The sequence below is a fragment of the Phoenix dactylifera genome, chromosome 12 (assembly GCF_051530095.1).
Source record: "Phoenix dactylifera cultivar Ajwa chromosome 12, Ajwa_hap1_PhDact_Kaust_v1.1, whole genome shotgun sequence".
Classification (NCBI taxonomy): domain Eukaryota; kingdom Viridiplantae; phylum Streptophyta; class Magnoliopsida; order Arecales; family Arecaceae; genus Phoenix; species Phoenix dactylifera.
Window position 1 is genome coordinate 17,562,633 of NC_143201.1, and position 65,652 is coordinate 17,628,284.

A 65,652-nucleotide genomic window follows, 5' to 3' on the forward strand; every position below is an offset into this window, starting at 1 on the left:
TTACCACTGAACATTATATTGGATTGTACCTCCTCTGGCTCTTTAAGCAAGAGGTCGGAGGGTTCGATTCTAAGTAGCAACATCTTCGTCTCGATCCGATTCGTGAATCCTAATTCTATGAGTGATAACTCAGTCTACCTCCACGTCTAAGCTCCAGTTTAGATAGACCAAGAAATAAATTTTACCTACCATCGTTCATCCATTAGCCAATTACGCGCATGGAGATTAGATTGCTATTGGATCATAAACAAACTTACCACAAGAATTCCCATATACTAATAATTTTTTGTTAAAGAAACTCGATATAAATTTTAACTTAAGTAAGGGGTAATAAATATAACCTAACGGGAAGTCTTTCAAAACCCATCATGATGGCCATTATTTTGAACTTTGACTCATATTCAATATCTGAACCTAAAGCCCGCGTTACGTCACACCAAGAGGGGAAGGACAAAGAAGCTAAAACATGACACCACACTCAGTAGGCATAAATAGCTATTAAACTCAAGTAAAGATCTAAGACCACATTAATACCCACCCCTCCCTAGGTCTACGAACCTGGCCTCCGTCCACCCTCTTACAGTTACCTCACCGGTAGGTGATCATAACCCAATTCATGCATGCATGCATGCATGCCTCGGTAGCCGAGATCCAACGGCAGCAGGATTCCACGGAGAAATCAAAGAATGCAAACGTAAAAGAATTAAAGCAATGGAAGTTTATATGCGGCATCAAAACCTACCCATCATGAAGCTTTGGAGCAACGTGGAAGGTGAAGGCCTCTTCCGCATGAAAGCTTCTATGGGTATCTACGTATGATACTTGTGTCACGAGTGTGTGAGAGCTGGTTTTGACGCTGGTCTCCTTCCCCTCCGTCTGATACGGCATCAACCTCTGATACTCTGACAGCATTCCGTTTCTAGGTGTCTTGTGGCAGCCCCTACTTTACTCTCGTACTCGGCTTTCTCCTTTCATAGCCCTGCTTTTATGAAAAGGCTGCAACGAAAGGAGATAGAGAGAGAGAGAGAGAGAGAGAGAGAGAGAGAGAGAGAGATGGGGAGAGAGAAAAGATGGTGATCACAGGTGTTAAGCAAGGGAGGGCAGGAGAAATTTTTTTTGACATTTGAGAAGACGTACATGTGGAGCTAAAACGCACGGATGGTGACGGGAACCGAGCCCATGAAAAGAAGAGTGTGGTCAAACTCAGCCCAACTTGTAAGAAAAATTCTACGCAGTCCCCATGCTTTACCCGTGAAGTTACTGACCGACGTGGTGCTTATGTGGTGCCAACTTAAATGGTCTAGTCTCCGCGAATATCGGCTTTTTACTTGTGCCACGTCGGATGGGTGAGTTGGGGATCCGAAATTGGCGTTGTATATGCGTTCGTTGTCTCTAAAGTTGTCGTATCGTAATTAATACATGACCTGGTTAGAGCTGCCAATGGCCCGGTCTAAAAGGTGGGGATCTTTGGATGATTTTTTATCTTTTTTATTTTTTGGACGTATATCCTTCAAATTATATAATATTTTTTATAAATATGTTCTTAAAATTATTTTATATATATATAATCATAAAATATTTATTTTGTTTATATATTCTTTTATATATATATCCATACCCATACAATCTAACATCATTAAAAAAATAAATAATTTAAATTTAAAATGACTAAAATATCCTTATAGGTAGATGCGCAAAAAAAAACTTATAAGGATACACATGCAAATAGCAACTTTGGAAGGATATTTATGCAATTATGCATATTTAAGAGGGTATATACTTAAAAAAATTCAATAAAAATGACCAAAATTCAGTAAAAATAATTTATTTTTTAATAAAAAATGACAAAAAAGATTAGTATTATCATGTCACATGATCTCATGTTAATATAAACTCTTATGAAATTAATTATATTGCTTTTATAAAATTTTTGCCTCAAAAATAAATAATAACTCAATATTTACAAATTACTAAAAATTATTTTATTGATCTAAGCATTTATAATTAATTTAATTTTGATATGCATTAATCTTTAAAACATAATGAAGAATATATAGATATTATAGATTCAATAATAATAATTATATCAAAAGCAAATAGAGAATAACATTATCAAAATAATTATCTAATATTCAAGTTTGACCTGATCATGATCTTAAAAAAAAAGGGCAATGTGGGTCAATTTTTTTTTTTTAACTTGTCAATCCAACTGAATCATCCAAAACTTAGCAAGTTTCATCCAAATTTTGATTTTTGTTTAATAGATTCTTTTGAATGTATACCTTTCTAACTATGAGAAATTGTATAAATATCCTCGTAAAGTTACTATTTGCTTATGTACCCTTATAACTTTTTTTTTTGCACATCTACCCATAAGGCTATTTCAGCCATTTTAGTTTTAAAATATTTATTTTTTAACGATATTAGATAGTATGGATATATATGCAAAAAAAAGAAGTAAATAATAATTTTATGAGGATATTTATGTAATTTTATATATTTAGAAGGGTATATATGTAAAATAAACTCTTTTTTTGGTTAGAAAGCGATCTTTTGGGCTAACTTGGTCCAATGAAAGGCTCAGAATTATTGCTATTACTATGATTTGTGAACAACTTCGGGTCGTTATTACTGTTTGCTTGAAAATAGCAATTAAACGATACCATTTTTATGTTATATGACGAAATAGAGTATTAACATTAGTTAATAAAATATTTCAAAGTTGATTCTCAATTAAAATGGAAAATAATATGATATTCACAAATAATTGTTTGGGCGAATAATATCATTTTAAGAGGCATCAGTTTATTTTTGGATGAGTTCCAGGAAGGGCTGAAATTGATAAGTAACAGCTTTTATTAATTTTAAAATGTAAATAACGATTTTGAGGGTGTCTGGTATTTGAGAGAAAAAACAGAGCACCATTAATATCTTGGTCCTACATTTTTTTTAACCTTTTCTCTTTCTTTTCTAGTTTGGGATAAGACATCATGAGTTCATAGGGTCATGTGGTAATGTTAATGTTATTATCATATTATTATTTAGGAATATTAATTCTAGTGTTACTATATCATTTTATTATTTATATAATCTGAATATTCTCACAATATCGTAATATTATTATGATAATATTATTTTATCATGTGGTAAGATATTCCAAAAATTTTATTATTTATTGTTACTATATCATTTTATCATGTGGTAAGCTATCCCAGAACTTCTGGAAGGAAGCTATAAGCAATTCATCCGGGTCGTAGCTTTCTCTTTGCCCAAAAAAAAAAATTGGCAACTCTCAATGTTGGAAATATCTATATGCTAAAATCTTATAAATCTCTTTTATGTGATTATATTATTTTATCTTCGATATTTAATTAATGGCTTTCTACACACACTACATAAATAAATTAAATTTTGATATTATCTGGTTTGAGGCGCACTATAAAAAGTACTTTCTTTAGAATTAAATTTGTTTTGCCCAAATGCAAACAATTGATGACGGTCTACTTCCAAGATCCAACAAACTAATTTATGTTCTTTCTGAAGAAAGGAGAATCATGGTTGAACTTAATTAGATGCGTTAAAAAATCAGCAAATTTGATTGAAGCAATCACTCTTAATCCTCTTGTATGTGGATATAATCATCTTCTTAAATGCTTAATGGGTGTACTTGAGCTCACTCACTTAGTACTCTCAATTCTCTTCTCTAATTTGGAGTTATTCAGATGGAAAGAAGATATTTTGATGGATGGAAAGTATAGTCCCTTTTTAATTTATAAATATGAAAGGGTGAGTATGATTAGATGCTTAAGCATCCTTTTGTTGAATGCATCCCTTCACATAATCCATCCATTCATCGAGGATTGTATCCCTTGAGATCACCATCATATCATATGCATCTTTTCATCTGCAGAAGTCTAATTCCAAAGGGTCCATATGCGAAGCATCCTTTCGGAACATCTTGTGAGAAGAGAAAGCATCTTCTTTTTAAGATACCATGTGAAAACAATTAGAAATATGTTCGTAGAATTTTAAGAGAGAAGAGAGAGAAAAATAAAAAAAAAATAAAACTTTTCTATTTACAAAACCAAGTTATTTGGGGGCCTAAGATAAATTTTTATATTTAACTAGATTTATATTTTGATAAATATCTAATAAAAAATTCTAAAATCTCAAAATTTTGATTTAAATATTTTATTACTAAACCAAGGGTATCTAAAAAAAACTTTCAGGTCCTGCATACAGGCTATCCCAGTCAATTTGCATTAGCGGAGAAGATGAGTGGCCAAACACGTAATCGTCGAAATTTTTTAAAATATCTTCATGCTTAGTGAACTCAATATGGTTCTTCTATATTTTTGTTATGTGGTGTCTATGCTTGTGATTGCTTGCTGTCCATGGAATAAACTAGTATTGAAGTTGTTGGAGTTTTAATTAAAAAAAAATTTAAATTTTTGTTATTCCCTAACCTTTAGTTGTTTTAAATATTTTTAAATATTTTTTTATGATATGCTTCTTTCAGAAGAGTTGTGATTCTTCGAAAGAGAACATTTGTTTTCGAAAAGATATGGTGTTTTCAAAATATTACGTATCTTTGGAATCATCACGTTTCTTCGGTCTTGCGAATAGAATTTATAAATAAATTTCTTTAGAATTAATCCTAATCTAATCCGATTTTTCTTTCTCACTAGTACTCTATCTTTTACCGAAAAAGTTCTTCCACCCTTCAACTTTCTATTTTCTATCTCTTTTTCTTTTCTGGGCACCTGAAGGAGTGGTCGGATCAAGCCTCCTCAACGATTGTGCTTGTTAGAGAAGGATCGGGTTGAATCGGATTGTTGTACCTTGAAGATAAGATTGCTACAAACCTACACGTTAGGGGCGAATCACATTTTTAGGGCAGAATATATCATATGTCTTGATTTAGATAAGCTCTTTTCAATTTTCTAATTTTATTTTAGTTGATTATTTCTTTATCATACTTCTATATAATAAAAATATAGCAGTTCCTAGCAAAATAATTTTTCAAACAGAAGTTGCCGTCTTGAGCCCTTATATCAGAGCTCGTTGTTTCCAATAATTTTCCTCCAAACCCAAGAGCCTTTTTACAACTTCATTTCTCTTTATCTTCATCACCAAGTGCCGGCACTCATTACTTTTTATCAGTGTTATCGGTGGTGTTAAGAAGTTCAATCTCAGAAGCATTATTCTGCCTTCTTTCAATTTCCCATTCTTTAAGTTTGGTCCTGAGAGAGCGAAGATTAGTAGAGATCCAACGCACACTATTTTCCCCCTCACCGCGAAAAGATGTCCAGCAATTTCTAACAACAGCCGCAAAGCCAGGTTCTCTCATCCACCAATTCTCAAATCTGATAAGTGTTTGGCTTAATGGGAGTAGTCTTAAGAGTATTGATAAAAGCTTTTCGATAGGAGAGAGGCAAGGAAGCTTCCGGCCCGTTTAATGGAAATCAGAAATCTATCGATAAGTTCCAGATTTCTCATAAAATCAGCAAACTCCAGAGCTGGTCAATATTCTCGTTAGAATTCGCTTGTCTTCATATGGCTGCCGTTAAAGCTTTCTTGTTTATTTGGCTTGAATTGTATCTTGTATTATATGGCCATCTACGAAGGTACTGTGTTTGTTCTAGGGAGGCTTTTTGTTAGTTTGGATTGTGGCATGTTAGGTGTGCTTTGTTCAAGTTGTCACCAATCAAAAAAGTCCTGCCATGTTTGTCGCCTCTATCTTCTGTTCTTTGGCTTGGATGGTTTGTTTGCTGTGCCTCCATGCTGACTACTGCATTGAATATTAAAGGGCTGGGCATGGCCTCCTAAACTAAGGTTGTTGGAGAACTAGTCCTCTCTTCGAAGTGTAACCTTATTGCCTTACAAGAGTCGAAGCTAGCCCAGGCGTCCCCTTCTTTTCTCAGATTGATTGGTGGTATTCTGTAATGAACAGCTGGGTTGTGTCCATCCCTATCAAAGGTTCTTCAAAACTTCAGAAGCCTGAGCATACCGATGAGGGTCAAGGCCAAGTCCACAATCTTTACCCTAGTTGAAACAGCTCCTCCGGAGCCAAGGAGCTAATAAGCAAGTCCTCCTCTTCTGCAGCTGGTGCAACAGCAGCGGTCTTGTTCTTGGTTGCCTTCTTCACTTTGCAGCGTCCATCACCATGAGTGACCCATACAAATAAGGAAGATATACAAGCCGGATCTTCTACACGAAGAAAAACTTCGAGATCAGATTAGTCAAGCTCCTAAACTTAGGTTGCTTCAAGCCAGTGTGGGGAGTAGCTGTACCTGAGAAGGTATAAATCTTCCTTTGAATTGCTTTAAAGAACAGAAGCACGCAGGTGAAGTTCTCTCTAAATAAGGCTGGGTACGTAGGAGTAAGCTTTGCATGTCTCCTGTGTAGTGCAAGTGTCCTTCCGTTGGATGCGTTTGGTAAGCGCTCAAACTACTTCAGCTTAAGTTGGTGGGATGGCCGCAGAACCTTCAATCACTTTGGACCACATGAACAGGCAAAAAAAAAAAAAAATCGTCCATCAAGGCAGTTCTCTCCAAAACTCTCCACACCTTCTAAACTACTATGGTGTAAACTTATGCTCTTCAAAGGATCTGGACAGCCACAAAAACATTGTAGCTCTTCTTGGACCAAAAAAACCTTTAAACTATGGGGGCACCTCTTCTTCTGTTCACCTCCCTCATTTTTCTTTTCTTTCCATTGTAGCCATTCTTTCATCATTCTAATAATACTGAGGAAGATTCTGCTTCCTCCGTTGCCCATCAAAAGAAAGATTAGCCAAGCTCCACCGAGGTACGGGGAGTGACCCTCTCCAACTGATCAAATCCAAGGACCAGCAGGGTAGGAGTGCTCGATATTGACGACGTTGCATGGGAGGACCCGTCAAGCCGAACCTACCATGTTTACCAAGTTTGAAGGATGTCAGTGTGTTCTGGGGAGGCCTTGTGGCCGGGAGAGAAGGGACTATCCAGTGTATTTTGGGACTTGTTATCTTTTGATTTCTTTGGATGTATTCATATCCACTATGTATGCCTATTTTAGTAAAGCAAAAAAAATTTGTTAGTGTGCAAGTTTACAAGCTCTTCGTGTGCGAACACATGGAGCCACTAGCTTTTGTTTTCATATCTTGTTGGTGTGCACTTGAGTTGTTTGATTTCATTTTCATAACTGTCCATGGATCCTGCCTTTTCACTTATGAGAATATTTCCCTAATTAGAGAGCACCATATTTTTTTTTAATGGCAGAAAGCCTTTCTAGGATCTTGAGCGCATTAAACCTTGTAATAAACCTAATCTTATAAATAGTCCTTTCTTCCAGCAATAAAATTTTGGGTGGCCTTGCCCGCCTCCCTTTCAATCAAAAAAAATCTAATCTTATTCTATTTCAGCATGGCAGATAGGACTGCAAAGTCTCTCTACAGACCCCTCTCCCATTATTTAGAAACCTTATTCAGAAAAAAAACCTTGTAATATACTATTATCAGGTAGCTTCAATCGATATATATGAAATAATTAAGAAATTACTCACATGCTACGATAGTCCAAACAACCTAAAGAAATTATATGGTGTTCCTGGGGTAATGGGCACCATATCTGTTGCAACTCAATTCGAGTTCAGTTTGAAATTAAGCACTAAAATATGCTTGTCTAAAACATTCTCAAAGAGCTAGTGATATTTGGAGTGTAACAAGGTCCTGCCCAACATAGGATCAAGTCGATCGAATCACTTTTTTTCTACTAACTAGAAATTTTGTGCAATTTACTCATGAAGTTGAAGCTTCCTGTAACAACTGTCAAACCTTTTATCAGAGGTTTCATTACATGATTACAAGTTCTTTATATAGTAATCACCAAAGCCCAATGCTCTCCTCTAGGCTTTTGAGTCCATAACCCATTCGAAATTCTTACAATTTTTTATTGTGATAGTGCCTCTTTCCTTCTTTCTTTTTTTCTTTCTTTCCTTCCTGCCTTCTTTGATTTGAGGTAGAAGATGAAGTAGTCGTCGCTTTCTTCTGTTCCTTGGGATTACGGACACCAATAGAAGAAGGGGCGAATGGAAGCATACTCAAGAATTTGGTGGTGCTTTGTGGGATAGATGAAAAATCTGCGGAAAGCTCGACGAACTCTTGTGAGAGAGGCATGGCGACTACTCTGCGACCCCGTCACCGCTTCCATCCACCATGCATAATGACTATGGTCTCGGTGGGCACACTACGCCAGCACAACACGTTGGAGACCATGTTCGGTTAGTCTTCGGTTTCTGAAGACTATATTCGGTTAGTCTTCTATTTCTGAACGTGCGAAGAGATCTTGGAGAACTCTCCATTGCAGATAGTGCAGAAGGTGGGTGTTTTACAGGTCTCAACTCCTCCATTGGAGATGTAGGCTGAGGAAGGTTAGAGGCTAAGAAAAAACCCTAATCTATGGGAAGGTGGAACCTTTTGCAGGGAGAAGATGGACAAGAAGAGAAAGTTTGGAATGAGGAGACCGATCCATAATGTTATGAAAGGGAACTTGGACGGAGGGGTCATGTTATAAGGAAAAAAAAAATCCTAATCTATGGGCGGGCACTAGAGAAACATGCTTACATCATAATATTAAATTAAACAAGAAATTGGAATACGTTACAAAATTAAATTGGTATACGTTATAAAATTTAATTTGCTATGCGTTACTGAATTAAAGTGCATATTGTCATTATATGACATTTTTGACCTTCCTAATCTTCTTAATTAATGAATGAGATATGCGAGCTACCTCAAGTATTGGTCAATGTATATTAAAATTTGTCTCCAATAACTAAAGTTTGTAGAGTTAAATTCGACCTGAAATCAGAATACGTTAAAAAATTAAAGTCGCATGCATTGCAAAATTAAATTAATATGCACTACAAAATTAAATTGCACATAAATTGTCATAAGATGAATGTTTCATACCTTCCTAATCTTTTAAATTATCAAGGTGAAAAGGCGGACACGAGGGCTCTCCAAATAAGTATTTTGGTTAATGTACACCAAATTTTGTCCTCATTAACTTAACTCCATAAAATTACATTAGATTAGAAATTAGAATGCATTATAAAATTAAATTGGTATGTGTTACCAAATTAAAATACATGGACTGCAGTTAGTTGGATGTTTCCTACCTTCCTAATCTTTCTAATAAACGAGGTGACAAAGGTGGACACTGGAGCTATCTCAAGTATCGATGAATGTATATCAAACATGCTGGAAAATTAAACCGATATGAATTATAAAATTAAATTGGTTATGCTTTACAAGATTAAAGTTTGCTAGGTTATTGTTAGACGACCATTTCATAGCTTCCTAATCTTCTTAATCAACAAGGTTGACATAAGCGGATGCCAAGGCTATCTCTCCAAATAAGTATTTGGTCAATATATACCAAATTGTGCCCTCATTAATTAAACTCTATAATATAAAATTAGTTTAGAAATTAGATTGCATTACAAAACTGAGTTAGTATGTGTTACAGAATTAAATTGGTATGTGCTATAGAATTATCCATTACAAGATTAAACTGCTCATAGATTGCCATTAGATGGACACTTTCTACCTTCCTAATCTTCTTAATGAATGAGGTGACAAAGATGGACATGAGGGCAATCTCAAATATTCGTAAATGTGTATGGAACTTTGTCTGAGTATTTAGCTCCATAACACTAAATTAGACTAGAAATTGTTACAAAATTAAATTGATATACATTACAAAATTAAATTGGTTATGTGTTACAAATTAAAGTGGAACAAAGACTACTATTAGATGGGATCTGCTTTCTTATTTTTCTTAATCAACATGGTGGCATAGGTGGACGTAGGGGCTATCTCTCTACATAAGTATTCTATAAATAAATACCAAACTCTATCCTTAGTAATTAAAGTCCATAACATTAAATTATACCGGGAGTCAAAATGCATTACAAATTAAAGTACATATAGGATACTTTTAGATAGAAGTTTCTTAACTTCCTAATCTTCTTAATCAAAGAGGTGATACATATGTGCTCTATTTCCAATGGGTCAATGAACATTGAACTGTCATGAATAACTAGATCCTGAAGTTTTTGCTACGTAAATGATTTTATTTCATTGAATAAATTATACAATGAGAATATTTGAGTAAAATTAGACATTATGAAATATAGTTGGACCAGGTCCACCATTGGATATACAATTTTTCAATGATGAGGTGAAGTAGATACGAGGGTTGTCTTTATATCAAGTATTAGTTAGTGCATATTAAACTCTGTCTTTAGTAATCAAATCTCACAAACTTTTACTGAATCTGTAGCCTACATAAAATGACCCAGGTTTCTAGGAATCCCCTAATTTGTAATGCCTCCTTTTTTTTTCTTCCAAAAAGCCATTCTAATTATTTTAGTTTCCATGCCCACTTGAAATAGAGGCTACCTATTGTTTGGTTTATTTTTTCTTCTCCATAAAGTGGTTATTCCCTTTCACTGCATTTCTTACTCCCCTCCCCTCCCCTCCTCTCCCTTTTCCTTTTTTCCTCTAAACTCCCACTAGTTTTTGGAACTCACCTCCACTTTCAATGTAGTCGAGATTCCTAAAACTCCTCCACATACTCCATTAGCAACGATTGTGATTGGATTCTACACATCAGCCTTGTTCGTGAAGATTCCTCCCTTCAATCTAGAGTTGCATAAGGCCACCATAGTATGAAGAGCTCTCATATCTTCGCTTCTCCATAACTAAAAGATAATGATCATTTTTCTTAATTTAAAATAGAAAAGGTAGAGGCTAAATTTAGGCTACAGTACCTTCAATTAATCTCAATGCAGTATATATAATCCATTTAATTTGTCAAGATGTTGGCACGTTTAGTTTGGAGGAAGTTTTGATATTTTCAAGTATATTAGTTAAAATGAACATGCATATACACAAACATGGAACTACAAATTAGTTTATCATTTTATTTTCCAAAATATCAAACTTACAAAATTTAAATAAAGCAACTAATTGTTATATTAGCAAACAAATAAATCAACCATTTGTTATATCAGCAAATCTCCAACATATATAATCAATCCACTATCTTTAAATTTACATTGAATGCATTTTGTAATTGCTCATTAAATGCCTCTTCTCTATATTAGGTGGCACAACATGGAAAATATCTTGTTTATCATTTTATGTCAATATTTTTTGTAGTATGTTGGTGATGAAGATAAAATTCACATTGTTTGATATTTCTAATTTCCTTCTCCTATGGAGAACTACGCTAATAATACTTTCACGGTGTCTTTCGATCATTATTCCCACTACAGGACTTATAAGATTGATTGAGGTTATTTCTGTGCCACCTCTTTCTTAACTTTGATTCCTCCAACATTGCTAGCTACCCCTACTTCCATGGCCATGCCTACCTTGATTTTGGCTTAAATGATGACATATGAGGTGTCATATATCATCATGTTCATCTCACGAGTTTTTGGGAGAGCAATGTATGATACAATTTTTTCCCTTCTAGGTTTTGGGATAATGGAGATGAGAATAATGCTACTGCTAAGTTCCTTTATAAAACTTTTTTATTGCTATTATTTCTATTATTATTATTATTTGCTAATTAGATCACTGATTTGGTTGTAGCATCATCCTTAGGCCAAGGCGTAGATTAAATTTGTGAACAAGAGTGTTGGCAACTTGCTTTGAAATCTTGATAGAGGTAATCTAAAGCAACGGGACTTAGCTTTACTACAAGTTGAGTTTCAGTCCCACAATCAAACATGAGTGGAGACCCTTCAAAGTGGCCTATAGAAATAACCCAAATGATGTTTTAAAATCTAGCACTAATTTTCCTAGTAGATAGGAGTAGCAAAAAGGTTGAGGACATGGTAGAGTATGTGATGTCCATCCACGAATCTACTAAGTAGTAGATAGAATCCAATAATGCCAAATAACAATGTCATTACTGATTGATTTAAGCAAGAGAAAATTTTTGAAATCGTAGATTTTGTGTGGCTGTCCTAACTAAGTCTAGTTGGTGGTTACAACAAACTGAGTAAGAAAAAGGTGGGGCCATGCAACTTGCTTACAAAAATCAACAATGTCTATCTATTGAAGTTTTTGTTGAAATTCTATAAGTCATCTCAAGACAGCTAATGTTTTTAATGCGTGGCACCTAATTTTTTGCAAAGGTGATTATTCAAATACAAGGTGTTCTAACTCAAGGGCGAGTTCCTTCTAGCCCTAGGAGAATAATGCAGTACATGACACAGTTGGCAAATATTATGATTAATTAGTCATGCCAAATCACATAGGAGCCAATGGATTCGCAACCAAGAACTCTAACAATTCAATTTTTATGTTAGAGACATCATTGGCTTTCGCTGAAGTTTTATATATTTTCAGTCTTGCCATTTTTAACATGTTTACTTTTATTTCTTTATGATCAGAAGTTCTATCTAGTTCATCAGTGGAGAAGTTATCTATGTAAAGTGGCTTAGGCTTTGTGGGGGAACCACCTCTATCTTTCTTATCCTTGTGCTTCTTCTTTCTTCTTACTCTTCAACTTGTAATCTCATTTTGGGGCTATATCAATTCTTACCTTTTACCTTAGCTTTAAAAAGTGATTGAAAGAGAATGGAGAGTGGAACCTCTCCTCACTTGATATTTTTCAAAGCAATGTTTTTACCATTGCTAACTAAACAAAGTTTAATCCTTTTGCAAAGAGTAGGGAGAGAATTGAAAATATCTCTCCATAAATTTGTTTTCTCCATAAAATTGTATTATTTGTGAAATGCCTCCAACACCATATGGCTAGCATTTTGAGTTTTGTCTCGATCAAAACTTTTATAAGAAGGACTCCTTCCAATATATTTATTTTCTCTAAGCTGGCCAAACCTATAGAAGAAGAGGTCTCTTTCCAAAAGAAGGATTTTCTAAAACTATCAAGATGTCTCATCACCCAAGTGAGTAGGTTATAGAGTGATATAGAGTATTGATACAATACAAATAGGACTATGCCGAGAAGAGTAAGTCAACCTCCCTAAGAGAACTTTCTCCTTCCATATGTTGGTAGTTTCTATTCAATTTTGTTATTAAGAGGTATACCGTCCAATTATTAATTTTGGAGCTAGAAATAGGTAGATTAGGATATGCTAGTGGGAGACATAGTTTGGGCTGCCAATGGGTCGAGGACTATGCATGATCCAACCCTATCCCAACCTGATCACCCTATGCATTTTTGAAGTCTCACAAGTCAAGTCAGAGTGAAAAGGGAACCTGCTCGAGAATCAGATCTAGAATAGATTTTATAGTCTCTAACCTAACCTGAGTAGACCTAGCTTGTATATCATTAGCGTCGTATTTCAGTTAAGAAAAAATATGGTTGATAGGCCCGAATTTGATCTAACTTGGCCCAATATCTAAATTATATAATATCTTTTCCACTTGTCCTTGAATGTATTTTAAAATCCATCAAGTGAGCCTTTACCTAAATTAATTCCTTTTTGTTCTTCCAAAGAGCACCATCTCTTCTCACATGCCATCATTCAATATATTTAAGTATTTATTATTTGTTCCAGTGGATTCTTATTTACAATGTTCTCAAATATATTAATATTTGTTCTTTTAAATCATTTGTAAATTTGTACCTTAAGAGTGATTATTATTTTAGTTCAATTTTTTTTTTGGATAAAATTCATATTCAAGTTCTCAATCTTTTAGTTTGATTTAAAAAATTTAATTATTCGTTATTGTATTTTGGCTACAAAAGGATAGGTAAATACTTGGCTTGCACCATCAACATAACTCGACCTGATCCAGACCTAAACCCAATTAGGTCCGAGTCATACTCTTTCCTAACTCGATTTGAATGACCCAATGCATCTAAAATATTTTTCATTGGCTCAACCCATCCAATCAAATCAGCTAATCAATTGGGTCTAGGTCCAAAATCAAGAGTTAATCATAAAACCATGTTTGGTCAAGGTCAAGCAAGCACTAGTTTGACATGACCTGTATCTAGCTCAAGATGTAGTTTACAATTTAATGAAGAGGTAATTGTAGGAACTAGCGTATATCCTACGTATATCCTACCCTAGGTAATAGAGAACCTTTATCGAAATTGATAGCTAGGCTACAGACAAGTTCAAAGATTTGCTGGAGGCAATTAAGCTTTTGTCGCTAAGCATAAGGAGTTTTTGTCTATTAAGATGCTAAACCTAGATACCATAAGATACTGTGCGGTGCATGTTTTTTTTGGCCTCTATAAAGCACATTCAGTTACATCCTCTCCCTACACTTTCCTTTCCAATCATCACTTTCCCCTTCTCTTCCTTCCTGCCTCTCTCTTCTCTATGATCCTAATATATATGAAATTAGAGGCTAAATTGTCACCTCTTATCACATATGAATGATGCAGTACTTGATCCATACCCAATTCAACTCAAGCCTAGAACCAATCTCTACCTTAGCTTCTGGATCCTACCTAAATGCAACCCAACCCAATACTTGGATGAGTGGGTGTGTAATGAATACCCAAGCCCCTCAACTAGGGGGTTTAGATTTGGCAATACCCAGGCCCAACTTGACATAAAGCCTCTTAGATCAAATGTAACTTGAACAAAAGTAATCAACAGCTGCTCTTCCTCATACTTCATTGTTTGTCGAGTATTTTAAACCTGCAAAATATTTTAAATAAAGTAAAATTGTTTTTGTAAGAAAAACTTTTGGTTTCAATTGTCTATGATGGAGTTCTCATAGATGAGCTAGAGAAAGCCTATGTGTCCACCTTGTTTTTCTAGGAAATTTTTGGTTGGAAGGAAACTTGCTAACCTATAGTGGCCTCAGTCTCATTTAGTTTTGTAATGTATTTTCCTATGCTATTCAATTTTGTAAGGCATGATTCATGGTCCAATTTAACTTCGTAGAAGAGTTCAGATAGTGTAACAAATTTTAACTGAGTCCTGTGGCAAAAAAAATTCCTTTGACTCAATTATATTGGATGGAGTTGGACACATCCTATTCAATTTGGTAATGCATGTTTCTCTTATCAAACTCAATTTTATCACCTACGTTTCTCAAGCATTGTGTCATATACTTTAACTGAAGTAAAAATTCAAAGTTACTAATCTACTCTATCCAAATCTACTCGAAGTTGGTAATCTGGTCCGCAGTGGGTTCAATAATCCTCTTAGATCCCTTTAGAACCTTTTTTTCTGAACATTCAAGCACTCATAAAGGTCTCAGACCCTAGAATTCATGCTTTGAATCCTGTAACAAAGGAGAAGAGACTCCAATTAGAACTCATGCTTTGAGTCCACCATCCGACCGAATGTAGGGTTTTCTGTGCAAGGATCATGATTTGAAATAGTTTGCATACTTGTATCTGTTGCCTGCTACTATAGTTGGTAAGATTATTAGATTATTGTATCGAATGGCCTAGGTTCAAATCATTAAATTAAGTCACACACCCACACACACACATAACAACTAAAAAATAGAAACTAAACTACGCACTTTACTATAAAGTTTTTGCTCACTGTATGATTGACCACTTGTTCATTCCTTTCCTCAAGCCTCGACCCATCTCCCTTCTCTCTGATCTCCAGCTCTCTCCTCCACTTTCTCACTGTGTATGCAGAAACCTTTAATCCATTATCCCCATTCTCTTACTATTTCGTGGCCATCTTCTTCCGAAACAAAGGCCCTGGGTAGACTCCTTTTCATCATTGTTCTTTCTCTATAGCTTGTTTGAAATCCTTTCTAAGCCTCCATCCTATTCTGAGTCCCATCCAAGATGGAGCTAAGGCTCTTTCTACCTCCTCTTCCTCTCCGGTGTGGACTTATAGTGCAGCCATGAGGCGATCGCAGTATTGTTGTTACATGCATGAATAGTCTTATTTTTTTTCATTGCATATGCCTTTTGTTTTGATCAAACAAAAAGTCTTCTTACTTGAGTTTCCATTTAGTGTTTGTCTAAGATTGTTTGCTCATGATCATCGTTTTATCGTATTAATCCAAACTATCGAGGAAGCTATGTAGCTGTAAAGCATTTCATGCTTTCGGCAGGAGGTAAAATCTATCATAACTCAGAACCTTACCCAAAAAGGCTAGCCGAAAGGTCTTGTGTAAATATCTAAGATCTCCTTGGTGAATAACTGATGTGGGACTAAACATACGCCCGCATAGGTCATCACATACTCTGTCTTTTTTAGTCCTAACTTCTTCATCAAGCTAAGAGTTCAAATCCATTCGAATTTAATCACAAGCACCACGACTGGCCCATGATTAGCCTCCGTGAACTCGTACTACAGTGCCCGTTTGTCCACGTAGGCTATGGGCTGAGTTCGTTCTGATACCATTTATCATAACCTAGGATCTCACCTAAAAAGGCTAGCAGAAAGGTATTTGTTGGTTCTTTAATCTTATAAAGTATCCAAGACTTCTTCGACGAATAACTAATATGGACTAAATATATGCCTATACGAGTCTTCACAGAATTCCTTTGGACGGCGGTCTTAAAAGAGAATAGCACCAAACCAGGTTGGTGGCTTTGTTGCACGAGCCGGTTTGCTTTCGGGTCCATGTGATGTTGTAAATAATATGGTTTAACAATTCCTATAGCTACTCGAGCATAAGAAGGATCTCAGCATCATGGTCTCGGAGGGCACATCAGTGCTACACAAGCTAGTTCCTAAATCTCAGGTCTTTGTATGAGGGAGAAGCTGAACAAAGACTCAGTCTTCCACTTGTGCGAGAAAAGCCAGGCTGAGCTCAAGAGGTCATGTCTTCTGAGTAGCGAAAGGCCAACAAGTTCCCTTGGATCAAACTATAATCCGCGTTTGGAACCAACTTGTATTTTTTTTTGGGTTTTGGGTAAAGAAAAACCAATATCTACTCATGTTAGATTTGGTAGAATCTCTAGTGTTCATATTATATTATGATCGAAACAGATTAGTATTTTTTGGCATATTTTTGTGCATACTTGGATGTATTGATGCATCAATGCTACCAACTTATTTGACCTCAATTATCTGTTGTGGAAAAGATCAAGTCAACAAAAATTGCTGAAAATATTCATGATCAAAGTACAAACATTAGATGCTTGGTTATTATAAGTTATTATTTGTTCAGGTAATTTCACTTAAATACTGACTTCACTGAGAGCCCTTGCATTTTATGTCCACACTAGAATAGCTATTATAATTAGAGGTTTTTACACCATGGATGTTAATCTGTGAAGTAGATTGTTCAAATGCACATCCCGCACCTTATTTTGATAGATAAGCAAAGGCATCCATTAGTTAGATGAAATATGAAATTAAAGTCTGTTCTAAAACTTGGAAAAGTAACAAATTTATGGCAATATAAATGATAGCAAAGTGCTTGATAAAATCAGCAAAACCTATTTACCAAGTAAATTAATTATATGGATTATGGCCAGTCTAAGCTAAAACTCACTGCAGATCTAAACTAATAGTTACTGCCATACATTGTAGCCATTGAAGAGCAGCTTATCAAATTGATTTAAGCTTGCTCCTGAGCCAATAGAATAAAATAAACCATAATAGTTTGTCAGAAAAATCAACAAAGATCTAGTAGTCATTGGAGGAAGAAGTAAAACAAAAATAAAAGATACTATGGATGCATTTAATGATAAGAAATAGAGCATGGGGCTATAGTAAATTCAATACCTATAGTAAGTAATAGTAACTTTATTTTAGCATCGGCATTTGTTTTTGTATGAGACAATAAAACAAAAAAAGATTTTCCTTGATTTGTATCTAATTTAGAGCCCGTATTCATATTTTATGAAAAGCCATGCTTTATGGGTCCACTACGTAGATTTGACCTCTACTCTACTTTACCATATATATAGCTTTCTAAAGATGCTAGTGAAAGAACCTTACCACTTGCAATACAATGGATAAATATCAAGCAAATACGGTAAATGACTGCTTGAACTTTTTTTTTTTTTTTTAAGTATAACAGTGCCTCAAATAAAAAGTGCATAAGTACGGCTGATAAAATTAGAAAAAAATATTGACAAAGAGAAGAAAGAACATGTACTTAGTTTTTTCAAAAAAACTATTTAGAATGATGGGCCACAAAAGAAGCAATCGAATCAACAAGATATTAGTGGCTCGGAAGAAGTCGCACCTTCTCGCTAATTTGAATATGTCGTAGAGCAGCGACTGTCTGTCGATAAGTAGTTATTTTTGCTGCAGTCGACATCTCAAATATTTAGTGCAGATGATTTCATCAAACTCAAAAATAATACTTTTTTATTCAATAATTTGAATATACAAAAAAATTGTATTGATAAAAATTAATTTTGTACTAAGAAAGTTAGCTTTGATTAAATCAACCTAAAAAGTGTGCCTTATTAGCAAAAATCCTCATTAAATACATCTTAAGTGCGAGTGAGCATTTGCTAACTAACATGTTATTTATGAGTACATGCCAAGAACTCATTAAAATTAAGTTGGTTTATAAGTTAATAAAAACATGGACATTCAAATTAAAATATATTAAACTCTAAAAAATAAAAATATCTAAAAATAATGTTTTGATTTTTATTAAATTATTGATATTGTTCTGTCTGAGGGAGGAGGCCTGGTTTTTATTCCTCTCCTCATGCTTTGTGGAGAGGAGAGCTCTGCGTCCTCCTCTTCCCCCCCCCCTCCCTTTCTCTTTCCCTCCTCCTCTCTTCCCTCTCCTCCTCTCTCTCCTTTCTCTACACCTCCTCTTGTCTGATCGCTGCTTGGGAGGAGCTCCGACCGCTGAGATCCGGGGATTGATGGCGGAAGCCCGCCAATGGGCTACGATGGCGCCGGGATCCAGACGCGCGGCGCCAGGGCCACTGCCGCGTGCGTGACGGAGGCGTCGTCGTCCTTGCTCGCCCCTGCTTTTGATGAAGGTTAGGGTTAGGGTTTCTCATGCCGCTTCCGTTTTGACCTTGTTTCTCTCATTCAATTGGTCGCCGAAATATTACGAGAGTTCATGTTTTTGGGGATCTGTGGTAATGGGAATTCGAAAGTTGGGTTTTTTTGGGTGAATCTGGGGTTCCCATTGGTGGAATTATGTGCCTGGTACCTGATTATATATTTGGTTGGATTGGAATTCAGACATTGCCGAAATCGTCTCTTTAGAATCCTTAATACTGAATCAGATTGGAAAGTAAAAGTAAGGGTCTGAGGTGTTTTTATTCTGTTTCGGTGGGTCAACTGTTTGATACCTTTCGGTCATTTGAAGGATTTGTCTGCTTTGTTGATCTCTTTCTGTATCTATATTTCACATGTGATTCTGTGATCCCATCTTTTAGAATTCCTTTTGGTATTCAACCTTTTCAGTGGGCTACAGAAGAAGAAAGTTGCAATGAGAATGGCTCCTTATGATGCGTTTCTGTTCATGTAGCGATGTCAAATTTCGAACGTTGGATGTTTCAAAATTTCTCTGTCAGGCAACTGCCAGCATTGAAATTGCTAGTTCATTCAAGCAGTGAATCCTGTATAATTGTGACCAATTGGTGTTTCGTTGTGGAAAATGGCAACTGTACTTTATCTGTACGTTGTCTGGATTCTTCCTCTTATCTTCCTTTCTAAATTTATTCCCTTATGAAATGATGGCAATTTGTCTTTTTCCTGAATCTTTGTCTGGAAGCCTCTTCATTTATTTACGCTGCTACTCTTGTTTCTATTACTTTTCGTCTTGAAGCGGCTATTTTTTAGTGTATAACTATGACAAGTTTCCTATGGAAGCATATGGGAGGTATTTTCTGAATTTATGCTTTTGGTGCTACTGCAGAGACATTGTGGCAGATGAACATGAGAGGAAGTGAATCCATGGAATCTGGATCCTATCCGCAGCGCCAGGGAGAGCCAGACTGTGCTTATTACCTCAGAACGGGTCACTGTAGATATGGGGTGACTTGCAGATACAATCATCCTCCTAATAGAAAGCTGGTAAAGCTTACTGCTTGTTTTATTGTTTATATTACACTCATGTGAAACTGTGCCTAATTGATCATTTTGCAAAACATGGTTGTTCATTTGGTATCTCTTTTTGGTCTTTATTCAGATTTGACATTTATTTTGAGTGCCTTTATTGAGCTATATGTTTTTAAGTATCATTTTGCTTTTGGCTTTCCATAAAGACATCTTTTTAAGTACCATTCATAATCTGACTTTAAGATCTAACTCTTTTGCTGCAAGAAATACATGTACGTGCTTGACACTTGCATTTCTAGGCATATCAATATTGTTTGCTTGCTTAAAAGTGCCCCTGTTCTTGATCATTTCCTGTAACAACTACACCTTCTTCTCTACTTTTTGGTCTAGGCTTTTCTCAAGTATAGGGGAACCTTAGAAGGTTTTCTGCAGTTCCATGGGTGTGGGGAACCATTTCTCTTATAATTTCAAACATATCATATTCCAAGAGCTATGGACTTACTTCACTCCATTTGAAAACTTATCGATTCATAAGCACTCTTAGCAATTACTTCAGCTACGTGCTTAAAACTCTAAAGTCTCTTTTAGTACTTACTTATTTAAAAATCAATGAAATTATAATTGTGATATACCAGTATTCGCTTTCTTCAAGTCAGGTAGTTTACGTTCCCCTTCCATCAACTGTCTAATCAAGCAAATAGCCTCTGTGATCTACCTTTCGACTTTCCAATATATCAGTACTAATGTCATTTTCCTTAATGCTCGCTGCATGATTGTCAATCAATCTCATAACCATAGCTCATAGGTCGGCTCTCATGATTATTGTTCTATATGTTTGTTTGTGCATGTGCGCACGTGCACATTGTGCTTTGTGGGCGTGCACACACATTCTTATGTAACTATCATTTCCCAGAAGTAATTGTACTGATGGGCTATGTTCGGCAGTTGTGCCTAGGCCCAGTATCAGTGCAAACGTTAAAAAAAGAAAGTGAGCCTGAACCAGGCCTGATTCTGACTTGAATACAAGCACATCCTCAGGCCAGGTGGGGCCCAAAGCTGGGCCCTGTTCATTTGACTCTAATTACAAATCCCGGGTCCAATCTGAGATATGTTGGGCTTTGGTTTGAGCCCAAGCAGGCCTTAGGGTCTAATATTCAAGCTTGTACCCAATTAGTTAAGGCCTTCAGGCTGCTTGGTCTAGCCAATTCCATTGATCAAAATTTTAAACGCCGGCTGGATGGTGGGAAATTCTTCCATCTTGAGTGCTCAAATGGGATGAGTCAAGAAGTGGACAGGAATGAGGTGGGATGTTCACCATTCCGAGTGTTGAGCGTGGGGTGTCCCTGTTCCATAGGGAAATTGGGATGATTCCATCCTACGGTATTTAAAACTTTGCCATGGTGGCCCGTTGTAGTAATATAATTCTTTGATCATGCAAAAATTTTCTTATTTTGTCGTTCTTACTGACTGAACTGGCATACCAAATGAACCAATGAACCTAATTTCTCTTACTTGATCAGCAAAACTTCAATAGATATGCATGTCTCCTAATCTTCTTGTCCTTTCATCTTCATCTCTACTTACTTATGTTAAGAGACTAGTATTAACGTACTGCACGTAGTTATGGTTTTGCTGCTTTTCCGCCTCCAACAGAATATTCACTTATTAATTGATATTGCAATCCTTACTTGTTCAGTGCTATTTTAGGTAATTTGATCTGCCCCTTTGATTGGCTCTTCCAAAAAAAGCTGTTCATAGATAAATCTCCTCGCCTCCAAAATTGATATCATTTATTCCTCTCTATTGTCACTGGTTTGAATTTTATATGTCAATATTTCTCTGCAAATTATATTATTGTTGATGCTGCTTACTTCTAGATTCTTCAGGAAAAAAGGCTTTTGATTGCCTAACAACTACTCAATATCACGTATTATATAGTTTTCAAGTTTTACTATTCATACTCCAGATAATGTCTAACAGATGTTACACCTCCCTTGCTATATTTTCTACCTTAATCCTGACATCATATTGATTTCATCCCTTTTCTAGTTGCTTGTAGTGTAAGAACATATCTCGCAGCTTATGTTATGTAGTTTGACTTTTCTTGCTTAAGATCCTTGCATTTGATTTATCTTTTCTTCTAAGGAGAATAATTAAACTGTAAGCATTTAATAAATCTTGATCCTTGATAGTCGCCAAATGCCCTAGAAAATGGTTTATACAATTTTTAGTTAGTATATACAGATAGTGCTAGCTTTGCTTGTGCTAATATTTTAATATGTTTTAAAAGAAGAATGAATGCAGGTCCATTTGCTTATAATGTTAAAAATGTGGGCCTCCTTGGTTTCTTTGTTCTACTGTACTTGTGGTCGATCACTTAGGCCTAGTTTAGGTTTGATGACAAAACAGCAAGGCAACTACTCCCTGCAACACCCATCATTTACATTACGGAAGATGAAAAAAAAAGAATTTATTCATGCACGTCTCCTTGCAGTCCCTAGTCTAGAACTCTTGCTTAATTCTCCATGATCTCAATGATTACAGGCTATTTGAATTAATTTGCAATGGAAAAAACCCATAAGTATATTTTGTGTTGAAACTTGTTGCTGGAAGAGTTATGCTTGTGTGTAGTATTTGGCAGAAAGTCTCATTGTGTAGGATTTTGGCACTCTAAGATGAGGCTTTTTGGAGAAAACTTGATAAAACATGTATAGGATGATAAGTTTATTGTTCGGATAAGATAGTTGGGTAGCAACAAGGACCCATAAGCCAAAGATGAGATAGTAGAGATAGGGATTTTGAGGCGGATGTGTTAAATCTAGGAGTGATTAAACTCATTTATTATTATTGTACAAACTCCTTTGAACCATCTGTTTGTAAAGCTCATGAGGTCCTTGGCATCCTGACTATGAATATTATAATAAGAAAATCGAGCCATCTATCTTTGAGGCCCTCAGCATTTCTCTTTCTAATCTTGTGAACAATAAGAGAAAGATCCAAGTCAACCTTCAATAATATCATGCCTGTCTGCACATGAATTCTGTGTGCCCTTTCTAGTTTTCTTGAGGCACCCCCCCCCCCCCCCCCCCCCCCCCCCCCACCGCCCCCCGCCCCCCCGCCCCCGTTTCCAAAAAAAAAAAAAAAATCATTCTCCAATAAATGGATAGACAAAAAATTGTGTTGTTTTATATCACAAATTTATTGTAAGTAATCTTAATTGATAGGATCACGACCATCCACCAAGTGCTGCTTTTTGACCAAATCATATGCATTTTGCATGTTAAGATCTAGGCCGAAATTTGCAGGTTACATGAAAGTAAGTTGTCCCCAAGGTTTGAAATATTAAGCAATTCAATGTGTACCCATCAATATGTATCATATTGAAGACTTCTCGATACAGGGTGGTTCTCATTCAGTACAAGGAGGCTCAGTTTAGTATAGGGAGACTTGGTTCAAGTGAAAAAACATCCAAACCAAGAGTGGGTGAAGCAGTTCAGGGATAGATTGAGGCAAGTTTGTTTGGAACAATCTTGGACAGCACCCAAACTAGGAACTACCCAAGTGCCCACTCAGGAAAGTGGGTTAAAGGGTGATTTTACCTTGTTTTCAACCATTTGAAGGTGGAGTTAAGAGGAAGAGGGAACATGCTGCTACAAGGGTTTTCACATCAGATTGACTAATTTAAAAACATTTTTATGCTAGAATTTTATACTAGTTAGGTAGTTTTCTTCCATGCATTTTTTAATTTGACCATTAATTCATGACTAATTGGCAAAATTAGGGGAAAACTCCACCAAATTGAGATTATGTTTTATTTAATCATTGTACTCATGCCTTAGAATATAAATAGAAAATCAAAATTAACAATTTTTTGGTTTAAGTTTGACACATATTATCTTCTAAGTATTTTTGTTTGCAAGTTATATTATGTGATATCTATGCTTGTGTAGGACTTCAAAACACACAGAAAACCTTCACTAAGGCAATTAACTTGATACCCACACCTTATTTCTTAGAAAAACATACACTTAGATAAGAGACCATGATAAAATTTTAAAGTTGGAGTTTGAACGCCAGAAAAAGCTGTACCAAGGGATATTTTGGGCATATCTATGACTATATATATATACCCATGCATACCCTTTATTAGCACGATTCTCGATGTGATGTATGTTGAACGCATCCTTGGTCCATACAAGAATAAGTCATGATATTTTGATCCTTGAGTGTCTAATTAGTAAATGATAAATAGAGGTTTCGTTTGAGATGGCTTTGGACACCTAAAGTGTAGGCAAAATAGCCTCTATAACAAATGGGACATAAATCTGGTAAAAGGTAGTCTAGTGCTATCTCTATAGCTAATCCTAAATTCATGGATTAAGGCTTGTAATATATGTCAATTATGCTCAAAAGCATAATATAGCATTGCATAATAATTTAATGGAAAAATAGTTTTATTCCTATCGTTGCTTTACAGCTGAGCACTATAATGTCATATTCAAAGTAAACATCATACAGATGCATTGGTGTGATGATTTGTTACTGGATCTAAATTATGAACAAAGAATCACTTGGAGAAAAAAGTTAAAGTTCTTTGTGTCATGCATTGTAAAGATGATTGAGGGCAGAATTGTTAGTATCTTTTCATGATTGTTAGCTAGAATCCATTCTATTTTTGCATATTTATCAAATTGTTATATGGCATAGAAGATTTTCTACCCCCACATGTATATTGTTGAGAATACTTCATGATCAACAATGTTGATTTTTTCTTCATGGATAGCTTAGAAGTTTCTCTTAAAAGCTTTTCTTATATATGGTTTTTAGGTTGTTTTGATATTTTTTAAATGTTTTTTTTTTGTTCACTTATGTAAGAAAATTCTATCAGAATTAATGGTCTTGATTAGGTCCTGTTAAATGTTAGGCTATTGCTGCTGCGAGACTTAAGGGTGGATATCCTGAAATAGTAGGTCAACCTGAGTGTCAGGTAACCTTACATTATCATTTTCCCCTAAAGGTTGTTCTCTTTATTTCCTTAGAAAATTTCCTTGCTTTTAAAGGTATATGACTTTATTGGTAGTAAATAACTTTTGATCCATTACTAGTTGGTGTAGTTGTGTGTTGCAACCTCCTGAAAAAGGAAGGTAAAAAAAACTACAGACATTTAATTTCTGCACAATATGCTTCAGTGTCTATTAGTCAAGAATCAACACATTCTGCTGCTATGCATGAAAGGTTTCAAAGGTCCATGGCAAGGTTTCGGATATCGGTACCGACCATGATGTTGAAGGTTTCTTATTGAATTGGTACGATATTGGTTCATACTGTACCAACTCAGTACATATTGCATCTCTGTACTATCTAGTTTGAGATATTTGCAACAATAGGTGCAAAAAGTATCAATTATTCATAATATTGTCATACAATAATGAGTCTGAATATATAGTTATAATTAATTTTATAATTTTAATTATAATTTAATTTTCTAATTTTTATTATATATCACTAATTTGATTTAGAAATTATAGGATTCTGAAAATTGAAATTTTTTAAGAGTTATGTGGACATCCCTATGGCTACCACATATATATACACATGACACAGTGGATGACTAGTTTTTGGTCGAAAAATTTGGAGTTTAGGTTTAGGTGCTCCCGAATATCTAAAATTCATACAAATTGTGCAACAAGTGAGGAGCATGTGCAATAATAATGCACACATTCTACAAATTTTTCCTCCTTGAAATTATTTTTATTTTATTTTAAAAATTAATTTAATTCATAAATAATATAATTAGAATAACAATGAAATATATGTTGAAAACAAAAATTAATGTGCTGTAGTCCATCCCACAACATATTCTAATTTCATACCACAGAGAAAAATTTGGCATGAGTTCTGCTTTTCTATTTTTTTCCAATTAGAGGCCAAAATATAACTGTGGTGCAATCGGAAGTTGCTGGATCTAGCATGTATTCCAGTGTCGAGGAGCCGGTGGAATTGCTGCACCACCATCCTCCTCCCTTCCTCTCTCTCTGTCTCTTGTCCCCTCTCTTTCTTTTGGTCAAAAGGATCTTGGGGTAATTGGAGCTCCTAAAAGTGAGAGAACCTACACCTCTTCTCTCTCTCTCTCTCTCTCTCTCTCTCTCTCTCTCTCTCTCTTTTTCATAAATCAGTCCCTCACTAGTTTGGGCTCGGTACTAGCTGGACCAACCATGGTACAAGCCTGAACCAATCCATAATGTGAGTTGTACCACAATGGCTTTGGTGTCTCACACCTAGTGATAATGTGTTGAGGACCCACACAAGCAACACCGAGGAAACGCCAAGCCGAGAGAGGACCATGTGCCAACCGAAGGCCAAAGTGGCCAAATGATGTGTATTGTGGCCGGCCGACCCTTGGCCAACCACGAGGTTCATCCACGACTTTGGCACCGTGTGAGATCAGCCTGCGCGCTAGACCTCGCTTCATCAACCCATCACAAAGCTGAGGACGTACGCGCTGCGGCGACACCAAGCGCGCACCATGGACAACACGGCCAAGCCCCTGCGCATGCCTACTGCTGGCTTAGCATTGTTCAGTTGCGGCAGCAGTAGGCCAGGCGCGCCCCGGGGCTGGGCATAGGACAGGCGAGGTTCAGTCGCAAGAATCTTGCCTGCTATAGTGCGGCGAGGTTCGGCCTGCTGAACCTCGCCCGCTACAGTGACCGTGCGCCAGCCAGCCTGCCAGCCCACTCGTGCCTGCGCGCCCTGTCCCAGTCCCTCCCGGAATGGGACTCTCCCAGCCAGGATGCGCGACCCAGTCGACCGGGACACGCGTCCCGCGTGCCTAGGCCGCACGCCTAGGCCGCGCGCCCAGCCTTAGTCCCTCCCGGACTGGGACTCTTCCAGCCGGGATGCGCAACCCGGTCAAACGGGACACGCAGCCCATGCGCCCAGTCTGTGAGATCCGAGCCGTCCCAGCCCTCCATCACCCACCATCCAGTGGCCAAAGACTAAGTCAATATCCAGCTGCGGGAGGACTTTTCTTGAGTGATTTTCAGCCATTGATCTCATGCCAAATCGACGGAGGAGAAGCCTTGGATCCATGAGAAGACGGTTTTCCATGTTTATTTTAAGGAGGGTTACTTAGTTTTGTCTAGGGTCTTAGCCTATAAATAGAGTTGTAAGGGACCATTGTGAGGCATCTCAGAGTTATTCTAGAGTCGTGTTCTCTTGTTAGAGAGTCGGCCTTAAGGCTTGGGCGGCGATTGTGCCGATTTCGGTCCTTAGATCTTGTGTTCTAGGACTTGTGCTAGTGGTAGATACATCAATCTCCACTAGATTGGGCTAGGAGGGGATCTCTTCAATCCCTTGCTAGATTTCTTTTGCTTTCATTGTACTTGTTATTTGTTCCTTAATTAAGTGGAATATAATTCAGTTTGCTTTCATTGTTGATCTTTCTATTGAGTTATTCCACTGGCGTTGCCTGCAATCGGTCCATCATCAGCGATTTTTGAAGGCGCACGCAAGGAGTGCGAGGAAAGGTGCATGGTGAGGGGCTTTGGACCGTGAGCCCCCATCATAATGCCAGTTTTCCATTAGCGTGCTAAGGTACTGGTGGTACCATCCTTGGGTTCATATCTTGGATATGTCAGTGGATGATTGTTTACCAAGATCACTATGATAGAGGTCTATCTGAGCTGAGATGGAAGACTGGAGAAATTCAAAAGAAAAGAGATCAAATATCCCAAAATCTCTGCCAACATCTAATAGCTGAGATTTGAAATATCTGCTAATATAGTTGAAGAAAGTTTAACCACTGTTTTTTTTTTTATGGTGGTTTTAATTTTACTAAAATAAAACCCTTTTTACAATGCTAACAGAAATAATTGAAAAATTTTGGCTGGTACAATATCTTGTTGATAGATATCTTTGGTCATATCGTCTATATCAGCTGACGTAATAAGCGCCATATTTTATGTATACTGTATCAGTGAGTGATGAAAACCTTAGTGTCCATTGGAGAAAGTGGAGTTGTCTCTAGCCATCTGTTGAGATGCTTCAAAACTTAGTTTATGGATGATGCTGGTCTATAAAGAAGCAATCTGCTGTCAATTTTTTATTTGATAGACCTCTAGTCTGGTTTATTATCTTATGGAATTTGGATCTCTATGGGATTTTAACCTGAGAAAATTATGCTTTGATTCTTTTGGGAGATATTTGCTTGTGTTGAGTGCTCAAGCATTGAGTGGCAAGGGATGTTTAGCTAGCAAATCATGGAAGTGTAAATCCTTGAGTTTTGCTGCTTTTTAAACAGAGGATGTGATTAAGCCTAGTCACAAGTACAATACTTTCAGCTAATGTTCAGAAGGATGGTCACGACAAATGATTCTCTGCTATTGTTTTAATTATTTACGCATCATAATGCAAACTACTTTCGGTCACTTGTTTGTGAGACCCGTGAGACAGCCATTCTCCAACCACTATAACCATGCCATCTTTTACTAGATACACCTTACACTGAGGGAGGGAAAATGAACAATGCACCTGCAATAAATTTTTGTATACATTGAGTTACATAATTAATAGAATTTTTTTTTAATCAGGCGAAATCATGGCAGTTCATACTTCATCTAGTGTGCATCATATTTGCCCAGCACTAGTAGTATATTTTCTTTTGAAGCTTGTAAGCATGTGATGACACTAGGAATCAATTTAATTAGGCGCAGCAAGTACATCCGGGAAGAGGGGTTCCTCAAAGCCTCACTGCTTTAGGCATTAAGCTCCTATTTGAACTCACGTCGAACTAGGGATGCAAGTAGATTGAATTGACCCACTTCCAATCTATAACCAGCCGCAAATAATTGCATTTCAAACTAAACCAAAGTTATGTGACTTAGGCTTGGATTCAAAAACATGACCCTTTTCAAATATGGTTTGTATTTGAATCACTAAATTTCCAATTTGAACTCGAACCATGGTCTGCCGTACCGATATGGTACAGCTACATATTTCGGTACCGAGCCGTACTGACCCGTACCGACCGGTACCGGCCCGAACCGACCAGTCCATATCGGCTTCAATTTTTTTTTGGCTTTTAACTCCATCGGTACAGTACCGGTTCGGCTCGGTTTGGTTCGGTACCGTACCGGTACCGATGCCCACCGATACATCGGTACAATCGGTACCGCGTACCTTGACCCGAACCAACCCAAACTGGCCCAAAACTAGTGTGTGTATATATATATATAATTTCAGAACCCTCCTTGAATATAAGAAATTAGTTTTCTTTTTATAATATAGCTAAGTAATATTTTGTGTTGTTAATCATAAACATATGTGGTTATCGATCAAATCTTAATAGAATATTTTTTTATAGTATCTAGATGTTGCTTAGTACTATTTTACTGTATCATATTTTTATATTGCAACATAATCAATTTATGTATGTCTATTATGGTTTTTGTTTGGATTAACTTTTGACCTATCCAAATATGGATTGAATTTGGGTTGTGCTTATCAATGATCCAACCCGACTTGATTGTAGCCTTATGTAAAACCAAAAAGAAAAGGAGAGATGATTTTAAAAAAAGAAAAAGAGATTAAGTGTTGCTCAGTAATGATGTGCCGTCCCGGACAACTTGCAAGAAGTGGTAGAGAGTAAAAACCTTCTTTTATTTATAGAAATTTTGTTGGATAAATTTTGGATCATGGTTTGTTGAACCATGCCGAACCAGCTGGTTCGGGGCTGACCAAACCGGACTGGTTGGTTATTGGCCCAGTTCTTTACATGAGTTCAAAACAAAGGGAGAGAGAGAAAGAGAGAGAGCGGGAGGGAGAGGGAGTGGGAGAGAAGGAGGCCGAGAGAGAGGGAGAGAGGGCTTGGAAAGAGGGACAGAGGGCTCAAAAGTCCATCCCAGTTCTGTTTCGAAATAGGGGATCTATTTATTTTTTTGAAGATTTTGAACTGAAGTCGGCAAATGGTCTGCCGATTTCACTGTACCAACCCATATTGTATTGTGCCGGTTGCCAACTGGTACAATTCTCAGTACTGGTTCCGCAAATCTTGTTTCAAACGGATTTCTCACTTGCTCCGTATCTTTTTGAGATTCACTGAAATGAATGCTCTTGAGGCAACTTGATATTGGGATCCTGAATGGCTTGGCTGATGCCTTAGGCAGAGAAAGAAGGCAGGCAGCATGACTGCCACTTCCTTTATCCATTTCCTAATGCTGCTATCAATAGCATTCCTTGTCCTTCCTCATCCTCTCTTTTCCTAGGAAGCATTAGAAACTCATCCCATTGCGTTCCTGTTTTAATCGCATTTCTCTTTATTCTGCATGTGTGACTCTTACGTGAAGAGCCCGTTAAGGTCAAAGGAGGACACAGATTTGAAAGCATCTGATGCATGTACCAAAGTGTTTGATTTGTTGATATTTGTCCTGTTTGAATGCAATTTTTTTTAAATATATGTTGTCCAACTCATTGGCATTTGCTTCACGTTATTTTAAATTTGTTTTACTTAGTCTAGTGGCACTCTATCTTCCTTATCACTTGCTAAGCGTTTGAAATTCATTTCCGTATCTATTCAATATCTAATGACCAGTGTTTAATCTACCTTTCTTTCGGTTTACCCTTTTCTAGTACTATCTTAAGACTGGAACATGCAAATTTGGAGCTACATGCAAATTTCATCACCCCAAAGATAAGGCTGGAATTCTTGGGAGAGCTGAACTAAATATTTTGGGATATCCAATTCGTCCGGTTTGTAATTGCCATTTTTTAATATTATATTTTTTTTTTGTATTATCCAGAGTTTTAATTAACCATTACACTTCATGCCAGTTGTGTTTCCATGAAAACTCGCTTTTTTTTTTGGTTGTAGAATGAGGAGGAGTGTGCATATTATTTAAGAACTGGACAATGTAAATTTGGGAACACCTGTAAATTTCATCATCCACAGCCTTCTAATGTGATGGTTTCATTACGCGGTTCTCCTTTTTATCCTTCTGTACATTCACCCACCTCTCCCAGTCAATCTTATGCTGATGGATTGACAAGCTGGTCGTCATCAAGAACCTCTTTCATTCCAAGCCCTCGATGGCAAGGTCCTTCAAGCTGTGCTCAAGTGGTTCTTCCTCAAGGGTTGGTTCAAGTTCCCAGCTGGAATGCATATCCTGTGAGTTCAGTTTGCATGCTTCCATTCCATTCTGGACTTAGTAGTACCTCTCATTCATATAAAGAGCTTAATGGCTTTCTTGATTATCCAACATACAATGCATTTGAATGATGGTCGATATCAAGAATATGTTGATTTTCTTGACAGTGTAATATACTCTATAGTACGGTTCATGATGCTTATATATATGTCGCGTCTGTGTATATGGTTACTCTTTGAGCTTGGAACTATCTTTACTTTTGTGCATGCTAAGGTGACTAACTTGCTCTTCTCATTTTTCTTTATCCATGTTTTGTCTTTCTTCTGCTAAATTATTTTTTTCCTACTTTCTATGTTACAATGCAAACACTGGAGCCTTGACCTCATAAAGATAAATTAACTTTCTTTCTGTCGTAGTTGCACACCCTTTGGTTTTGAAAGAAAATAGCAGGCATGGTTTTGAGTACTTGATTTTTACTTGATTTTAACACCGAGTATTTTGTACTGAACCGATGCTTGTTAGCCCCTTGTATCGACACTATGTACCAGACCGACATAATATATTGATGCTCAGAATGTGCACACCGGTTGGGTGCTCGTACAAGTATTGGTACCAGTAATTAAGATCCTCAATTACAAGCACCATGCAATATTATAATATAAAAATTAGTTTATCCAAGCTAACCATCATTATTGTGCCTTATGGCAAAAGTTCTAATCATGGTTTGCTGAACCATATCGAACTAGCTGGTTCAGAGCATATTGAATCGAACCAGTTGGCTCTCGATACCAAGATTCGCCATTCCGGTATTGGACCCCCTACCGGTATCATCATATTATAGTGTTAGTACATGGTACGGTATGAGACGACAAGGTGTACCGAGTATCGGTATGGTACGAGACTGTACACTAGTTTAGTACTGGTGCAATACGGTATGCGTACTGGTTCGGTATTGGTACAGTACGGTATATCCGATATGTTACAGTACCGACCAGTACGGCAAATTTTGACCGGTATGATTCGACATATAAAATTGCTTCACCCTCACAGTGATAGGATGATGTCTAATACTCCTCGATCGCGGCTTCGACCCTCCTTCTTGCTCGAAACCCTAATCCTTGATCCTCGATGCTCGACAATGATGCCGAAAGCTGCCGCCGCCGCCGCCACCGCTGCTACCAAGGTCCCCCAGGCCTAGGTAAGTCTCTCTCCCCCTCCCTCTCACTCGACCATAGCCTCTCCCTCTCTATATCTCCCTCCCTCTCTTCCTCCCTCTCCTTGTCTCCTTCTCTTCCTCTATCTCCCTCTCTCCCTTTCTCTCTCCCTTAACGATGGCCTCTCGGCTCTCTCCCACTCACCCTCTCTCTCGGCCTCTTGCTCTCCCTCCCTGCCCCCCTCTCTCCCTCCCTTCCTCCCTCTCCCTCTTTCTTCCTCTCTTTTTCCTCTCCCTCTTCTTCTCCCCATCCCTTTCCGTCTCTGCCTGTGTCATATGCCTTGGAATGGCACAGTACGGACACATACCATGCTGAAGCGCTCGCTAGCTGGTACCCTCTCTGGTATTGGTTTGGTGAACCTTTGGTTCTAACCCAAACATCTTGTTGGTTGGTGGGTCCAAGATCACCCATCAAATGATCCTCCCCTTTTCACCATTTGTGCGTATTAGGTGCCAACATCTTGTTTCCATAGTGCATAAATTTTTGTGCCATGAGAGGCAATGCTCGCTAGGGGCCCTATGGTGATTGGAAAGAACTTCTGCAAAAACATACATATAAGTAATTATACATCGATTGAGGATAATGAAAAACCAGTAAAGTCAGAGAAAAAACTTGGAAATGATATTTTGGTAGATTGTGCTTCTTTTTGCCTTAGGTTGCTAATTGCCATTCTAGAAAAGAGTTCTAATTAAACAAATTATTTTGTGTCTCCATGATAGCTATATTTTTCTTTTGTTACACCTTCCGCAGTGGATAAATCTCAGACTTTCTTCTCCGCTTTTCTCGATTTATGAAACTAGAATTGTTAAAGGCTGCTAATGGATGCAGGAAGTACAAAATTCAAAATTATTATGTAAGAGGTAGGCACAAGAACCACAAATTCAGGAAAGCAATCATGTTTGTACCCCCTATCTTAAGTTTACCTTCTTACGCTTTTCTTTCTCCCTTTTTGTTCACATAATTCCATAATGAAGTTTTTGCCTCCTGTTGATATATCTTTCTTCAGTTAATTCACATTAAGCCCACAGAAGACTTGTTTTAATCTTTTGTCTTGGGCTGTACTGCTGTAAGGCAATTGATATTGTATTCTCGCTCTTCTCCAATATTATGTTGGTTCTCCAATTTATTTGGTGTTGCAACAACCAAGAACTTGTTGCCTGAGGTCTTAAAGCTGGATACTGAGCCACCGCTGGTGATTTCTGATGTTGTGATTGGTTTTGCTTTGTCAGTTAACCTCTATACAATCCACTGAAATTAGTTACCACTTCACCTATAGGAAAATTGATGGTTTAATCCATGAGAAAATTGATGGCCTCTAATTTCTCCAGAATTTTCTTGGTTCCTATGAACAAGTGGTCAAGAGGTTTATTGTAAACGAGTCATGATCATTTCAAGACTAATCTTTTTTGTTTCATTCAGTGTATAAGCTTGAGAGTAGTTTAGAAACATGAATACTGAAATGATCATATTTACAAAAAAAAAATGACTGGGAGAAACATGTCTACAATGTATAAACTACAGAACTTCCATCGCCGCCATCTTCTTTTACTAAGATATGTTTAAGGTAGGATGCAGGCATACATTGCATTGGAGATATATTAATAACACATGATTACATAGGAGTTGAAGTCCTAACTCAAACTCAAGATGCGTAATGAATCTATGAAATCTAGAATTGAAGTTCAGAAGGGTAATATCTGCAGAAATTTAAATGTGTTTCTCTAATGTTTATCCTTGTTCTTTTCCATGAGTTTCTTTACAGTACATTAGATATCGAAAAGTTACCCTGCTCTTTCAGGAATTATGGAAGTAACTTACGTTGGCAGCTAATGCCTCTCATGTATCTAGAACATCTAGTTGAATTTTCATGATAGGGTAATTTGTTTTATATTTGGTTACATTCATTTTAGGCATCTGAAATATTGATTATCAATTTTGTGTTATGTCATTGTAGATAGAGTTGGATAATATTAATCTGTTTTTAGTCCTTGAAATTTTGCCATTGAGGTAATCCTGAAGCTTGAAGCTTTATCTACCATAAATTAGGAAATTTTTACCCATAATCATCCTTTTTCCATACAGCTGCTCCATGTGCATTAGGTACCAATGGATGTCCATTATGTTATGCACACACAAATGTGCACACATATATGTATGTATTTATATATTTATATGTATGTCACACTAACGCATGCACAATACATACACGTGTATGAATTTATGTGCATATTTGTAATATCAATTTATTATTCACCGTTTATCGGCTTGAATCCTACAAGGCTACAACTGCTAGGGTGTATAGCCTAAGATAGTGCAAGCAACCATTTGTCAAAGTTTACATGGTGAATAGACGATTTTAATTCATGTTAAAATTTTTGTGTCCTCATAGATTGTCCTACATTACTTGTCTATGCGTTATGTTGCCCAAAACATGACCCCCAGAATCAGATATTACTTCATTGTTCAACCATACTCATCAGTATCTGTTTTCCTACCAAGTCTATGGTTTCTTAGATCTGAAATTAAATTACCTACAAGATTTGTTAAAAGTGTTATTATGCTCTGATGTTTCTCTGCAGGGACCATTGGGGTCTGTTTCATCTTCTGAAAGCCAGCAACAAGCACCAGGGACTGTTCAAATACATGGATCTTCTCGCCCAAGTGAAACAAGTGCAGGAGCTCAAGGGATAGTCTCATCGTATCGATCCAGTTCTATTACTATGGGCCAGCATGCATTGCAGAAGGATAATGTGTTTCCTGAGAGGCTTGATCAACCTGAATGTCAATTTTACATGAAGACTGGAGACTGTAAGTTTGGTGCAGCCTGCAAGTTCCATCATCCTAAGGAGAGATTGATCACTGCTCCTAACTGTTTGCTGAGTCCTTCAGGCCTTCCACTACGCCCAGTAAGCTATACAGTCAGCCTTCATATTTCCCTAATGACCTGATTTAGGACCCATACATGTTTTAGTCCATGCTAATTAACTTTGATATCTGTTTTATTTCAGTTGCTGGAGATGTAATAAAATAGTATTCTTTTGTTTCGTTTTGTTATGTTGCTTGTGCAGAACTTTTACCTTGTTTCATTGATATTTTTTGTTAAATATTATTCCGTTATTTATTCTTTATCATCTTTTAGAATTAGAACGATACTTTGTGTGAATACAAGTTGGAGTTTTCCATTCACATAGCTGACTTGAAATTGAGATACTGACCCGTACAAATTGTGCAAGATGCAACTAATTGGATGAGCAGTAAGATAAATTGGAAATATTCGGATTGTGCAAGATTTATTCTAATTAACCCTAGAAGCAACGTTTCTTAATAAGCTGCAAGATTAGTTTGAATTAGGTGGATTGTGTAGGATCTATTGTACTTAAACCGAGAAGCAGTTGATCTGCTTTTACTGAGGTTCACATGGCTCTTTCATGGTCTGTGGCTCTGTGCAGTAGTTGACATTAGCTTGTACCACTTTGAGCATACTTGAAGCCATGTTCATAAGTTTGGTATTTTGGAGATAGGCTAATTTTGAATTGAAAATGTAGAAGATTCATAAAAGAACTATGGAAGAATTCAGGGAAGTGGAAAAAGAAATGGTATATGCATACATCAGATCCGAGAGAACACTGATTTAAGATGAAACAGAACTTTTGTTCTTCTAGTTGTAGATTATTGATGATTCGTGATTAGTTTGTGCAGATCTTTGTGGAGGAGGTATAAAGGGGAATTGTCTTTTGGCTTATATTATTTTTGATAACACCTATCCTGTGCTACAATAATTTATCAATTAAGAAGGTATATTTTTAGAGTGCATTCTAAATAGGATTTTTTTAGCCCTTCCAATATTTTATTCTTCAGCACACTTTTGTTGATCATCCACCTTGGATCTGTCTTAAATGGGCCGTCATGTAGTTTGAAGAATTCATGGAACACCGATTAAAACTTAGTGCATAACATGGGTGACAGCCAAGCTAATGGATCTATGCATTCTAACATACTGAATCCTTAATTAAGATTTCACCCCTTCTAATTGCACTATGCTCATTTATCATGGTAGGTGATCCACATGAGGAACTCTGATGTGCATCATTGGATGGTTGTATTTATACAAGGCATAAGCCATTAACAAGTGAATTAGGGCTGGCGAAGATGGTCCTTATAGATTCTCTCAAATAATGTGTTTTTTGATGAAGGTTATCAGCTGATTTTAGGCAATCACTCATGTGTTCTTTTGGGCGAAGTTTTAAGTAGCTTTCTTTGTTCTCGACAGTGCTAAAAGTCAACATACATCAATATAAAAGATGCTCGAGTATTGAAAGATGCATAACTAAAGCATCTAGATTTGGTTTGTTTAAAAATATCGTGCAATCATATAAATATAATAGTACATGGTGCCCTCTATATAGAAATGATTTGTACATGTGCCAGCCAGCATTCCATACCATTAGTGTCAACAAACTGCTACATAATGCAGTGATCTTGTAGCAGAATGCTGAGTGATGCAAACTGGATGGTGATGAGGAGCTCATGAAATATGAAACTATATGATCTTGGTCGTAGATCTTGTACTTTAAATTATCAAAGGATCAACTGTTTGATACTGGCATATAAGATAGCGTCACCAAATTTGTTATGATAACTCCATAGCCTCAGGGCTCGTTTGGTTCGCGGGAAGCATTTTTCCTCCTAGGAATATGATTCCTGGAAAGAAGATTCCTAGGAAGAGACTGCCTGGGAATGTTCTTTTGGCATATTTGGTTAAACATGGAAAAGTGACAGATTTCCAGAGTGCTTATGTTTGGTTGACCATCCACTTTTCTAGGAAAGTTGTGTGATTCCTATTATATCCTTAATAAAAATTAGGTTTTTAATGCCACTTTAATGCTGAAGGGCCTTTTTGGAAAGAAATAAAAGTGGAGTGATTCTCGCCTTATGGGAAAGTAACTTTTCCATGTTTCTCATGGGAAAGACTTTCCCATGAAATGTAGAAATCATATTCCTATGGGAATACAACTTTTCCATCTCTCTCCTTTGAAAACTCCAACTAAATAAGGGCTCGTTTGGTTCGCGGGAAAAGAAGGGGGGAAAGTGTGGTCAACGGAAAAGTAATGAGATGCCTCTTGTTTGGTTGGAGTTTTCAAAGGAGAGAGAAGGGAAAGTTGAATTCCCATGGGAATATGATTCCCACATTTCATGGGAAAGTCTTTCCCATGAGAAACATGGGAAAGTTACTTTCCCATGATGCAGGAATTACTCCATTTTTACTTTTTTCCAAAAAGTCCCTTCAACATTAAAGAAGCATTAAAGAGATATTAAAAACCTAATTTTTATTAAGGGCATAATAGGAATTATACATAACTTTCCTAGGAAAGTGGATGGCCAACCAAACATAAGCACTTTGGAAATTTGCCATTTTCCAATGGTCAACCAAACATGTCAAAAGTACTTTCCTAGGCATTCTTTTTCTAGGAATTTGTTTCCCAGGAATCATATTCCTAGGAGGGAAAATTCTTCCCGCGAACCAAACGAGCCCTAAGAGGCATTTCATTACTTTCTTGTTGACCATACTTTTTCCCCTTCTTTTCCCGCGAACCAAACGACCCCTCAGAGTCTTTGCAAAACTTTGCTCATTTCAATGACCATTGCATGGTAATGTGGTCGGTCATTCAAGATGCTTGTGTAGCTTTGAATGTGTCAAATGAATGTCTCGTGCTCCGCTATGATGAAAGGCTTTGTTCATCCCTGATGCAATCATTCCAGATATATCTCCTCAACATTTAAAAGAGGAAAAATTTAGGACATTCTCAAATATCCCTTCTGTTCTAAGCAGTGCTTTGGTTTGGCCACTGTAGTGAATGCCTACCAACAAAAAAAGAACTTAGGAATCTGCTCATGTTCAGACAAGTCTATTAATCATGTTCAAGTGCAATAATCCTACTAAAATCAACCAATCAATTAAAAAAAAATCGGTGTTCTAATTAATTATATCAAGCAGTTTAAGTTAGCCAAATTGAAGATTTATTTATCATAATGCTAGTTTCTTATTATTCTAAATTTAATATATAAAGATAAGAAAATGCTTAGATAGACACTTTATATTTTAATTGCCTTTATCTTTTTCCATTAATTTTACTGGTGACTAATTTACATTCTGTTTATCTTGCCAAGAAACTTATTGCAAGAACTAGATTATACTTAGTTACAAATAAAGATACATGCCATTTGGTTCTATTTTTAAAAATCTTAACAAAAGTGCCAGTTTAGTAGGCTGGTACAGTGATTTGGTGGTTGTACTAGGGACTTGGGTTCGGATCCTGCCTTTCCCCGGAGTTTGGGGTGCCAGCAGATTTTGGAGATCTACCCATCATATAGCCCAGTGCCCACACCTCTCTTCTAACTGAAAGGCTAAAAGTCAAAGTTTGTTTATGGATGTGTGAAACAGCCCTTAATGCATGATATCCAAATAGAATTAAATAGATTTACTTTGTGGTTTATGGGCTGCACTTCCATTTATCATATTTTGGATGAAAAATTGGGAGCAAATTCATTTCCTAGCTAGAGTCCTCTGAATTCTGTGGTTGCCTTAATTTTAATGAATCTAGTGGCACTTACATAGATCTGTGATTTGCAACATAAATCTAATGCAACAAAACATGTTTCTTTCCTTTTTCCAAAGTTTTCAAAAGGACTAATACATTCATTTACATCTTTGGATCTGCTTTCAAACTATGTTGAGAGACACTTGGCATCTTGTTTTCTTAAGTCTAAGATCACAGGACAGGGAGGGGAGAGGGGGGGAGTGGAAATGATAGGTTTTCTAGGAAGCTAAATGTGTGTGGTTTATTTTTTAAAAGGAGAAAGGGTGGTGTAAAAGGAGAAAGCCCCCCCCCCCCCCCCAACCAAAACCTAATGCAAATGTGTTAGCATTTTTGTGATAATTAGACTGCAGTTTTGTTGAACACAATTTTTGTCTTATATTTTGATTATCACAGTATGTCATGTTAAGACAACCATATTGATCCAAAGGATCACTAGATCTCTTGTGGTTGTGCTCAGCCACCTCGGATAGGTCTGAGCAAGATTTGAGTAGAATTCACCACATCCAAGATTGAATTATACATCAAAACTTTCAGAGGGCATAACTTCCTCTACAGCTCGCAAGAGTTTTATCACACCCCACTGATATGTGGGTTCGATGATGTTGGGGCCTCAAAAGGGACCAATTAAAGTAGAAGTTTCCTTTTCAGCTAAGACTTTTGTTGGCCATATCTCCCAATCTGTGATGAACTAGATGATGCAACAACAGACATAGTTGATGTAGAAGTAGAAATCTAGCTAAAAAGAACATACCGGTGCACAAGGCTCCTGTCATTGTGGTGTTTGGGGAGGCTCAAATAAATACTGTCTTACCCCTGCATGCAGAGAGGTTGTTTTCTGTGTTTCGAACTCCTGACATCCAAGTCCTAATGGAGTAACCTTACTGTTGCATTAAGGGATGCCCTTGGTAGAGATTTAGCTCCCGGATGATTTTAGCTTTGGCGTGATTTTCCCTACTCGTCACTTGCTATTTTAGAAAAATTCTTAGTTTTTTTAACTAAAAGAGAAATTCTACCAGAATTGTGGGGACTCAAACCTCACTAGTATAAATAGAGGCACTGTAACTCAGTTTTAACATTTTAATTGAAAGCAAAAATGGCCTAGAGCTCTACTTTCCCCACTCTATTATTTATTATTTTCTAAGGTCTGAGTTGAGCAGATTGAAGGAACTGCTTCCTTCCCTCTTTGGTCAGATTTTTTCCTAGCTATCAGTTTTGGCGTGAGATTTTTGATACAAATTATGAAACTTAATGCTGGATAGATTAACAGCATTATAGGTTTCTTGGTTCTGCTCTCATATAGTGGAGTATCGGATTATGTTGCAGGTAGTTATGGCAGACCAATACTTAATTTAATTTTGAATTGGCCTGGACTCAGAAATTGGAATTTCCGATTGATTTTTGGTTCTTGCAGTTAACCTGAATTTCACATCAAGGTACATGTAGGCCTCGAAAAATTAGCTTAAACTTGAATATCCTACTCAATATGAGTAGGCTTGGTATAAAAGTCAAATTGTTGGGTCTATCTCATGAATCTAACTTGTGTTAAATGATTAACCTGGTTTTAATCAAATTACTTGAAACAGTCCACTTTCTTTGTGGAGACCTGTATCCAACCAGTTTGAATCTATCTTGGTTGTTTATTTTAAAAATTTCAGAATTTAATCATAAACTAGCATGCCAGGAAATCTATAAACTTAACTATCTGTCTGTGAATACTTCAAATATGCTGTTCCAAAGCTATCATATATTAGAAATTGTGTCATAAGTATCAAATTTTCTTATTATTGATTTTGAATTTTTTATATTTTGTTAGTAATATTATTTTGTCAGGCTGATGTAGAAGCACTTACTGGAAATTACAATCTGTATTTGGAACGCTTTGCAATATTAGGGTCTAGAAAAGAGGAGGGCAAGACCTGAGCTGATGTGGATGGTAATTCACAACAGAATTGAGGAAAGCTTACCGTAACACTAGAATTAGCCTTTATAGGAGCGATTGGTCTAAAGCTGACTGCAAATAATAAGGGCAGAACTTGATGGTGATGGTTATGATTTTAATCTTGGTTATTTTGTACATCTTCAATAACAATTAATGGCTATTACTTTTTAGGGCACCGATCTTTGTACATTATTTTGCTAATTTTTGAATTTTGCTTGTTTGTTTAGATGGTAATATCTTGCATCTCTCTCTCTTTCTCCCCCACTCTTTTTGGTCTTAAGATATATGTTACGATGTTTTACATTATAGCTCCTGTTGTATGAATTGAGCTGTATTCTAAGAACTTACAAATGTTTCAGTACAAATCTTTTCATGAAAGCAGCAATTTTGCTGCGTAGTGCATTTTCCTGCTTGATTAGGTAATAAGAGTGTTTAGTTTTCATTTCTCTTTTTTTTTTTTTGCCTCTGACAGGGAGAACCTTTGTGTGTTTTTTATTCTCGTTATGGTATCTGCAAATTTGGTCCAAATTGCAAATTTGATCATCCTGTGGTAACTTCCATGGGAATCTTCGCATACAGTCTTTCAACATCTGCATCAGCTGATATCCCCATAGTTCGGCATTTATTGGCATCTTCATCAGTACCTCCTGCACTTACATTGTCTTCAGAAGGTCCTGTTGAAGCTGGGACAGGAAAACCCAGAAGAGTTTTAATGTCAGAGCCTCGGCAAATGTCTTCTGGTGATGAACATGTTGAGGCAGAGGGATCACACACCACTTCAAGCATTGGGCAAGTTTCTTCTTTTTCCTAAACCCTTGAAGTAAAAGAATCCCTGTATATTGAGTTCCCAGTGCTAGAGATGTACAGTTTTTTCACGAAGAGATGAAGCTGTTCATCTGAAGATATGTTTACTCGACAGCCATCTCATTCACATTGTTAGATCTGCACGCTGTTTAAATTTGAGGTTAAAGTTTTTTTAATAAAAGTTTCATTTTTCTCAATTCTTTTTTTTGTGGATCACCTTTCCAGAAATTCTGTATATGTTGCACTACCAGTTCTTACTGTATAAATTGTTGAAGTCGCTAATCCAGCAATTACCTTAGCACGTTGGTCATCATGTAGCAGTCTACGTGTCATGTTTGCACTCAGGTCTGTCCACCACCATAGCTGTTTACTTTGTATACTTAAAAGGGCATCTTAGTGCATGAGTTTCCTTGCAACTGCAGGGTCTGGGGAGGATCAGATATTCCAAACTTCTGTTTGCTTTGCATGCTTCTGTTCAACAAAGTTTTGATGTTCCAAAATTCGTAGGTTGGTGGTTAATCTTTCTTATTTCCAATTGGTCTTTTACATTCTATTATCCACAGCAATGCATAGTTCTTGATGGTGGCTGCTGAGGTTGTATCTAGATCTTGTAAGACACCTGCAAGTTTCCAGCTTGATATAAGGAAAGCAACCTCTAAATTTGTAATTTTCACAATTCAGCTCTAAATACGTAGTTGTTCAAGCTCTGGAAGCCTGCTGTTGCTCGTAGGATTATTCATTTGTTGACATGACAAATTTTGCAATATTAACTTTCTAGTTTCTTCAGCCAGGATCATGGAAATCCACAGATTTGACAGTTCAAAAGAATATCCTGTTGCAGCTGAATCCCTGATATGCATTATTGTATTTCACAAGGTATTCTAATATGTAAATTGCTGTTCTCTAAATAAGTTTTATCTGACCAAAGGTGGCTCCAGAGTGATCCTCATTAAAGTTTGTTGCAGGTCTGCTAGTTAGCAAGTAATGAAGTTTTGTACATGACTCTCACGTTCACGAGTTTGGACTTTATTCAGTGTAATTTATTAAAAGGTCGCTTAGGTCCAAGTTAGATGTTGAATACAACTATAATCATCCGGCCTCATCTCAGCTATTTGGGTCAGCAGATGTTGAATGAAAAGTAAGTTTTTTGGTTAATACAAAATAAGTTTAAATTAGCTTTTTAGAAGCTGTCCCAAAAGCAGTTACTTTGTCAATTATTAGAAAGTGTGTACATTTCTTCAGTGATTATCTGATGTAATCCTATACTTATAACTGTTGACTAGCAAGCGAACCTTATTTGAGGTCGCCTATGTATTGGAAATAGAGAATGAAAGGAATAGGAATATTGTTTGGTGTAGTTTATGTATTTTGTCAGGTCCTTGTGTAGTGAAAGAATTAAAGGTATGGGGCCTAGTATATCTTGTAGTAAAATGTTTATAATGCAATTGGCAGCGTCGGAGATTTTAGCACTGGCATTTGCACATTGGTACAGGACAAGGTCTGCCGGATTGATATTAGGGCTTGTACCGGCCATCGGCCAGTTTGGTGCCGCAGTGTATCAAAATAGAGAGAGGTGGGGTTGTGGAGAGAGATTCATAAAAGCACTAGGGTTTAGCAAGAAAAAATTGGGACAAATTGATGGAATCATTGATGAGCTTATTCCCCTAGCATGACACCACTGAGAACTCGAATGCGATTTGCCAGCAAGGTCTTCGAGCACTCTACCATGGTGGATTGGAGAAACCAAGGGATTTCTCCTCAATCGCTCGGCAAGAAGAAACTGAAGCCCTCAAAGAAAGAGAGAGATAAAGGAGAGGAAAGAGGGGAGGCTTATCGGTAGGGGTGGCCGTTTATGATCCAACCCATTAACCTAGTTCGGGTTCGGTTCGGGTCAATCCATCCATGGCTTTAGAACTTGTTTTCACCTCCATGGGCTACGGCCTGCGGGCCAAAATAGTTTTATAGATTCGGGTCGGGCCGGATCGGATCGTATGATTGAAAACCAAAAATTACTCAAATTTTAAATAAGCCGGGTCGAGTTGGTCTGAATTTAGTAAACCTAGACCTGACCCGAAAAATGGAACGAGTCCAATTTTAGATACTAACCGGCCCGACGAGTCCTTCAAAATGGGTCGGGCTAGGTCTAAGCGGGTCAGGCTGGGTCGGGTCACGAGTCCACCCGATCCATTTGCAGCCTTAATTATAACTAAACCAACCTAACTTGTTGAACCATCTCGACTTAGCGTCGGTAGCGCATACATCGAGTGAAGACTCAAGAATAGGAAATGTGAGTCCCACCAACTAAATAAAGGATTACCCTCCGCGTGCAAGGCATGCCGAATTCTATCCCTGCCACCCCAAAGATCTCTAGTTTCGGTTCGAACTGAATCATCCGGTGTAGGTCGGATTGGCGATCATCGATGCTGGATAAAGTTTAAGCAATATAATTTGAATAAAAAGCGCAATGCACATTGGTACTGGCTAAATTTTAAGGAGGGAGGGAGGGAGGGAGGGAGAGAGAGAGAGAGAGATATGGAAGGACGCATTTGAGCTTGTTATACTGATAAAGTGGCTTTTCATGTTGAATACATCATCAATCAACCCTCTTTGTTCGGTTTTAAGGGCTACATAAGCTTGGTGAAAACTATATGTATGCATTCAACCAAACCGGCTTTCGTCCTTATTTTTCCGACAACTCCGTAACTAGAATAGCATTAAAATCCTGGCGCACATAGTTGTAATAGCTTGAAACCCTCAAACATGTGTGGTACAGATCCTTAAGTTCAGAGAAAAAGAGACCGAAACATGGACGTCTGATAATTGTGCCAATTTTAGCCATATCCAAACAAGTATGAAACATATGAGATCGCTAAAGATAGACAAAAAAAAAAACAGTTTTAGTATCAATTGGCATCACTTTCAATTTTTTTTCTATTTTTAAAAATAAAAATAAAAATTTTATTTTTATTTTTCTAATTTGTAAAAAATGAGTATCTTTGATATAGTTAATTATTTTTTAAAAATAAACACATCAATAGTGATGAGCTTGATGATAGCTGCAGCGGAGGCAGTGGAGATAGTGATGATGTTGGTAGCCGGTAGGGTGATATGGTAGAGATAATGGTGATGATATTGGTGTTATGGTGGAGGCGATATGAGCAGAGACAATGGTATTGGTGTGGGGGTATCAATGATGTAGTGGAGGTGATGGCTGCAATAGCGGTGGTGTGGTAGAAAAGAGTGATGATAATAATAGTGAAGGCGATGGTAGTGGCTGTGTAGTCACTAGCGTCTAGCGATATGGTGGAGGCGGCGATGATAGTAATAGCGACGACGGTGGCGGCAAAGGTGGCTATGAGGATGGCAACAACGACGACAATGGTAGTTGTTAGAATCATTGTAGGACTATTGATTGATTTTGTGATTGATTGTGCCAAACATAGTCGGCCTCCATCAAGGTTGATTGTGCTAAACTTAGTCTGCCTTACCAAACTTTATCTTGATTGAATTGTGATTGATTATGCCAAACATAGTTGGCCTTACCATACTTTCTCAGCCTCCTAGTACTATATAAAGGTTGCTCGTATACATTGTAAAGATAGGCAAAAATACAATTCTCTTATCTTATTCTTCTTTTTCAACCGTAACAATAGCAATTGTGGTGGCTAAGGCGGCGACGGTGGTGCTGGGCATGGTGTTGGTAGTGATGGTAAAATAAGTTTTTTGTTTTGAAAAATATTGATAGTAAATATTTTTTTACTTTTATTTTTACAGAAATAATAAAAGTGATTTTTAAAAATAGAAAATAAAAGTAGTAGTACTGGACATTCTTTTTGTTTCGACTTCTGTAATTTTTTTTTAAAAAAATAAAAGGATGAAATAAAACTATAAAAGCAATGTCAAACGGATCCTATTTTCTTCATTCAAATTTTATGTAATTCAGTTTATTTCATTGGAATCAAGATTGTTGGAAAAGTTTTTTGTCTAGAGTATGTGCGCAGAAAGAGACATGAAATCATTAAAGGAAGAGAAAACAGCAATTTCTTGGCATCTTATTTATATTTTATGGAATTCAATTTATTCACTGGAATCAAGATTATTGGAGGTCTGGTCTAGCCGTCTAGCGCACAGACGCGCATTTAAGCTGTTCACAAGTTTTCTCATATTTGGCTCCATTTGGCTTGCTTAGTAGCAATCTATGGAGCTTGTTTGAGCTCCTTCAATGGAGCTCAAAACAACATGTTAACTAATAAAAAATATTTTTTTATTTATTATAAATTTATATAATTTATGAAGAGTAGAATATATTTTAGTCTAGATCGAATATAAACCAAAAATAAGTCCAAATTATATAAATGTGAAATATTTTGAAATTTCATTAGATTTTTTTTAAAATGAGACATTCATGGACTCGAGTTCAACTTAGCATTTAAACGAGCTGGCTTAAGCTCGCTCAATTATAAAATAAGCTAACCTAAAGCCATGCTTGGCACACCCATGTTCATCTCATTTGCTCAGCTAGAATGACGACGATTTTCTCTTTTACCAGTTATGCATGCTTGCATTCCATAGCTTAAGCTTGGGAGGTGCGGCAAGGCCAGACCATGTTTAGCTGCTCAAACCTTGAGTACTAGGTCAGGGCCTGAGGTGGTCTCATAAGGCTTTTTTTACATACACTTTGCCCTCAATTCAATGAGCAAAAATGTGGCGAATATTGCAGCCAGCAGACAAAGATCGTATAGCCAGTACGATTTCTTTCTTCTTCTTCTTTTTCCCTGATAATATTAAAGAATAACCTTTTTTTTTTTTGTGGTATATCGGCTGTTCACGCTAATCTCGTATGAGCACTACCATCTGAGTTAAGAGAAATAATACACCCAAGAGGTGGAGAAACAAAAACACATCAGGTCTAGAGAATCTCTTTACAATGGTGAGCGGCAAAATCCTGCTTATTTTTTTATAGGGTTGAGAACATGAGTTAACCGCACAAATTTAAAGCGTAGCCATTTTGTGCGCACAGCTCTTGCATTCTAAACTTGAGCAAGACCCGTGACATACCGAGCAAGACCTTTTCAAGCCAAACGTCCTGCTCATGTCGACAGCCTTACTTTCCGGATGCACAATCTAATCTTCTATTGCATAACGTAGGACTCGTTTGCAAGAACATAAATTTTGCCTAGGGGATGCAGCCTGTTTCAATTTTGGCGATCAGCACTGTTGGTGAAGATGGTATATCCTGGTAACAGGAAATCTATGAGGCATTTCATGTCAAACTGCCTCTTGGCCTTATTCCATGAGTGCATCTTTTCTACTTCTAAAATGGACAAACACAATGTTTTTTTTTTTCCCTTCTCTGTTACAATGAGGGGATAAACAAGGGGGAAAGAAACGCAATGTTTCAAGCTTTGAAAGAAACAAAAGTTAAAAAAGAAAGAGAGAGAGAGAGAAAAAAAACCCAAGAACAATATAAGATAATCAATCAAGGATGACATTGCTGAGAAGTAATGCTTTATTTCTTGAAGTCAAGAGAGTAGACAAAATCACTGCATAATTTATCAGAGCAAACACAAACCCAAACATCCAAAAGAAGAAAAAAAAAATCCTAGAAAGTATCACAAGCATAGAGGGCAAAATCCGTAAAAATCTCACAGCACAGTGATAACCATGGCGATTGCAGAGGGTTGTTTCCGTAATTCCATCACAAGAACAGCCTATGAGTGTAGAAGCTGATCTTTTGACATGCTTGAAATCAGAATCCTGAAAAGGGTTAATCCTAGTTTTGCTGGATTCAGTGTGCGCACTTGCGTGCTCTGGATGGTGAATGGCGCAAGGCTAATTCTACTGAGTGGATCCAGCAATTAATAAAGAGAGAAATATAGAGAATCAAATCAGAAACCGCCCGTGACCGAAACAAAAGATAAAGAAGGAACTCACAGGCTGGTTCAGATCCACAGAGAACAGCAAAGACTGGCAGATTTCAGCCAAAATTACCCGGCAGGAACTGATGGAAAGCGTGGAGAGTTCTGTCAGAATTTAGATGAAGCAGAGAGGAAAGGTTCTTTAAATATGAAGATGTCTTACAAAATTTCCACTCTCTGATAACACTAATTTAAGGTGACATACAGACGCAAGAAACAGCATCCTGTGAGGAAGTCATGCATCAGCTTCAGATTCTTGCCCTGATTCTATCATCAACCTGTAGCAGCCCCTGTCCCCCTAATAAGGCCAGTAGTCACGATTACCTGGCTTTTTCACCAAGATCTGATTGTATTCAGGCCGTGATGTCTGTAGAAGATCTTGACCGTCAGTAAATAATTCATTGGTGAATCTAGGACAAACATCAGAGTAAAGCAGATGCAATAATTTATAGCACGAGATTGAGAGCCCATATGGTACACCTCTTGTTTTCTGCTCTTGTTTCAAAAACCCAAGAAGACAAAATGAACTAGACTGGAAATCATCTCAAAAGAAACCCTTTTGTTTTTAAATTGTTTTGCAAAATATTTAGAGCTTTTGGTAGCAATGATTTATTGCTTCTGACTCCGTTAATAGTGAAAACAAAAGCAAGGAATAGGATATGTTTTCTGCCAATGCTATCTTTAACATTAATCTCCGTGCTAGTTCACTAATTTGTATAGAAAACAATAACACAAAAACAAGAATAATACCAAACAGGTCCAAATTAACATCAAGTCATATAGCTTTGAATGTCAGGATGGGCAACCATGCAGTGAACTCCCTTTAAAAAAAAGAATTCATCATTAATAGATCTAACTAAGAACATAAATATAGAGCCAATCAGATGCCTTAAAACTTCATTCTAGTTCGAGCATGAGCAATCTCATTCATGCATTGAAAGGAATAGCACCAACAAGGTGCACAAAATTACTCTTCTCAATAACAAATTAAAGAGTCCTGATAGCTCTGTGCTACCTTTACTGATACTTGATGTGATTCAAACTCTTTCAGACATCTACTATGAGCATGGGGATGACATTTGTGTATCCGGAGAGTCCACCACTGTATAGGGCTGCAAAATAGTCTATCATGCTAATTTCTACAAACACTCCCAGGATAGACCCATCTACTAGTCAACCTCATTATTTGGGCTTTGAAGCCTGTAAGATTTTACCTATTATGAAGGTTCAGATCAAGCCCTTCTTCCTTATTAGATCTAAGATATCCTTTTTAGCTAACTTTTTTGAGACTATAGTAGACCTTATCTTTGCTTCCTAATTGAATTAAAATGTCTTGATTCGGGAGGATTGATTATATAGCTACTAGTCACTGCAAGCTTATATTCCTCTTCTTTGTATTGATGATCAGAGTGTTCATAGAAATCCACCTGGTTTGAAAATTTTAAAACTGACTGAGAACCCTGTCATGGCTGTGATAGTGCAAACATGAGCTAAATTGCATAAAGTTGTAGGCAAGGCAGATGTATTTGTATAGTGACATCTCCATACCATTCATGCTGGTCCAAATCACTGCTTATCAGGCTATAATTATGCATATCTAACTGATAGATAGTATACAGAATGATGCATAATGGCATAAGGTTATATAGTACTTTCCCATTTTAAACTCATGCCAGACCATTCATAAAGTCTTCTTTCTATTCAAGACAGATTGGAACCATTCTCTTTGCTTTTATTTTTTTTGTCTTATTGCTGTAATAGTTGCTTGTTTTATTCTATTTGGAGGACCAATCTAGAGAGTGGACAAGGTAATGGTAGAAATATCATTGTTTTACATTGAACCCAAAGGTTAGATTATTAGAATGTTAATCAACAGATAGCATATGAGCTCGCCATAATACTGTTTAATGCTTTAAGTACCAGTACTGAACTCCATATTTGTTTGATACCAGGTTGCTATCATGCTGATAGAGTAATTACTAACATTTTATGTTGGACTGTGTGGGCACCGCTCTTGGTACACTACAAATCCAATTTGCTTGATTCTTATTTGTCTTTTTTCTGTTTAGTTGATTTATTCTATTGTTCTAATAGTTTTTGGTGTCAGTTTTCCCATCTTTAATGGCTTTTCAGGATTCCATGACCTACAACATCTAAAAAACCTATAACATAAGGTCAATTAGGATCCAATATAGTATGATTTGGAATAATTTAAAGAAATGAAAAATGATTTTAGTAAAATACTCTATTTATCAATCACAACATGAAGAATAAAGTCATAAAAATTACGAAGGAAGCAAGCAAAACACATCCAATTCACTTCCTTCAGCCAATATCATCCTGATATCACATCTAATATCATCCTAATGGCCACCTTCTAATAGTCTGCTTCTTACAAGCCTAGCCACCCAATAATCTGCTTCTTAATATCATCCCTTGGATAGGTACCCCATTCACTGCTTCAAAAGGATCTGTTACCTTGTCAGTTTGGTTGCCCTTTTGGCAACATGTTTGAGGGTTCTTGCCCTTATTTACCCCATCTCTCTGGCTCCCTTGAGTAGCCTGGCTCGCCACTCTAACTGCTACTAGCCCCCTAGTTGGCATAGTGCTTTTACAACCCATCGAGTCCCTCTGTGTCGCAACCACCATCTACCCCAAGTATCTAATGATCGAATTGTTCATCGAATTCCTCTGAATGGCCATCATCTCCTCCACCCCCACCTGCCCCTAGCCAGCCTTCATGTTCTCATCTACCCAAAAATACACCCTTGCTGGCTCTGCTAAGAATCTAGCTAGTCTAAGAGGATCATCTGGCTCATCCAACTTTAGGTCACCCTAGTTGGACTAGTCTTCGAGCCAGCCTGCCATTGGATCTTCGAACTTTTCATCTTGTTGCTTAGCAATGAACTTCAATTTCAACATCAGATTGTAGGTCACATATACTCTGGCCTTGCCTGCATGAGGTTGTTCCTCTGTTTGCTGTGGATGAGAACAAATATGGATTAATTCTGCTCCCACCACTAGATTAGACAATCTAGGAGAGTATCTGGACTAACAATCATTCTCAAGTTTTCTTGCTAATGTGCCATAGTAGAGCCACCACTAGCACAAATGTTGCATATAAACCCTCAATTTCAGATCAAAACACAATACTGGGAACTAGTTCATGATAATATTCGATCATTCTTGCATTTTCCAGCAATTGCTCTCATCTCAGGCAAAGTGTCCAGGGCTTCTTTAAATGGTTTGTCTGCCAAGACACCAACAAGACTAATGACACCCTATTGAAGGGTTGACTAACTGCAGTATTAGTTGTAGAATTCTAGTTACTAAATTTTAAGTTACCCCATCTATATAAAAGGTGACTGTGATTGTATCTAATTGGAGCCTGTACATAATATTTCTGAAAAAATATAAAGTTGTGATCAATGTTGCATGGACACAAATAAGAAATATGAATTTTGACACATCTGAGTGTTTGAGCCAACAAGAGAGAAAAATTGCGATACAAGAATACAAAAATAAAATTTAATTTAACTAAATTGAAATTTTTAATATCTTTAAATATTGGTTGTTTGAATATTAGAAAAACATTAACAATATATTGTTTTTTAAGGTCTTTCAATATTTATGTTTCTCATTCAAACTTCCTAAATTAACTTAAGGATGCAACAAAATAAAATTTTTGAAAGTTATTTGAATCCTATATCCTTGACCAATCTCTAGAAGTAACAAATACTCATTGCCAATGTTAAAATTAAGGGTCAAACTCATTGTTGGAAGAGTTCTGCTCTTTGCTAATCTATAAAGGTGGCAATGAAAAACTGTCATAAGTATCCAGGTATCTAGTACATATTTGATTTGGATACATATCCAACATGGATTTTTGGAGTTGGACGCAAGTGTTCCAATAACACATGCTTTAATAGCTGCAACATGTTCTCATTTGTTGCAGGCACCAGAATTTATTTGCATACAACATAGAATGGAGGTTGATTCCCAGGGATCTTGTTTTAAGGACCGTAAACTCTGAAGATCAAAATAAGAGTTGGGGAAGATTTGTGAAGAGACTAGATAGCTAGTCAAGGAGCATATATCATTATCATTTCCATTTCTAGGACAATCCTTGTAATTTACTTGTGAAATTCCACACCATTTTGACTTCTTTCTACATTTATGAAGATCCTATGAAATTTTTTATGAGTTTGGAAAAAGAAAAAGGGAGAAGAGGAGTCAAATGTTGAAAGCTTACATAATCATTGTTTTTTCATTAAGAAAAGATGGTTAAACCATCACCCATTCATTCAACAAGCATAATACCTTGCTGTTGTATTATTGCCTCAAATCTTTTCTATTATATATGTTAAAAAAATAAAAAAAACTTTGTGCTATTGCTCCCACTGGTGAACAACATGATTTCATGCTCCGATGTAATTGTTGTGTGCTAGTGAATAATATATACTCTTGTTCGCTAAGGACCATATGAAAGTCAGTAGAGGATCATCACAATTATATGATGGTTTCTTGGTCCCAAATTGATGTATATATCTTGTTACATTTGTAAGATGATGCAGCTTTCTCACACAGCAGAATGCTAAACAAAATGATAATAGGGCAGACTCAATGAAAAACATGACAAGATAATACTTAGGTGCAAATATTAACTTGCCCGACTTTACATCTTTATGCGAAGTTTGTCATGTTAACTACAACAGAACCAACTAAGAACTTTCACAAACAAAGAAGCAAAAATTCCATAGATAATTGCAAGCATGGGATCTCACTCAATCATTTATATGTCAAAATAGTTTCCGCACAAAATCTTCCTAATTCCAATCAGAAATTTCAAGCATTAGTGTTAGTACTCAACTTAAGTTCAAGCTATGAAGTCCTCAGTTGTTGCATTATATCAGGCTACAACTACCTTTTCAAGGATCTTCATTAGTGTTACCAATGCTTGATGCACTTTCATCTTTAGCTTTACCATTTGACAACTAATGGTTCATGGAGATCATCTAGTCCAAGCGTAGATATAAAAAGCCAAACATTGGCTGTCCATCAGCTTCATCCAAAATTAGTCAAGATACTACTCTTTCCTTGCCTCTAGTCTAGCATAATACATGCAGTAGGACATTGTCCCCATGAGAGGATTGTATTGCATGTTAACAACCTTTCCAACAATTGCTCTTTAAGTCCATTTATAAATGCATGATTCTGTTGATTGTGAGCCTTTAGAGCATAGTCGGCAGAATCATCCTGAACCGGGTGGTTTGGGAAGTACCGAGCCATATCGGCGGCGGACCGGCATAGTTCCGGCAACCGAAATAAAAAGCCGTCGGAGGGGGAAAAGGAGAAGAAAAGAGAGAAAAAAGAGAGAACGAGTGGAGGAGGGAGGGAAAGGGAGAGGAAGGAAGAGAGAGCGGAGGACGCGCGGAGGAGGTGGAGAAGGGGCTCTGCCTCCGGGTCCCCTGTTTCGAGCTCGCCGGCCTTCGCTGGACTTTGTCACCCTCCTTCTCTCTTCCTCCCTCTCTCCCCCTTCTCTCTCTCTCTTTTTCTCTCTCTCGTTCTCCCTCTCCCCCGCCTCTTCTACTGTGTCGGTATGAGCCCAGCATGGAACGGTACAGGGGAGTACTGACCTATGTTGCCAAGCAACCAGTCCGGGCTTCGGTTCCGGCACAGCAGACCTTGCTTTAGAGTTTCCTCTTTCTACATAAACACAATCAATTTCAACTCCACATAACAACGTGTATCATGATAACCAGCCTCCATGCACACACAAGTGATACCCAACTAACCATGCCACCGAACATAGCCCCAAGATCAAGTTAAAGGGAAGCTAGCCTTCATGTTATAATCTTAGGGTTTGAGACAGACAAACAAAAGCACGAAAGAAAGATGAAGACTATTCTTTCTAACGGAAACTTCTCTTTTCAATTATGATCCATAATCATAATAACAAGACTTATGAATAATCTATAAATCCTTTCTCACCATTCATTCCTCCATCCTCAATATCTATGGCAAATTCAAGTAGATGGTTGAAACCTATTCTTTCTAAATATGGATGTGTTTGGATGTCCCAAAAGATCATGATGTTTTAGGATTTTTCAAACTACTACTTATGATTTTGTAATGTCAATATGTGATGAAATTTCAAAAGCATCCTAAAATCATCAAATTAAAAATTTCCACTTAAGTAGAGATTTTCAAAAACATGTTTTTTCTCTCCATATTATCTTCAAATACCTCCATTTTTGAAGTTCCTTTGTCTAAGAAATAAACACGATGAAGACAATCTCAACTTTAAAGTCCAAACATTTCAAATCATGAAAAAGAATGAAATCATAATATTTGAATCTAAAACCTGCAAACGCAGCCTATACAGACCAAATATTCATAAAAAATCCTATACAAACTCCTGACCAACTCCAACAAGACTAATACATAAATTATCTCATAGAGGAATTCAAGAGCACTTCAAACAAACCCAAAGACAATTTTTTATTAATTTAAACTTTTCAAGTAGGAAGACGTCAGCATTGAAGCCAAATCCAACTTAAGGAAATTTTCTTTTATCAATACCTAAATGGCAATTTCCTGGTACCCAAGTCAAATAATTCATCTCCTGAAATGAATGTCTATCCAAAATCCACATCCCAAAACCCATTCACAGTTGAGTAACATAAATTTCATTAACTGCACGAAAAACTCCTGCCACATTCAATCTCAAAAATAAATAAGTAAATAAATAGATAAATAATAAAAGAGAAGACGAGAAATAAAATTCGAAGATTCCCAATTCACAGTTAAAACCGGATAGGCATCTATAGTTAGTAACTTTGTCTATATTTCCTTTTAAATTGGGTGAGAAATCCCAAAACCTAAGTAATATTGATTTGTTCTAAATTCACATAAAGCTGTCACCTTTCACGAGAACTCGATCAAAGGATTAAAGGTCCAAATAAATCACATATAAATTTCTTATTTTAAGGTATTTTATCTTCTTATTGGTATCAGCACCCTCACCAGATCTTTAAAAATGAGGAAGGCGATGAAGAAGAAGAGGAAGAAGAGGATCTCGAATTCGGCCAAGCGGACGAAGGCGAACACCGCGCCCACCGCCCTCGTCAGCAGCGACTCCCGCCGGACCCCGCCGCCGCCGCCCCGCCTCGGCATCGCCGCCTTATCGGAATTTTTCCTCAGCTTCCACGCCAACAGAGTAGAATATCGCTTCTCGCCGGTGGACTCCGTGTCACGGACAGGCTGTTATAACTAAACCCAAAAGCGTCGGCGATGCGCTGGGGTTTCTCGAATTTACCCTTTAATTAGTTCCCGTAAAAGAAAAAATACATCATAACTATTGGCATGTAAAGTTTAATAAGAATTATTACTAAAAATAACATTAAATTATCTAACTACTTCACTTTGGAATGGGACCATCTCTTGATGGTCAAACAGGTGGATGCGAAGGAAATCCAACATCCAAAGAAGATAACATTAAATTAGTCATGCACTCTTCTCACCCTTGACCATATATTACCATTGCAATGTATCACAACAAACATCATTTCACTTTGCTTCATCTTTTCAATATCCATATGTAGTCAATCTTACCTCCTCCCAAATCCTCTCTGCAATTAGAACCTATATAAGTTTGTGATATAATAAATTTAATTTATTTTTTAACTACGAATTTGCACCGTAATGATATAGTAATGGTGTTGAAGTAGGGCTACAATTTGAGCATTTGGGTCAAGTTGAAGGGAACTTTCCCTTATCTAGACTTCACTTGGATCCAACTTGGACTTGTGGGGTCATAAGTTGGGACATAAACTTGACCTAGTTAAATTATGTATTAGCTTATGGAATTTGAGAAGTTACTAGTTAGTTCTCTAGTCTTAGTTTCTAATTCTATTTGGCTTTCTAGTTCTCTCTCTAGTATCTCATTCTTTTTTTTTGAGAGAGAATGAGAGAGACCCACCTAACTGTTACGCTTGCCCCAAATTCTTGAAGATGCATACTCAAACCTAGAACCGTTGGTTACTAAGCTTCTAGTTCTTCTTAGTTAGCTTTTAGTTTAATATTTGTTGGGTTTTTATTTTCTACTTTCATCGGGCCACTTTGAAGGTAGCATTGGCACCTTTCATATGCATCAACTACTATATGTTCCAAAATTGCTTACAGATCCTGTTAATCAAAAAAGGAAAAAAGAATATTGAAGCTCAAATGATGGAACTAAGACAAAAATGGCAACATCCTCTAGAGAAAAAATTTCATGAAGCAACTCATTGAACAACTAGATGCTCAAGAAGTGTAAGAATTAGGCCAATTGGGCTTGACCTGGACCAAAGTCGGCAAGCCCAACCGGCTTGATTCAAATTTCAAAAAGAAGAAGAAGAAGAAGAAGAGGGAATCGAAACAGAGGTTGCAATCACGATCCTCTGCTTCCCCTCTTCCATTGAGCCGATAAACCATGGTAAATCGTGGTTGTTCAGGCTCCGCGAGGCCATTGAATGACCACCGACCGTTGGGGTCTTACGCATCTGCCGCCGAGATTCATAGATGGTCGAGCTTATCCCTTCCAAAACTTCTATAAATCCCTCCTTTTCTCTTTGCTTGATCCGCCATCCGTCGAGCACTCTTCTTCTTCCTCATCTTCGGTGGCTGGTGTACCACCTCGGCCAAGCACTATTGCTCAAAGCACCCCCATTCTCCCACTATTTTTGAGTGTTGTTTTCCTCTCTTCTTGCCGGGATCCACTGGAAATCGCCTCCACCGACAGTGAGTCGCCATCCGTGTCGCTCGCCGGTGAGTCCCCATCTTTCGTTGAACCTCCCTTAGGTCGTGCGGGCTGCCACCAAGGCAGCTAGCTCTACCTCTCTTCCTTTGTTCCTCCTTTTTGGCCGAGCACGGTCGTCACCGCTTGCTTGTCGCTCCTGCCACTACCTCCGGCTACCATCTGCCGAATCTCGGCCAAGGAAACCACCATGAACCACCCTTTCATCTTTCTCTTGATTTTCGAGAAAAGAAGAAAGAAGAAGAAAGAAAAGATGAGGAAGAAGAAGAGGAGGAGAGAGAGAAAAACTCATCCCTCTCTTCCTATCTCTCTCTCTTTCTGTCTCTCTCGTTCTTTCTCTCTTCTCTCTCTAACCTCTCTCTCTCTCTCTCTCTCTCTCTTCCTATCCTTGGTTCAATATTTTTTTCTCTACTTAACTTGTAGATTCCAGACCGATTTACCCAGTCGGGACTTGAAGCCTGCTAAAGTCCATTTCGGGTTGTTTAGAGCTTTTTAATTTGTACTTAAATTTTTAAATAGTGAATATCAAGTAATTTATACTTCTTAAACGGTTTTGATAGGTGTAGCGGATTTATCTAACTGAACCTAGTGATCTTTAGACGAATAAAGGTAAGTGACTTTAATACAAACCTTATTAATTTTATATTATTGATCAATTTTTAGAATGAAATTATGAATTATATTCGACATGATTGATCCTACATTTTCTTTAAAAAAAAAGGTTCAAGCATATGATTGAAAATGATTCATTTTCTTGGCCAAATAGCATTTTTATTAAATACTTCATTATAATTCCTTTACGCATAAATTATGAATATGAAAAATTACATGTTACTATGAAAATGATATATATGCTATGATTATGCATTTTAACTTTTGCGATATTTTAGATTTCTAATTTATTTATAAAGATATGATTTATAAAAAATATGAAATATTTTACGAGCTCTTAAATAGCTACCGTCTCTAGAAATGGAGGCCAATCGACACTCTCGAGCTAGCATCTAAAAAAAATGGTCTTCTGCTAACAGGTTAAAGTTGGTAACAAATATGAACTATGATATCTTGTCGATTATGAAGACGACCCTATCACGGGTTATAGTGACCGTAGCGTAAAAATCTGCAAGCAATATTTTGGTTAAAAGTATAAATAAATGGTAAATATTTGATGACTATAGATATTTTAAAATGCACCTTCAGCAATACAAATTGCATGATTTGTGCATATATGATTGGTTTGCTACGACAATTTGTTATTATATTTATAAAATATTTTATTTTACAGTATAATTTTACTTTCTAAATGATGCATTGAATTATGTAAAAATTTATGCTTGATCCGGTAAGGTGGTGCATGGTTACTTACTGAGTCGCAAAGCTCATTTATCTCTTTATATTTCTTTTCCAGATAATTAAGGTTACTAGCTAGGAGCCAGAAAGAATAAATGAATAAAGGATGAAAGAATAAAGCTCGAAGCATAGATGCAAGAGGAGTAAGGAAAGGGCTTCCATGACAATGAGTTATCAGTAAGTGTAGCTATGACTATAAAGTTTGGGTCATGTAGTCTGGAATATTCAAATATTGGATTTAGATGTCCTGTACCCGCTTCTTTTTGTTTAACAAATAGAATTGGACTAATTTTATTATTCTATAATTTTTTTTATGAAGAATTTTTTTTTGTGGGCTTCATGTTATTATGGGTAATACCCTATAGTAGCACGACCATGTCATGCACTGGATCTAGGGCGTGACAAGAAGAAATTATCAGAATGACTCAACCTCAAAAAGTTACTGGAATTTATTATTGCTCAAGAAGAAATTTTTTGGAAACAAAGATCAAGGCCAAGGCTAAAGTTTGGAGATAAGAACACCAAATTTTTCTATTTGCAGGCCAATTCAAGAAGGCGGAGAAATACAATCCAACAAGTTGAACAAAACGGTGTGGTTATCATGGAAGCTGCACAAATTAAGAAAATAGTTTTGAACTTTTTCCCTGACCTTCTAGGAAAACCAAATAAAGTCATTGATCGCATAATACAATTAGATTGGGCAGCTTTATAAAGTGATAAAGGGGTGGACCTTTCTGACATTGAGAAACCTTTTACTGAAAAGAAAATTCGAAAAGCTCTCTTCAGCCTCCCCAAAAAGAAGGTGCAGGGCACTGAGGGGTATTGGGATCTACGTAAAAATGACATAGGCAAGTTATTTGGCAATCTCTATTCTCGAACCAACTAACATTGATAAGAGTAATTATGCCTTCATCTCATTGATTCCAAAAAAGCAAGAGAGTACTCTGGTTAAAGACTACAGACCCATAAGTCTCATAAGTAGAATCCGCAAGCTCTTTACAAAGGTATTAGCAATGAGATTAGCTGCACACATGAATGAACTCATTTCAGACTACAATTGGCTTTTATTAGAGACAGACAAATCAAGGATTGTTACTCTTGTTATGGAGGTTATGGCATGCTGCAAAAGATATAGACAGGAGGGTCTCTTCCACAAGTTAGATTATGAAAAAGTTTTTGGCAATGTGGATAGGGACTTTCTCATCAAGATCCTTAAAGCAAGGTGGTTTGGGGCAACATGGTGTAGTTGGATTTCAACGATTCTATAAGCAAGCAAGGTAGCCCTCCTAATGAATGGTAAGCCTACAAGATGGATCCAAACTAGAAAAGGAATAAGCCCCGTTCCCTCCTGTTATTCATCCTAGTTATAGATCTCTTAGAACGTATAATAGGGCTGGTGGCAAGGAATGATTTGATAAGAGGGGTGGGATCATCAAAGATGTTGATGGAGACTCACTGCATACAATATGTTGATGACACAATAATCATCTGCAGCGCTAACAAAAGGTATGCTTCAAATTGAAAATTCATTTTATATTCATTTGGAGCTGATTACAGGTCATAAGATTGATTTCGATGAGAACTCGCTCATTGGAGTTGGGATGCTAGAGGCAAGATGCAAGTTTTTCGCCATCCCTGATAGGATGTAGTAGTGCAAAGCTCCCCACAACGTACCTTGGCTTCCCACTTCACATAAATGTGTATGAGAACCGTGCAGGCGTGTATTTAGTCCTACATCAATTATTCGTCGAGGAGATTTTGGGTACTTATACAGGATCAAATAACCCAAAAAATACCTTTTGGCTAGTCTTTTTGGATAAGGTCTTGGGTTGTCAGAAATGGTATCAGAGCGGATCCGACCCATAACCTATGTGGACTAGGGACACTGTAGCACGAATTTATTGGGGCTAACCACATGCCGATTGTGGTGCTTGTAATTAGATTTGAACTTGTCAGGTCCTAAAGGCTTGAACGGGGGGAGTATGTGAGGACCCGTGCGGACGTGTGTCTAGTCCAACATCGGTTATTCGCCAAGAAGATCTTGGGTATTTATACAGGACCAAAGAATCCAAAAAAATATCTTCCGACTGGCCTTTTTGGATGAGATCTTGGATTGGGACAGCATGCTAAGATGTTTGGATTGGAAATTCATTGTGGAAGAGATTGGGAAAAAAAAACTAGCAACATGGAAGAACAAAGTCCTGTCAATTGGGGGAAGATTGACACTCACTCATCAATGTTGTTTTGGGATCCATTCCAATATGTTAGGATGCCATCGTTCTTCATCCCAGCCAAAATCCTTTAGAAAATTGAAAGGATGCACCGTAAGTCATTCAAGAGAGGAAGCAAAGCCTGCTATGGACGCCACTGCCGTGCTGGTTGGTCAAACATTTGCAGACCCGGCCCAGGGACTATTTATTTGAGAATCTTTAACCAATGTCTCTTGATGCTATAGAGAATATGACAAACAGTGGAGAAAGATAATCCAAGCCGGATACCATGCAAACAAACTTCCAAGTCAAACGGATTCCAGAAAACGAGGGCTAAGTTCAGATGCATGGAGAAGTGTGCTGCAAGTAAGGAATTTATTCTTGCAAGGCTCGATCGAGGCTTAAAATCAGAGATGGAAATCAAACAGCCTTCTGGAATAAATTCCTTACTTGACACTTCGATCTCAGTTAAAAAGCGTTACAACTTCTTCTGCCATGGAGGCATCCAATTGGATTTCGCAAAAACCAGCCGGAAACTCCCAGTATCAGAGAGAGTTAATATTTTTTTTCATCTCGCTTACCTTTCAAAATAAAATCCCCACAGCTGCAAAAACTAAGAAAAATGGAATATCCAAGTTCCTTCTTTATGCTCGCTGTGTAGTTCAGAAGTAGAAACTTCTGACCATGTGTTCTTAACATGCAACCATTCCAAGTATCTCTTGCAAAGGATTGATCAGGCTCTACGTATACATCAAACACCACATAGCGTTGAAAATCTATGGACGACATGGAGAAAAGAACTGCCCAAAGACATACCGAAGACGACATGGGATCGTGTTGTATCAGTTATTTGCCGGAGTCATCGCATCGAAAGGACGATCGAAATGAGCTAATGTTCCAGTTTGAAGCAGATTCTCAACTAAGGCATCTGAAACAAAGCATTGCTTTAATGAAAAGCTGGATTTCTATCTATTCTGGCAGCTTTAAGATGCTGCATTATTGGAGATGAAAAAAGTTAGTTGACCCAGCCGACGGGAATAGATTTGGGATTAATCTCCCTTAAGAAGTAATGAATCGTCAATATATGTGGAGTCCGTGGCTGTTAAACAGAAAGAAACTGCATCTGTAAGCTCTTTTTTATCTTGAATCCCCCTCAGAAAGATGCAACTCCTTCGCTGCCTTGCTCCATCTCAAACCAAGTGCACGAGTTGCAGGGCTACATGTATGTAAGCTCCGTCTCTTTAACCATCTTATGACCTTTCTTCTGCTTTAATATATTTACTGGGAGGTTATTGCTCCCATTTCGTCAAAAAAAAAAAAAAATGCCAGCTATAATATTTCCTACCTACGTACGGCTTCCGTCAACTTGATGAAAAGGGCGGTGCCATTAATTTCTCGGCATTCATAATGTCCATGGTTGCGACTAAAAGGAGAGAGAAATGGTGATGGAGAGAGGACCGAAGATAAAGATAATCACATTGACAACCACTTCATAATTGCTAACGTCGACATGTTGAACTGAAAAACAACAATCAGCAGTGGTGATGATTTTGACCAGAGAGAGGAAAGAAGAAAGAGAGAATAGATGCATGGCAATCTAGCATAGCAACAGCATTTCTTGATAGCGACAACTACAATATATATATAACAATCTTATCTAAAGACCAAGGACGAGTAATGTCGTTTCTATAGATGGCAACCCCATCAAAAATAATAGCATGTTTGAATGGAGAAAATAAATGGGAAATAGGTGAGAAATGGAGCCCAATGAGAGAGAGAGAGAGAGCTGGCTTCCTCTTTTGCCTTTCTTGGAAGGGTGATTATATGTATCAGATACCAAGTTAGCAGCGTATAAGTCATGCATAAGAGTTTATGTATGGTACAGTAATTTATTTTTTTTCTAGAAGAAAGGAATTTAAGAAGGGAGGCATGTGAGAGCCACTCTTTCTCCTCACCTTCTCCTACATTTATTAGGAGTGAGAATTACCCTATTGGAAGAACTCCTTTCCCATGTCTCAACGAAATCCTCTATTCAAATCTGCTACAAAGCCTTCTCCATTTAAATGGGAGAGGTTGTTCCTTATACCAACAGTAGTTTTAAAATTTTTATATTTGTTCTTTAGGCCATTTTGGGTTCTGCCTTAAATCATATATTTAGGAGGATGAGATATAGAGAAGACTTGAGTCCAAGCCTCAGCATTCAAGTGATGGGAGCAGGCCATGCTATCCATCACTTTTTAAACCCCTTCTTTTCACTGCTACTTTTTAGCTAGCAGAGGGACCATCATTTTGGCCCTATATGGGAAAAGACTTCCAGACTGACAGCTGGAAGAGGGAAGGGGTCAAAATACAAAGCAAAACCCCAGATCCCCTCCTTCCCAGGCTCAGAAAGCCTTTTAGCCCCCACAGCATTTTCCCCACCCCTCCAACCCACCTTCTTCACCTATTCCATGCCCTTTCTCCCACTCCCATCTCCTGGCATTTCACCAACAAAACTGAGACCTCCTTCACATAAAACTAGGAGGTAGGTGCACTAGAATTTCCCACTAAAGCTCCCTCTCCAGTCTTTAAAACCACAAAGAAACAAATCCTCTTCCTCTCAAGCTCCCTTCATAGCTACAGAGAGAGAGAGAGAGAGAGATGACTTCCAAACTCAGAGTTCTCTCTCACTACCTCTTTTTTCTCCTCTTCATGAGTCATCTCTCCAATGGGCTAAGCTCAGGTCATGTAAGTTTTTCCATCTTTGCTTAATGGGGCATTGATATGAGCTCTACTTTACTGAATTTTCTAATGGATCTGTGCCATTTCAGCAGGCTCTGTTGAACGAGTCGGAGGCGATGAAGCCTGTGGCTGTGCCGGGGCAGGGGGCTTTGGTGCTGAATGAGACCAGAAGGAGGCTCGGGAACTTCCAAATATGTGCTCTCTGTACCTGCTGCGGTGGCCCCAAAGGACTCTGCCTCCCTTCTCCCTGCTGCTATGCCATCAATTGCAACATACCTCATCGACCATTTGGCTTCTGCTCCTTTACACCCAAGGCTTGCAACTGCTTTGGATGCCATTACTGATCAAGATGTATTCCATCTTGTTTATGTTTTCAGTCTCTACTTGCTTGTTCATGATGTTGGGAGGGGGTAAGAAACAATGACTGCTCCCCCTCCCTATAGTTTATTGGAATTGTTCTTCTGTTGGTCGCAGTGCAAGAGTATTTTGTTAACAATACCATTATTATAAGAAGTGGACATGTTGTAGTGGCTTGCTTGATCATTATAATTACCACCCTTCTATGTTGGGGCCAGGGTTCTTGTGCTCATAGCTTGGTTTATTTTTGGACTCAAGGGTGGTGGGTGGTGCAGTACTTTGATGCATGGATTTCTGCTTTCACAAATACACTCTCTTGTTTAGTCTCCTTGTAGAACGTTTGTCCATGTAGAGGCACACAGAGTGTATCTATCATCTAAAGAGATCATATCATCCCGAATTTGAATGTTGGCTTTGATATTGTTACAAGTGAGCATAGAGCGAAAAGATGGGCCAATTGTTATCGCAGGATTATTTTATTGTTTTTGAAATTGATATGAATCATGATTGAATTGTGTTGCAGCTGTGCAAGAAAATGATTGGACTATGTTATGTAACATGTGATTGTAGAAATTAAAGCCTCCTAGCAAAATTCGCCATCTCGATAGTGAACCCCATGCCAGTATATTGTACAATGTTGTAAGCTGAAGCTTTGTACCGAGTATTGGTACGGTATAGTACCCACCGATACGGCAAATCTTGCCTAGTTTTATGACTATTTTTATTTACTTCTCCCATGCTGAAGCATGGAAGTATCGCGGTAATGTGAGAAGAGGAAAGAAGGGAGGCAAACCATAACGGTGGTGCCTGCTTCCTTGTTTTAGTCCTCGCAGACTTTGGTCGATGCAGAGAAAACATCAGGGATTAAAGTTGGAGATTGAAGGTAAAATGTAATTGCAGTATTTGTCAGCATTACAAACAAAATTTCCTAGGAGACATGTTGTCTTGATGCATGTGGCATCTCATGAGCATGGTTGGTTGTTCTGGTCGTTCAAAAGCCATTCTTCACCCCACAACCTTTATTGCAATTTGTTTTTATTAAGGATGTCATGGATGGCCTCATTTGGAGAGCCCTGAGGAATCTCATTGACCTCCATTCTGGACAGTGCACCACCATGTGCTCTGCAGGCAAGGACTAAACTTAAGATCAATACCCAACTATTATAATAAGGATATAATAAAAGCCTTGAGGGAATTCTGCTAGGATTAGGAACCTTGCTTGCTCCTGGAAGATGTCTGTGCCCTGCTTTTTTTTTAACACTCATGACTTTGTCTGCCATGGACAAATAGATTAATACAAACCTGCCCTTCAGCTCCATTGTGACTTGGATCCTATCAATATGCTGTTAAAATTTCCTGTATTATTCTGTGGAAGGCCTTAATACATAAAATAGTTCATGGACCAAGTTCTGAAATCAGATAATCATTAGCATTTGAGAAGAGAATTATTATTAAATTTATATATAAATTATAAGAATTTGAGTTGAATTTTATTGCATTATTAAAACTCCTATCTTCATGATTACTTATAAAAATATTTCAAGTGTGCATCAAACTGTGTTATGTTCATCTATTATCATTTACCAATGCGTTGTTATCTACCAAGATAAATATATACATGCATTCATGTGATGATGGAGGCATAATGGTCCGGTGATGTTAAAATCGGGCTCTTTATGTAAGGCTTATTTTGGTCAATATGAATTTAGAGTAATTTTTCTAGCTAATTTCTGTTTATGTTACCTCTGCAAATTATGAGAAGATTTCTAAGGTGGTGACTAGAAAAGCCATTTTTTTGGGTAAACAGAAAGGCCATCTCTAAGTGGGTGGTTAAAACCACTTATCCATTAATATCTTTCTTTTCATGGCCTATAGCCCTAAAACTTGACTTTCTTTTACATATGGGAGGAAAGTCCCATTCAGTAGGAGAAAAGGAGGTAGATGAACCTATCGGTAACACTACTCAAAATCCAAATCTTTCACCCCTTGCTTCCAAGCAAGGGGTGCAACTATTGATCAATGAGGGATACTTAAAATATAACTAAAGGGAAAGTTTTCTATTTAAAATATCAAATGCATAGGTAGTGCTTTGTGTATACATGTCATGCATTATTGTATATAATAAAAAAAGTAGGTAAATTCTTCACTTAAGCAGATTTTGCAAAAAAAAAAAGAAGAAAAAGTCCACTTAATTATTGGTTTTATAAAAAAAAGTTTAAATTAAGTTTTTCAGAAAACATATTTAAGGGTTTCAAGATAAGTTTGCCCATGAGCCTGATTACAAGACAAGCAATATGTATTTATTGATATGATTAACATACTTTGAGCATCATATGCACATTTCTTTTGGACTATGCTCATTTCGTATTTAAACCTAGGGATAAAATTGTCTAGAAACCCTAAATGTAGACTATTTTGTAAAAAGAATTAATCCAACTTTTTCAATCAAAAAAATAATTAAGTGGATTTCCTATGCAAAACCTACTTTACTTAAAGGTAGTTTATTAAATTATTTTTATTTGGTTTATAAAATAGAAGAAGAAGAAGAAGAAGAAGAAATCTTATATTAGAATTACTTATATATCTTTTTGAAAATTATGTTATCTGAATATAAAATATAATTGATAATTATTAGATGTTTTTTATTAT

General features: G+C 37.2%; 2 protein-coding genes across 15 annotated transcripts; one reads left to right on the forward strand and one right to left on the reverse strand.

The window, feature by feature from the left end:
- Positions 1–18,607: 18,607 nt before the first annotated feature.
- LOC103709388 (zinc finger CCCH domain-containing protein ZFN-like) lies at positions 18,608–43,005 on the forward strand. 14 transcript variants are annotated; one of them, XR_015972066.2, is made up of 11 exons: positions 18,608–18,923; positions 19,811–19,968; positions 24,878–24,940; positions 30,580–30,699; positions 30,821–31,114; positions 34,888–35,214; positions 41,319–41,781; positions 41,876–41,995; positions 42,073–42,157; positions 42,438–42,526; positions 42,606–43,005. XR_015972066.2 is itself a non-coding variant. In XM_088708705.2 (8 exons), the coding sequence occupies exons 1-8, from the start codon at positions 18,821–18,823 to the stop codon at positions 41,913–41,915; spliced, it is 1,422 nt and encodes a 473-aa protein (XP_088564831.1). In that variant the 5' UTR covers positions 18,608–18,820; the 3' UTR covers positions 41,916–43,005. The 14 variants fall into 14 exon arrangements, 2 of the variants coding, with proteins under 2 accessions (XP_088564831.1, XP_038985885.2); XR_015972065.2 differs by having other exon boundaries at positions 42,616–43,005; XR_015972060.2 differs by having other exon boundaries at positions 41,319–41,635; positions 42,332–42,526; positions 42,616–43,005.
- Positions 43,006–47,688: 4,683 nt separating this feature from the next.
- LOC103709389 (GRIP/coiled-coil protein) lies at positions 47,689–54,847 on the reverse strand. The gene is made up of 2 exons (XM_039122966.3): positions 54,595–54,847; positions 47,689–47,935 (listed from the first exon to the last, which is right to left on the reverse strand). The coding sequence occupies exons 1-2, from the start codon at positions 54,742–54,744 to the stop codon at positions 47,867–47,869; spliced, it is 219 nt and encodes a 72-aa protein (XP_038978894.1). The 5' UTR covers positions 54,745–54,847; the 3' UTR covers positions 47,689–47,866.
- Positions 54,848–65,652: the final 10,805 nt, after the last annotated feature.

Bases quoted from the DNA above. Each gene is read 5' to 3' on its own strand.
- LOC103709389 (XM_039122966.3), bottom strand. From the start codon at position 54,744: ATGCCGAGGCGGGGCGGCGGCGGCGGGGTCCGGCGGGAGTCGCTGCTG. The intron at 47,936-54,594 runs GTGAGGGTGCTG...GATCTTCTACAG, and splicing joins TCCTCATTTTTAAAGATCTG to ACATCACGGCCTGAATACAA.
- LOC103709388 (XM_088708705.2), top strand. From the start codon at position 18,821: ATGGGCTACGATGGCGCCGGGATCCAGACGCGCGGCGCCAGGGCCACT. The intron at 19,969-24,877 runs GTAAAGCTTACT...GTTAAATGTTAG, and splicing joins ATCCTCCTAATAGAAAGCTG to GCTATTGCTGCTGCGAGACT. The intron at 30,700-30,820 runs GTTTGTAATTGC...TTTTGGTTGTAG, and splicing joins TGGGATATCCAATTCGTCCG to AATGAGGAGGAGTGTGCATA.